Source organism: Neophocaena asiaeorientalis, unplaced genomic scaffold, assembly GCF_003031525.2.
Source record: "Neophocaena asiaeorientalis asiaeorientalis breed wild unplaced genomic scaffold, Neophocaena_asiaeorientalis_V1.1 scaffold1085, whole genome shotgun sequence".
In the NCBI taxonomy this organism is placed as follows: Eukaryota; Metazoa; Chordata; class Mammalia; order Artiodactyla; family Phocoenidae; genus Neophocaena; species Neophocaena asiaeorientalis.
The window spans coordinates 201,383-273,471 of record NW_020172266.1 but is presented as its reverse complement, the minus strand read 5'-3'; positions in this window follow the sequence as shown (position 1 = coordinate 273,471).

Here is a 72,089-nt window from a genome sequence, read left to right as displayed (position 1 = left end):
TGAAACAGTTGCTTATTTTATCATCTGTGCTATTGGTCCCCTGGAATAAAGTGACTATTAAAGGCAAGGAATGGGAAGAATGAATGGTCACTGCCTTAGAACAGTATAATGGGCATGAAGAATGCAAGAGCTTTAGGGTGAGTCAACTACTTCCAAATGTGCTCTTCGAAAGAAAGGAAATGACAAGCTTACAGTTTAAAATTTTCAACTCAAGAAAGTAAAAAAGCCAGGGTGACAAAATGATTACCCTAAAATTAGCTCTCAACTCTGCAGGACTGATGAAACTAAAAATTAGATGCACACTCTAATCCTGTGGCTTATGAATTACATCTCTTGAATTCAGTTGGTATCATGTCTCTTGTTGAAAGTTAACACATTGAAATCCCAATCGTACCTGGAACAAACGGGAAAACCCTGAAAACTCAGAGCATCTTGAATACTTTAAGTTACTAAACATCCCTTACTGGAAGAAATAGCTTTTTCACCACTGTTTAATGAGCTTTTCCTGCCCTCTTTGAAAATTAGGTAGGCACATTGCCTGGGGCAGTTACCTTGCAAGGTGGTGTAACTTTCCTCACAAACTATTCCTGATACCCTTCAGTGCCTTAGGCTTATAACTAGTGTCAGAGTATAGCATGCTCCAAGATGCCACTGCAAAATCAAACCCATGAATAAAAAGCTTATACACCAAAAAGAATGTCGTATATTGCCAAATTATATTGCCAAAGACCTGCAGGAGTATATGTGGGAATGGATTCTGAGAGTCTGAATCAGAACAAATGGAATATAATTATCTATTGAGGCAAAGTTTTAGATATGGGTTTAGAAAAAGCAAAGTATGAGATTAAAAAAAAAAACTGACAAAAGACACAACCATCTTTGAAAAGTATGCAGTGTGTATTCTCTGCAAGCTTAAAACGATGGTGAGAGATGCAACCATTCATCTGAGCCTCATTAGCAGCACTTAGCCCACATAGTGATAATCAGCGTCATCTGACACACATCACTTTGCCTTGCTCATTGATTAGGAGGTCCTCAGCTCTGAAAAAGTTATGCACTCACTGAAGTCCCTCTTTATCTGTATAAGCAAGACAAACAAACAAACAACATCAACAACTCCATCCAGAAAACAGTCCAGAACTGAGCCTCCATGCCATGGCTCCCTCAGTCAATTCACAGCACAGAATTTCTTAATGCTTAGTAGGCTGGAAATTCTTGAGGATGAACCCTATGACAACACTGTCAGACTGGGTTCCTTCAGAAGTAGACTTGAAGTGAGGATTCCTGCCCAAGTGACGTATTTAGAAAGTGCTCCTAGAGAAGCCAGGAAGGGAGTTGGGAGGCTGGACCTGGAAGAGGAACAGCCTCAGCCTGACCCTGAGGGATCTCTGCAGCATAAACTGGACCTCGGAGTTTGTTCCAACTCAGGGCAAGGGAGATGAGCTTCAGCTCCCTCAAAAATAAAGGTCTGTATCACCCTACAAGGTAAGGAACGGTAACCAACTAAGATTTGGTTGAGGGAAAAGGGAACTTGGAATGTGTAGTGAAAGCACAGAGTTGTAAATATCAACTACAGCCTTATGATTAGTTTCAAAAAAGGAGGATGCTTGCAGACACATTTTATTTTTTGATGGTCATATATAAACTTATAACATTTTCCATGCCCCACCTTTCCCAATGTTATTATATTTTAGTCCATAAGTTAGAAAGTACATCAAGACCGAATTGTGAATATGGTATTCCCCACTTACCCGAGGGATACCTTCCAAGACCCCCAGTGGATGCCTGAAACTGCAGATGGTATTGCACCCTATACATACTATTTTTTTTCCTCTCCATACATATACACCAATGATAAAGTTTAATTTCTAAGTTAGGCACAGTAAGAGAGTAACAACAATAACGATATAGAACGATTATAACAATATACTGTAATAAAAGTCATGTCAGTGTGGTCTCTCTCAAAATATCTTATACAAATTTAATGCCTTTTCCATCTTAATGAAAGGCTTATCATGAACTGTAGCTGTAACTTTTGAGTTTGAGGTGTTAACAGCAAGATTAGCATACATTTCTTCTTCACAATTTCATGGATAAAAGGTTTGTTCTTACCATAGGTCTTAGCAACCTCAGCATACGATTTTTTTTCTTTCCTTACTAATTCAAGAAGTTCACCTTTTCACTTAAAGGAAGCACTTAACAGCTTCTCTTTGGCATGTCTAAATTGCCAGCATCACTATTCTTGCAGTTTGGGGCCCTTATTAAGTAAAATTAGGGTTAACTGGACATAGGCATTGTGATACCAAACTGGAGAAGGCTACTAAGTGACTAATAGGTCAGATACACTGGACAAAGTGATGGTTCACATTGTGGGCAGGATGGATCGGGATGGCATGAGATCTCATCACACTACTCAGAATGGCATTTGATTTTAAACTTATAAATTGTTTATTTCTAGAATTTTCCATTTAATATATTAGGACTGAGGTTGACCATGGATAACAGAAACTGTGAAAAGTGCAGCTGAGGTTAAGGGGGGGACTACTGTACACCAGAGGAGGAAAGGGCATTACCTAAATCTCCAACTTGGAGCTGGATTGGGAAGAATTTGGGTAGTCCTTTCAGGAAAAGAGTAAGAATATTTAAAGTATAATCGATATTCACAGAATATCAGGTTGGAGAATATTGCTGCTGTGTTCTTTATAAGTTTAATATGGTAGAAAAAATGTACACTGATGTTTGTCAACTGAAAGATGGACTGAGATAGATATTTCTCATATATGTCTGCTTTCAAATAAATTTTAAACACCCACTTTGCATTTTGATATTTTGCCACAATCTTAGCCTTTTTTTTTTTTTTAATCCTAAAGGTCCTAGGGAGTCTAATAGCTAGGGTGGGACACATGGCCATGGTTCCACTGATCAGAAACATTCATGGAAGACAATGATTCAGAAGTGAACAATCTGAAAAGTCTGTGTGGTGATTTTTTTTCTTACTGCAGGTAGTGCTATCATTCTTCAGATATTGGTGACAGATTTCTCATCAGGGTGTGTTGCTCTGGGTGTGGTCTCTCTGGGTGTGTTCCTGTTCATTGTTTCTGGGAGCTTGTATAGTTTCTTTATCTCTTCCTCCTTTCCTTCAAGTCTTTTCTGTAAATTAGCTGGAGTGGATTCTCTTGTTTGCAATTAAGAACTTTAATAATACCCTATAAAATACATACTTTTTTGGAGCTCGTCTTCAAGAACATGTGGTATTGAATGGGAGAAAGAAAGGACTTCTAAAACCTCTCCTTTGTTTGATCTTTTCTGTAGCACTCTCTAAATTCATTTCTTTAATTGCTAATCTTATATAAAATGAGATTTCAGAGGTATCCACAACTTTTTCCCTGTGGGGCTTTTTTGGAGGAAAGGTAAGATGGAATACTCTCTGTCTTTCTTGGCATTGCTTGTTTTTCCAAGTAAATATTAGACTGCAATGTGAAGTCCCAGCTAGAGCAATCATCACCTCCTTTAGCCTTCTTGTAATACATATAGGAAGAATGGAGGAAGCAAAAACATTACAGAAAATGCAAACAAATTGGCTTTTAAAAATAACAACTTAGGAAAATTTTTGTAAATCCACTAAGTGTGATATGGAATCAGGTCATATGATCATAGAATAAAGAAAATAAAAGGAAAGAGAAGAACTCCAGAGAACAGAGGAAGCTGACTGACCCACTGTAGCAGATTAAAGAAGGCCACAAATTCTTTGACAAGTCTCTCATTGCTTTTATCAGTAAAGTATGGTGGAAATGATGCTATGCCAGATTTGGGCCTAGCCTTTAAGAGAACTCTATTTCCATTTCCCTACCTCTTGGTGCCTCAAGCTACTCTGTAAGAAGTCTGCCTATCTGAAGCCATCATGCTATGAGGAAGTCCAAAATAGCCATATGAAGAGGCAGTGGATCATGAGAGAGAGAGGTTGAAATTCTGGCTTGGTGTCTAGCTATTTCAGCTCCCAACCATTAAAGTCTCAGTGTCATTCAGGATGAGGCCCTAGACCAATAGGCACATGAAAAGATGCTCATCATCGCTAATTACTAGAGAAATGCAGGTCAAAACTACAATGAGATATCACCTCACACCAGTCAGAATGGCCATCATTAAAAAGTCTACAAATAACAAATGCTGGAGAGGATGTGGAGAAAAGGCAACCCTCTTACATTGTTGGTGGGAATGTAAATTGGTGGAGTCACTATCAAGAACAGTATGGAGGTTCCTCAAAAAAATAAAAATAGAGTTGCTATATGATCCAGCAATCCCACTCCTGGGCATATACCCAAACAAAACTATAATTTGAAAAGATAATGCACCCCTATATTCACAGCAGCACTATTCACAATAGCCAAGACATGGAAACAGCCTGAATATCCATCAACAGATGAATGGATAAAGAAGATGTGGTATATATACACAATGATCCCTATTACTCAGCCATAAAAAAGAATGAAATAATGCCATTTGCAGCAACATGGATGAACTTAGAGACCATCATACTAAGTGAAGTAAGTCAGACAAAGACAGGTACCACATGATATCACTTACATGTGGGATCTAAAATATAACAAACATATCTACAAAACAGAAACAGACTCAGAGACATAGAGAACAAACTTGTGGTTGCCAAGCGGGGATGGGTGGGGAGGGAAGGATTGGGAGTTTGGGATTAGCAGATGCAAACTAGTATATATAGGATGGATAAACAACAAGGTCCTACTGTATAGCACAGGGAACTATATTCAATATCCTGTGATAAACCATAATGGAAAAGAATAAAGAACATATATATATGTATAACTGAATCACTTTGCTGTACAGCAGAAATTAACACAACATTGTATATTAACTATACTTCAATAAAATTAAATTAAAAAAATGAGGCCCTAGACATCATGGTTGAGAAGAAAACCACCTCTTTTGTGCCTGTCCAAAATCCTGACCCACAGAATCATGAAATAAAATAACAACAAATTGGGGGTTTTTTAATCACCAAGTTTTGGAGCAGTTTGTTATGCAGCAACAGGTAACCAGAACACCATGCCATCTTCATTTATTTTTTCAGTAATTTATATATGCTAAGTACTGTTTGGTATATCAATCTCTGAGCTTAAAATATATTGGAATAAATTCCTCTTCAACTGGCTTTTTTTCCCATTTTGTGAATAACAAAAATGTTTCAAATATCACCAAAGTCGACTGTTTGCAATTAATAATGGAAAAGGGTAAATAAGGACAGAAATTTGGAGTTTGGAGGAAGGAAAGTTGGAACAAGTCAAGGGGTTCCTTTAGTGATTTGTAGAAACTCTTTCCCCAGAGACAAGCAAGAAGGGTTGCTAGTGACAGTGGAGAGACATGGCAAGAGTGCCTTTTAGTCCAAGGGACACAAAGGAGCACTGAATAGAGGATGATGGTTAAGGTAGAATGAACCATGAGGTGCACAACCAGGGGAGTTAAAGCAAACAAATAAACAATCAAACAGCAATAGGATGAAGAGTTACCTGCAAAGATTAACCAAAAAATAAGTGCTGTGATCTTTTCTGACCTGATTAAAATCTTTTCATGAATGAAAACACAAATGCAGTCCCCAAATTCCAGATGTTTGGGAATTTAAATTATTTTTGAAATTTAGAAAGCAATGCAATACATCTACTATGTATTTCTTAATAAGCCCATCTAGGTCTACGGCCACACTCTGTAATCAAACATGTTAATATTTTTGTATTTTGTAACAAAATGTACAAAAACGGATAAAAACACAAATAGCTTCATGTCAGTCCAAGTCAAGTTGTGCCATCTAATGAGTTGGTCTAGGTTGGATTCTGGCTCTAAATGAGTCATGAAAAGTTTTCTGTTTTCAAAGTTTTTTGAATTTTATAAATGTGGACAAAATATTGTTCACCTGTAATAGACGGCTTGTGGCTGAAGATCCATGATGTCTAAAACAAAATATACTTTGGCTTGGGGAAAAAAAACTATTGTACTTAAGATCAAGTTAACAAAAAATATGTTGGACTGTTTTGAAAATAACTTGAGGCTTAGCATTCATGATTGATATTATCCTAATGTGAAATCTAAAATTATTTCTATCGATAAAATATTAAAGTTATGTATAACAAAATTATATCCAGCCTTCAGTCAACTTTGAAGTGTTACTGGACACAACAAAAAATTTAAGGAAACTATATAATTTAGATCACCCCCTAAGAGTTTACTATCATAGAATTTGGACCCTAATACTGAAACTGAGCAGGACCCTGTGGGGCTCCTGGGCATGGAAGCCTTTCCGTGTCTCTCTTTTCTTGTTTGTAGGAAATAGATTCCAGCCTCCATGAACTTCCCTGAGTTCCAAATGGCAGATTTGAACAGTTGCTAATCAGGGAAGGAAGGGGATGCAGAGACAAGGGAGGAACAGCCAAGAAACAATAGTGCAGCCTTGGGGCAGGGTCCTGGTTCCCCCTCCAGGGATACACATAACAATATCTTTGAGCTCTCTACAGAAGTAAAACCCCCAACAGATGGATGATGTTAGCATTCTTCATTCCAGAGAAGGTCACAGTTTGATAACCTTGAGAAGCTCATTAGGAGACCACCTAAGGCCAGATTAAAGGAACCAGAGAAGCTCATCAGGAGACCACCTGAGACCAGACTAAAAGAGTGCAGGCCCTGCACACACTCTGATCCTTATCAGCAATTCAGCCCTTGAACCACTGCTATAAAACTCCTCACCAAATCCTCCTGGGTTGGGACACATAGTTTTTGAGTCATGAGCCCGCTGTGTCCCCCTTTGCTTGGCAAAGCAGTAAAGCTATTCTTCTCTACTTCACCCAAAACTCTGTCTCTGATATTCGATTTGGCACCAGTGCACAAAGGTCGAGTTTTTGACATCGATACTTTTGGACTAAATAAGATAAACAAAACAAAGGAGAGAGACATAAGATATAGTGAACCTCTGACTTCTATTATTGTGAGAGTAAATATAGTAATAAGATCTTATATTTGCTTATCAACTTAGACTCTTAGAAGTGTTTCAATTCCACATGAATAATATGCAATTATAATTCTCATTCAATTCAAAGTTTGTGACAATCCACAGAAGTATTAAGTACCTTACTATAGCTCTTAGCCCCATGATAAAACTGTGGGGAATATAAAATAAATATATTGGTCCCTCATTCTTAACACATTGAAATAATTAAGTAATATTATGGGGTAGGTAAATGTTGAATGAAGAAAATCAGAGCCAGCATATTGGGCTGCTGGGCAGAGACGGCATCATCTTCCCTTTTTAGAGAAAGAAATAAACTTATACAAAGCTATATAACACACTATTATCAAAATCAGTTTCCTTTTCCTCTGGCTGGGCCTCTGTTCACTCCCCTATCCTGCCCAGGGAAGTCTTTGAAAAGTGACTTGGGAGGTGAGTCGAGGACTGATTTGAAAAATTGTTGTCCCAGGCCAAGAAAAACATTGAGAAAAAGGGATTCTGTGGAGAGGGTTCCCACTAGAATAATTTTTCTGACCAGAATCGTCTCTGGAACAATTCTCACGATCATGTTTTAATCTTCCAAAAAAAAAGTCATGCTCCACCTGTAGTGTTTAAGGTTGCAAAATAAACTCTGATATGACAAGCGTCATATTTCATTTATTCTGTCTATAAATGAAGCGCTATCTAAAAACTGCCAGAGCAAGGTCAATGCTTTCTCCTATGAAGTCCTTAGGCCGAAAGCTTATCTTCTGATAAGTTTTTGGACATAAGTCTTCATGTCTGACTTTTAAAGTTAATTTTGTAGAGAGCCCTTAATGATAAATTACTACATTCCAAGGTCAGCCTTGTTTTCACTTTAAAGAGCTACCAAAGACTATAACACAATCCTGCAGCTAATGCTTCAGAAGCTGCTACTTGCAATAAAGTTAAATAATAAAAAGGAGATGCATTTGTTCAAATGATCAAATCATTTAAAAGGTGATCTTTTATCATGTTTACTTACTTGTACCACAAATATTTGAAAAATAAAAATTTTAAAGACATTTTACTACTTTAATGTTTTACCAGTAACTCTTATTTGGCAAATTTCCTTTACTCATCATCTACCAGAAGTATAGGATTACTTTTTGTGCCCTTTTTTATATATTTAAATTTTGAATTTTTCTCCTTACACTTCATTCATCCTTTGCTCAATCTCATTAAGTGCTTTCATTCCTTCACTTGCATAGAAACATGATTATTTTTGTATGTGTGTTTGTTCAGAAGGTCCTTATTTGGATTTGCCTAATGTTTCAGACACAACTGTTCACCTCACTGCAAGTTCCTGGGGATGAAGAATAAATTTCTCCTCTGATGATTCATATATGATTCAAAATACAAACATTAAAAACAGGTTTTTAATTTTGTAACACTGACTTGACTATTCTCATACCTCAATGTTTTAACCACTGCCACTTTACAAATATGTTTTAATATCAGTAAGGCAATTTCCTTCTCAATATTCTTTTATTTATATTTTTTCTTGCAATATTTGTTCATGTATTCTTCCAGAAGTACCACAGAAGTACTTTAAGATTGTTTATAAGTTCTGTTAAGAATTTTATTTGAATTAACTTTAGTATATAAATTAATTTGGGGGGAATTTATATTTTTACCATACTGAATCTTACCAAAAAACCCAGTAGAAAATAAATGCCTATCTATTTAATCTTTTGCTTTGTAATATTTTCTAGTTTGCTCTTGTTTTCATAAAAATTATGTGGTTTCTTTGTTGTTGCTGTTGTTAATAGCTAACATTTTCTTAGGGCACTGACATGATAATCCCATTAACTCCAACTAGATTTTTGTCTTTTCCAATATCTATACCACTTATTTTCTCTTTCTTGTTCTCTTACTGTGTCCTTCTTTCTCTTCCTCTCCTTCCTTCTCTCCCTCCCTCTCCTCCTTCTTTCCCTCATTTTTGGTTTGTTTCATAGTATTAGTTTGAATTCCAGAAAAAAAAATGTAAATAAATGGAAGTAGTGATGCCAGGCCACCTCACTCCTAAATTTAACTTTAATAGAAATGCTCCATTAAGTATAAGACCAGCAGTTAGTTAGAAATAGAAATTCTTGATAATGTTGATAATTTATCTTTCCAGTTTAGTAAAATTTTTTTCAACATTGTTCTTCTTTGACTTAATAATACAAAGGTAGTAGTTTTTCTCCCACTAATCTATCCTTTCCGTCATTAATCATTTTGAAGTATATTTTAAATCTGTTGAACATTTTACTTAGGACTTTTGAATTGATATCCATAAGTGAATGTATTAATTCTCTTTTCCTAATTTCTTTAGATGGTTGTGTTCTCTTTCTACCTTTTTAAGCATATGTATAATCTATTTTAATTCTTATTGGTTATAATAGAAACATTTAAAGATCGCTTCAAGTTTGACTTTGTACCTATGAGTTTTCACACATAGAATATTCATTTAAATTCTGAATCAGTGTTTCTCAAAATTTTAAGTCATATCTCTTCAACAAACATGAAAATCTTACACTTACACATTTTATTTGAATTCCAAAACAAATGAAATAAAACCCTTCCCTCTATTGTGAATTCCTGTCTTAAATACTTTGTAATTTAAGCACTAGAGTAATTTTTCGTTTTCAAGTTGCTACGTTTAAACTTGTAAACATTATGTTTTATATTTATAGCAATGTAGTCAGAATATATGGATTGTATTATGTATTTTATGGCTTACTTTAATGTTAGGTTTTGCGAATGTTCCATGGATTCTGAAAAGAGGGTGTTTTCAATTGTAGGACAAAATGACACATCTGCAATTTCTGAAATCAAATTTTCTAATCATATGATTCACATCTGTACCTTTATTCATGCTTTGCTTTAATTTGTCAAAGATTCATAGAGTAATGTGGTCTCCTACTTCTACTGCATTTTTAATCAATGAATCCTTATATTCCTAGGACATTTTGCTTTACATATTTTTATGTCTTCTGCACTTAAAGGTCCATAACTAATGTCCTCATTGTGGGCTGTGTATTTTTCAATATTTGTTTGTTGTTTTTTTGTTTTGCCTTGAATTCTACTCAAACTATAAAAACTACTTTTTAAAAGTTTGTACTATTTGATATATTTCTCCACCTTTAAAAAAACCCAAACTCTCAGTTCCTATAATAGGGAGTTATCTATTATTTCTATTACTTGGAACCATCTTGGCCCAGAGGCCAAAATATGTGAATTATATATTTATGGAGGTAGCTGTAGGAAAAAGCATGTAATTGTATCTATATTAATTTTTTATTCCATATGAAAATCTTTCTCCTTATTGGGAGGTTTACACCCTTATAAATTTTTAGACATGACTTATCTGCATATCTCCTTGGTCAGCTTGAACTTTACAACCTTCTTCCTTTTGGGTACTGCATTCATGTACTGCTCCTTGTCTGCATAATCTATTATTTTTTGACCCAGATGATTTATTAAAATATTATCTTTAGGGCTTCCGTGGTGGTGCAGTGGTTGAGAGTCCACCTGCCGATGCAGGGGGCACGGGTTCGTGCCCCAGTCCGGGAAGATCCCACATGCCGTGGAGCGGCTGGGCCCATGAGCCATGGCCACTGAGCCCGCACGTCCGGAGCCTTTGCTCCGCAATGGGAGAGGTGACAACAGTGAGAGGCCTGCGTAGCGCAAAAAAAAAAAAAAATTATCTTTATACTACATAGTTTCTTTTTCAATATTCATTTTTGATACTAGTTTTGTAATGAAATTTTGATTCTTTTAGACTATTTTTCTATTTTTGCCTTGTTTCATTCTTGTCATTTTATATAAATTCTTACAAGTTCCCTATTCTTGAGCTGTTAATTTTGCTTCATTTCTCAGTTGAATTATGTACATTTGGAGTAATAGTTTTTCCTTAAAATATGTGAAATTTCCAGATTTCTTGTTTACTTCAGAATGATTCTCTGCTGCCTTAACTGGGTGACATTCTTGAGCTTTAACCTCTCTTTGAATCAGAGGGCATACATTTCAGAATGTTAAAAGGGCCTCCTCACTTTGGGGGGCACCGACTGTTTCATGACCTCTAGACATGCCCCAGTGAAAAGCCTAGACTGCCCTTCTTCTAATTGCCCCATTTGGAGGTCTAGATTCAATTACCATCCAATTGAGGTTTCAACAGCCTTTAACACAGTTACTCCTCCTAACCTATTGAAGAATGTTCTTGGTGACCTTAATGAGATCAGTTTTCAGTAAAGTGGTAGAAGTAGAACCAGGTTTGTAAGGGGGTAAAGAGAGAATAAATATTGAGGAAAAAGTCAACCAATATAGATGTTCTTTCAAGAAGGCTGGTTGGAGAAGGGAATGAGAGAGGAGCAGTAGTAGCTAGAGAGGAGAGTGGTTGTGGAAAGCTATTTTCAGAATGAAGGAGGCTTATACATGCCTGAAGGAAGAGAGAAAGAAGCTCTTGGAGCAGAATAGGTTGAAAATGCCCAAGAATGTGGACTATTGTATGAGGCAATATCCCAGAGAGGACCAAAGAGGTTAGGGTCAGTATACAATTACCAAATATATGCTTTGAGATGCCAAGGATATGATTTTTCACAAAAGTCTGTCTTTTTGTAAGTCTCTAGAGTAAACTGGCAAACCCCATCCCTCAGAATTTCTAAATTTGAAACAGGGTTTACTTTTTTTAGTCAGACTTTCCCAAAGGAATAAAAAAAAAAAAAGCCTAAAATTTTGTGATGAGAATAAAATAACGACAAGTTAGTTTTGTTCACCTGCTGATTTCTGGTGTGTTTTGATGACTTTATTCTCATCTCTGATTATTAACCATGAGCATGACAGCCTTGAATCCAGAAATGATCCTGATATATTCTCTGCCATTTAACTTGGTAATTAAAGAGAATTACCATTATACTGACAGAAACTAAGAGACATTGTTTTTATTCTGTACATTTTTCTGTTAAAAAAATGTTCATTGATCAACGGTGCAATTGGTAATCTGTAGAACACTTTTCTTTTAATGTGTCCTCTTTATCTCAGACCCTGTTACTAAAGGATTTTGGGGTCTCTGTATTTTAGTTGATTTAAAATCATTTTCCTTAACGGTTGGTGTATGTGCATGTGTTTATGTAGACAGACACAACTCTTCTCCTATGATGAAAGTAATGGTGTAAAGAAAAAATATTTATTGGATGTGGATTGGCATAACACCTGTTGTTTATACACATCAACACTGAAAATGGAAATGCATAGACTGATGAGCCAGATATTAATCAAGTTAGAATTAGCACCAGGTCTTACATGCATTACTCCCCAAATGTTGGAGTAAATGGCTTAGTCTGTACTGCCACATTTTCAAATTTGCATATGCTAATATTTGGATTATTATGCATGCTTTAATAATGGATTAGAAAGCTAAGTTAAAAGAAACTACTATTTCAACAATTCTTTTAAATAAATATTAATATTCTAGTGCATTTGAAAAAAAGATGGAATTGAAGCCATATGATCTTAGAGGGAATCATTCTTAATTACTTTCAGAAATATGAATAGTAATGGGTTTTCAATTTAAATAGACATAAAGTTGTTAGAAACAAATTTTCTGACTAAATCAGGTGGACTTTTCCATACGTACTTAAGAGGCTATCTGGCACCAAGCAATAAGCAAGGCAGTCTTTCTGGAAATTGGTTTGTATTGCTGATGCTAAGTTAAATAATGTGACTTAATGAATTGATTTAATATATTTACTTCAATCAAGGATTAACAGATAAAGAGATTCATTTAAAAGTATACATAACTAAGTTTATATGGCTCAAAAGGACACAATCAATGACTTAATTTTTTCTAATTACTTGACTAGGACATAGGGAAATAAAAAATAATCTAGCTATGATATTCTGTCAATAAATTCAAGAATTATTTAATCTTTAGTTTTCCTTTAGTTTTTAGTTTTCAAGAATTCATTTAATCTTTAGTTTTTAGCCCCTAAGTATCCCCAAAGATCCTTTGCAAGTTAAATGAGATAGGCATAGACTATAATGGAAATAAGTTAAAATAATCACAAGCTTATTATAAAAAAGTTTAGACTAGAAGTCATAGGCTTTACTCCATCAGAAAAATAAACAAAGGCAAAGACAATGAACAAAACTAAAGCATGAATCGGGTGCAGTTTTCCGACAACCAGAGCAGATTAAACAAAGCATGTTTATTTTTGTAAGCATTTTCACAGCTCAAACAACCTAAATTTAAAAGGATCATAGAACCTTCTTACAAAGTAAAAATGCAGACTCTAAATGATGACTAACTTGTGGAAACCTAAATAAGGAAACTGAGACTGAATATGTTATGGGACCAATAAATTAAGGCTCAAGGAGAGGAAACTGGCCTGAAATTTCTGCTGCTGAATTTAAAAAATACATATATAGATAGATAGATAGAAAAAATTTCCTCTTCTTTTGCTAGTTTATAAGACTGAATTTTAATAAAAAGATGAAAGATAAATTTATGCAAGGCCAGCATCACTATATATCTGGAACTCAACAGACAAAAGTGACAGTGACTGTTTAACACCCCCCACCTGCTGTCAAACTCTAATTTTCTAATTTCCTGGTAAATGAATGAATTGTGGCCATCTATCAGTAGATTTCATGGATAGTTCTGTTCATGTGAAAAGCACTGAATTCTGAAGGGGCAGAGCTGCTGGCAGGTGACACATCAGACTCTAACATCCACACGCGTTATATACTAAGAGAAAGAACAAAGTTACTCTGATGTGTTCAGTGACCATGTGAAACTGGATCCTCACAATGCCAATAAAGACCTGGCGCTTTCTTTTCTTTATTAATTTTTTGTTGACTAATTAGATTTGTTGGTTTGTTCATGACAGCTGTGGAGTATGCTCCAGAGAGGCCAGGCAAACATCCCTGCCTGTGTTATCTGAGTAGCCGGGAGACAGGAGAGTGGGTCTAAGTCCTAACTCTCAGGTCTGTGTGACTTTCATCAAATCAGTGTATATAACTGAGATCCACGTTCTCTATTTATAAATGAAACCCATCATCTAGATTACTTCTAAGGTGGTGTTTCCCAATCTAAAGTTTTCTAAATTGATAAAGGCATTTCAACTGACACAAATGCAGGGTAAGAGCATGGGTTTTAGAAAGCTAAGAGGATATTTGGAACACCTTCAAGGTTCATGTAGGCAGAAATATTTGTATTCTGCAACCTGCTGAATTTTTCAGATATTTACAGCATCAAGTCAAGTAAATTTTAAAAATGACAACTCAGCAAAGAGTTGTTTCCACAAAAATGCCCCTCTTCTAGAAAGACTTGAATTCTTATCTTCTATGTAAAATGTGAAACAAGTAGAAAACCAATCCCATATTATTATAAAATATCACTGTAAGGACTTGGCAGGGAGCGGGATAAGTCTCTGGGCACCATGTAAAGTGGGTAACATTTGTCTTTCGAGCACCAGTCTTTCTGTTGCTTCAACTTTTCCTATCTGCAGTGGTAGGCCTTTCTCCCAGGGATGCGATGAAGTTCAGGGATGAATTGAGAGACTGTGTGTGGGGTGTAGATGAATAGAGTAGCTAGTGTTCAGCATAAGTGAGGGAAAGTCCATATTGTGGAGTCCATGTACGGCCTCCATCCCTGCCCCCTTGGCACTTTGTTCATGGGCTCATTCAACAAACATTAAGAGTGGCTGGGATTAAAAACTGACTGATATTCATGGGTCAGGTCATCTTGCTCACTGATTTATGAAAAGCTTTACTTATCAAATTGTGAAGAGCTCATCTCCATTCCTCCCCATTACTCTTTTTTTTTTTTTTTTTAATTAATTAATTTATTTATGGCTGTATTGGGTCTTCGTTTCTGTGCGAGGGCTTTCACTAGTTGTGGCGAGCAGGGGCCACTCTTCATCGCGGTACGCGGGCCTCTCACTGTCGTGGCCTCTCCCGCTGAGGAGCACAGGCTCTGGATGCACAGGCGCAGCGGCCATGGCTCACGGGCCCAGCCACTCCGCGGCATGTGGGATCTTCCTGGACCGGGGCACGAACCCGTGCCCCCTGCATCGGCAGGCGGACTCTCAACCACTGCGCCACCAGGGAAGCCCCTCATTACTCTTTGTTACCATTCTTCCAACGTTGTTCTTTCCAGGTCCCTGACCAACTGATGGAATAAACTTGCTAGCCATTCTTATGAATCTGCATAGATCTGCATCTCAGGCCATCTCTCCTTCCCTGCCAACTAGACAAGTACATGTTGTATTCTTTTGGAGGATTTTCCTTAGCCACTGCCTTTCAGGGCCACCTCTGAGTGGAACTGTGATGCAGTGCCTATCAACTTTCAGGCATGTGCTAGCATAGAGTGCTGAGCCAGGGATGCAAGTTGAGAAAGAAGTGACAAAGCGGTAGAAACAGATACCATGGGATTCTGAGCTACCCACTCATTCATTTTTGTAGAGCCTTCTGGATCTGCTAAAGCTTTGTCTTATTCAGACCATTTTCATTTAACATAGGAATACTGCTGTACATATACAAGTTTATGACCCTGTGGACCATAATGTGGGTACTTCAGAGGGCACATTCACTCAGTGTGCCACGATCAGTTCTTCAGTCTCTACTAAAGCAAGCCAGGAGCTTATTTTCAAATGGAAAATGGTTAATGGCAGAAGAGGACATGAACTTACTCCAAAATCCTAGGGCTTTCCTATCAGGGCTCACCAGATACGCCACAGATCCTCTTCATCTGCCACAAACTCTTTGAATACAAACTGGTCTCCTGGGTCCTAAGGCCTAGGTGGCGAGGCAGTTTACACCACACCGGTTCCTGCTGCAGAACATTTTTATGCTCTTAGTACCACTCAAAACTGCCTTATGGATTACTCAGTAATTAAACTGGAGCAACATGCCCAAATGTAACATATGTGGTCCCTGCTATCCAAAGAGATCCACCAAACTGTGCCCCTTTCTCTGTGGTGGGCAGTACAATGTACCTCTCATTTTAGAAGGGGTCTCACCACACACTCCAGACAACACAGAGGAGGCCTACAAACTTCACTTATACGAAGAAACTAGCACTTTTATGGGGTTTACCTCCCATCCTTTGGCATGTATGTGTTTTAGTAAAGCATCTAGGGTGCTTGCTACTTCTTATTCACCAGATCAAATGAGCCTAAAAGACCTGACAAGGCGGCATATTTAATTGGCACCACAACTTTGCAACCCTTAGAGTCAGGCCGTGGGCTTGATGCTCAGCCATATTCGCTCTGCAGCAATAGCAGATAAGACATTCCTTTAACCATAAGGGTTTTGTGATTTTCCTCTTTGCAATGACTCTGGCATTCAAGCCTTTCAATTTGTCCTCTTCTCTTTACACACTAGAGAATAGTCAGAAATAACCAGCTCAAGCCACAATTTTGTAATCACCATTGTCTCCAAAGTGATGAAGTGTCACAGTCACCTGATCTTAAAATACTTTGCCCTCGACCTACTCTCTATTCTGTGCCATGATAGGTGATAATTTGAGTAATAGTGGTGCCACTACATGCCACAATGACTTGTCATATTTTCCCATGGCAGGGAGGTCATCTGCATTCTTCACGAATGTGTTAGCAACTCAATTACAGAATCCCATTTGAAAGGTTAATTTCCTGCAGTCACTCCTGATGCCAAATCACTTTTTTTGGATCCTAGAAGGGAAAAAGCGTCAAACTCAAAATAAGAGATTAAAGAGGAATTAATGGAGGGATTATTTAAAATTTGTGGGCAAGGTTAAAGGAAACCAACAAGAGATGGAAATGTTCCCTAGGGTTAGCAATAGCAGGAAGCTGATAACACTCATAGATAGATACATAGATACATAGATATATAGATAGATAGATATCTGTATAACTACATATATATATTTTAGAATCATTGACTTATCTTTGGAAAGTCTATGAATAAAATGCATGCTTACTTTGAATGTGGAGAGATGAGATCATATTTCAAAATCTGTCAAAGTCTGTAATTGATAGAACCACTTATTTGCATTTTAGTGATACACCATAGAATGGCCATAATTTTAACATCAATAAAAATGCAATAATGCAAATGTCAACATTAGCCTGAGATTTAAGCAACATGAGTACATATTAGTATTATTCAAAATATGTGGTCTTTTTGTACCTGGTCCCTGTAAGGTCTACCTTTACATTTTATTGAGTTCACACCTTTAGAACTATTTGTGGGGAAAGTGTGTATGCTAGACAGTCATTTAGTGGGTTAAATGGTGGCTCTCAAAAAGATATGTCCACATCCCAGAACCCATGAATGTAATCTATTTTGGAAAAGGGATTTTTGCAGATGTAATTAAACTAATAATCTCAAAATGAGATTATCTGAGTGGGCCCTAAATCCAATGAGAAGCGTCTTTATAAGAGAGGCACAGAGGAGAGACACAAAAAAGAGAAGACTGGTGATTATGGAGGCCAAGAAGTATCTGGAGCCACCAGAAGCTGTAAGAGGAGAGGAAGGATTCTCCCCTAGACCCTTTGAAAGGAGCACAGCCCTGCAAACAGCTTGATTTCAGATTTCTGGCCTCCAGAACTGTGAGAGAATACATTTCTGCTGTTTTAAGCCACCAAGTTTGTGTGATTTGTTATGGCAGCCCTAGGAAACATAAATACGGTATTCCATAAACATTTTACTTCAGCACATTTTTGTGATGGAAATGATGCTAGGCATTCAGGGCATAAAAAATGACTATGGCATAATTCCTTCACTTTCTAAAAGGGCAAAAGGACACATTCAATTAACTCAGGGTAATAATGTTGAGTTAGCAGTATGAGGGGAGCACAGAGGCAGAAGTTATGAAATTTGGCAAGACTATTGAAGTAATGTCAAGTGGTATGATGAGGTTGAAGTACAAGGATTCATGATGGAGAGAAACAAAAGATGAGACTGTAAAAGAACAGAGTTATAGACTTTTAATGACCCTGATTATTATCTTAAAGAGTTTAGGATTTTGTCCTGAAGGTTTGGGATTGTTAACTTTAAGCGCCAACTCCAAGAGATAGATAGTTGCCTCCAGGAGTTTGGTGTTTAGATGGATTATGAAGCAAATTTGGCTTACTTATTCATTCACCAAAAATTTATTGAGATCATATTATATGCCAGTGGTATGCTAAGGATTTGGAATTCAGTGGTTGGCAAGGTAGACACAAACCTGTCCTTACTGAGAATAGAAACTAAAGGAGAGAAAACAAAAAAAAAACACCTTGATTGATTAGCCATGGACATGTGGGAAGAAGACACACAGTACATTCATTAACTGTGCTTTAGGAAATAGGGAGCTATTGAGGGTCTGCAACCTGAGTAGTGACCTGAATATAACTGTATTTTGTGGGGATCACTCAGTTGTTAAGGATGAATTGAGCTGGGAAGAGACCAAGACAAAGGGAGCTATAAAACACTATTAACAATCTTGTAAGAAATTACGATGATCATAATTAGGGAAGAAACAATGGAGATGGTGGAGGGCAGTCAGATTAAAATTATATTCCACAAGCAAAATTGACAAAGTCTTGTAATTAATTGGATACAAGGAGTGAAGATGTTGTGGAAGCCTCTGATCATCTTTAGCTTAGATTATTACTAATCTATGTCAACTTTGTAGAATGCACCATTATTTGACCTTTCACTAAGAAAGGGAAAAACTCTATTAAACTATAACATAATATTTTCCTATCTCTTAGAATTTTTACTTTGAACCAACTGAAAAAGTTACTTTAGATTTACTTAGACAGAAATTTTAAAGATCATAGTTTACTCTTCTGAAAAGGAAAACATAAGCAAAATAGAAAGCATTCCTAAAACTTCTTTCACATTCAGAATTTAACTCTTCCAAGTCATTTTTCTACTCAGAATTGTCAAAATCCTTTTTTTTCACACAGTATTGTCCTCTGTGCCAACAAGAGTTCTCCACTATTGTTTCTGAGATTTTCTTTGAAGTTGTAAGCTTTGAAGCTGGCACTCTGTTGATCTTACAAGAGCACGTCAAAGCAAGGCTTTTAGACAATGTCTAGGATTTATATGCCTTCAAGTGATCCTTAAAATTTTTCTTGACTAAAAGGTCAGGGAATTGCCATTGTCCAGCTCTATCAAGAGGAATAATTAAGATGTTCATGCAGGCACCAGCAATGAAAATTATATTACAACTGCATCCTGGGCCAACAACAGTTAGAAGTTATTAATTATGAGATGCATCCTGATTACAGAGATGTTAAAATGAGTGGTGGTGTGCTTTAGAATTGACGAAATATGGTAATGTTGACATTAAATAAGATAGGCAGCAGAGGGATACTCAATATTCAAATTAAATTGTCATTATCTCACTAGAAACACAAATGTTATGCATAACTCCCAGAATATTATGGAGGAATGAGTGATAGTGGACATTTTGAACATATGCTTCCTTATACTATGTGATATAATGCTTTAGTAAGATTCCCAGGTAAATTTGTGTAATAAAGTGTGTATACATTTGATTGAAATGTGGATGGAGGCTCTCTGTACCTCCCTCCTTAGGCACTTTTGTAGGAATTGTGATGTGTACTTTCTCTGACAGATCACACTTGGGCCAGACAGCAGAAGGCACAGAAGCTCCCCGGCTACTTCTCTAAAGTATTAGATCTAAAGAAAAAAGTAAACTTCAAAGATGCATTCACCTGGCTACCCTTGACACCTAGAGAGTTTTTGTTTCTTAAAACCATTAAGCTTATCAGTATCTATACTAAAAAGTACTTTTTGAAAAGGGTTTGTTTAGGCTGGTCTCTATTACTTATCATTTGAAGAACTGCAAGTGACAGTTTAACCACAGTTAGAGGAAACCAGGCAGTAAAGTGGAAATTCAAGCTGTTCTCACTTGCTATTACTTTTTAGTTTGGTTAGATAAGTTTTCCAACTATTAGTTTCATTTTGAACTCATATATTTCAACTGTAGTTTGTTTTTCCTGTTAACTTTATAGCAGTGAATGAGAAAGTAGCTATTTTTAACTTCAAGTTGACACCTTGAAAACATAGTAAAACAGATTGTCTTTGAGAAAAAAAAACAATAATAAACTTATATGATTAATGGGAGAGGATGTGATGTGCACATTTTATGCAAAACTAAGTTCAAAAACCACCAGCACTACAACCTCTTTGCTTGTGTGAATGCAGCAAAATATTTAGCCTCCTTGAGCTTTATTGGCAAAATGGTTATGCCAGTGTTTTCTTTGTAATGATTAAATATGATAAATAATATAAGACTCCTTGCACAGAGCAGCACTCAGTACGTGGTAAGTGGTAGCTACCATTATTATTGTTCTTACCATGGTTCAGCATTACAAAGTTTCAGCAAATGAGGAAGTCCTTCGTTTACCCATGGAAACTTCACCTTTGGGATCTGGAAAGGCAGCAGCAAGTCAGTTTAGACAAGGTCTGTGTGCTTTGTTATTAGAGCGAGCCATATGAAACAGCCATTTCTGTGTGTTGAATTTCATATGGTCACCTAATGTTGTGTGACTTGTTCAATGTGTCAGCTTGTTACATGCCACTTTGATTTTTCCCTTACCACTCTAAAATTGTCAAAAAAATCTATCATTGCTGGGATAAGAAGTCAATTTGGATATTAATGATCTTTTTAGTGTTTTGTCTTTCCAGTGGTGGTTTATTTCTTGACTATTAAATAATTGAGTAGCTGCTGTAGCAAGTTATAAAAATTAAAGACAAATCAAAGAAAAGCACAAGAAATAACAATTGATAAACAAGATGTGTAACCCATTTCCATCTTTCCATCACTAGATCAGGCCTTGTGTATATTTATGGTGTGATAGAGAAACAGTGGGAAGGTGGTCCCCATGTCTGAAATCCTGCCCTTTCCTGTGTGTTGAATATGTCTCAGTTTATTAAGATGGCTCAGAAGCTGAGCCTATCTGGAGGGACAGAGGTGCTACATAAGAGAGGTGCTGCCCCAAGACAAATGTGACGCTTGACAGTTACCTCATACACAGCATTGCGCATTCTCCCACCTTATTCTGATATTTTCACCTGAAAATCAGAGGTGAACATACACAATGTGTATGTTATGGTCTGTTTATCATTCTTGGCAACTGTTAGGTTCCCAATCCTGCTTACTAAAATTACACTGATATTTTTCAGAGTTATATATGTCACTCACTGATAAAAACTAATTTGAGGGGCTTCCCTGGTGGCACAGTGGTTGAGAGTCCGCCTGCCGATGCAGGGGACACGAGTTCGTGCCCCGGTCCGGGAAGATCCCACATGCCGCGGAGCGGCTGGGCCCGTGAGCCATGGCCTCTGAGCCTGCGCGTCCGAAGCCTGTGCTCCGCAACGGGAGAGGCCACAACGGTGAGAGGCCCGCGTACCGCAAAAAAAAACAAACAAACAAACAAACAAAAAAAACAACCCAATTTGACATTGGGTACCAGAAGACTTGTCCTTCCAACAAAAAATCCTTTTCTTGAGAAGAGTTTTGTGTACTTTGATGGGGACAAGGAGTAGAGTTCAAGTAACTGAAAAGTGTGCTGTACATAGAGAATTTCACCCCCATTGGATGCCAGAAGTTCAGGGAATGAGAACAAATTAATGGCTGCAGCTTGACTTCAAGTTTTTGCAACAAAGTTGTACTTCAGATGTCTTAACAACAGTTTCGATGGGAGGCTTTACACTGATGAACTCTCCCCTCTCAGGAATCAATCCTTAATAAACAGTCACTTTTAATTACATGTCTGTCCAGGTTAGAGCACAACTGAACACACCTGATTCTTATTAGCAAAAGATTTGATGGTAAGAAATGACCTTGTATGTAGTTTTAGAGAGAGAGATATAAATGTGTGTGTGTGGGGGGGGTTGTGTGTGGGTTTAAGTATGTTGGGGAATGATTGCAAAAAATTTTTTAATCTTAAAATATGAGTGTGCTTCACAGAAGGGTGGAAAAGCCAATGGGATAAACAGAAATGTGAATACGTTTGTAAAACTGAAGTTCAGAATACAATTAAATAGACATTTTTTTAATGACAAATGTACTTATTTTTTTGAATAACGTGGTTACTTCTTGAAATAAAAGTTACCTTTTTTCTCTGTCAATAAAACCTGTTTATCTTGTTCTACAGTAGCCAAAGGCTCACAAAGAAATATTTCTCCAGAATGTTTTGTTCTGGAAAACAGGGTCATATAAACACTTAAACACCCACGGAAGACCTAAAATATTTGTAGCCTATACATAGATGAAAGGACTTTCAACCTTTTGATATCTACTACCATTTCAGCTGTGAAGAGAAAAATACTTGCATAACTATATTTAAAAAGCAATATGGGTGTTACTTAAGCACTGGTTTAGAATGAACTTGGATATTTCCCTCGTATTCTGTGAACGCCACTCCCCCAACCCTCCTGCTGACTGTGTGCAGACAAATAACCCAACGTTTCTCAAAAGGTGTTCAGAGGGCTTCCCTGGTGGCGCAGTGGTTGAGAATCTGCCTGCTAATGCCGGGGACACGGATTCCAGCCCTGATCTGGGAGGATCCCACATGCCACGGAGCAACTAGGCCCGTGAGCCACAACTACTGAGCCTGCGCTCCTCAATAAGAGAGGCCGCGATAGTGAGAGGCCCGCGCACCGCGATGAAGAGTGGCCCCTGCTTGCCACAACCAGAGAAAGCCCTCGCACAGAAACGAAGACCCAACACAGCAAAAATAAATAAATTAATTAATAAACTCCTACCCCCCCCCAAAAAAAAAGGTGTTCAGAGTTGACGATACCTTTATACCAGACTGTGAAAAAAGGAACAGGTGGCTAAATGAATTTGGGTACATGGTGCATAACATTCCCTTTCTCAGGATTTCATGTGATTAATTGCTTCAAGAAGCGGTACAACAAAGAAACTTAGTTTGTTTAATATAATGTCTCCCAAATGTCTCTGACCATGAAAATTTTTCTTTAAGAAAGACCACTTTCTTTCCTCATTACAAGGTTTGCTACTCTGATGGGGCAAAAAATAGAAGGAAAATACTAATAGCTGCTTAATACGTTGCCTGGGCAAGTGGCTATAACTTCAGTTCTAGCTTATTCTCATCATCTTGATGTAAAACAGGTGGTGGGTCCAGTAGGCAGCCCCTCTGTGAGGGACTCACAGCCAGCAGCCCCTGGCCTTGGTGGCCCATGAGACTCAGCTATATCGTTGTGCTGATCGCTAGAAGGCAACATCATACTGTCTTCCTCGGAAGCAGGCGCTCCTCTGTGCTGTGTTGTGACAGTCCCCTGCAAGGTTAAAGCCCCAACCTCATCTACATGCTGTGGCCAATTCTTCAGCTTCAGTCTTCCATGGGAACTGGTAACTTGGAGAAGGTGAAGTCCTGGCCCATTTCCCTTTGTTCTGCTGAGAGCCAGCTCTCAGTATGCCTTTGGAAAGGTAGCTGGCCCGATAGCTTTCTCTAAATTTAGACTGTGGCCTTTTAGTGCCTTTGTTTCTCTGCTGTGGACCCCAGGCCAATTCCAGCACTAATCCTCTAACTTCTTGCTCATGAACAATAGAAATAACCACTGAGCAGTTTGAACAATATCCCACGGAACTGTTTAATCGAGGAACCCCCATTTGTACCCTGAAAACACATTTTAGGAAATACTATATTAATCTGTTTAGGTATGGTAGAATAGAATGTGATAGTTAATGCACCTCAGATCAAAAACTCAGGAGTCCAAGAAATAAAACTGTACTGTCTTAGCTCTGCCATACTGGGTTGTGCTTGGAAATCCTAACATCTGTCTCATTAATCCTGTCCAGGGATATGTTATGTCCCAAGTGATGTGGCAACAAGGCGAAGGAGAGGGACACACCAGTTACGGCTAAGACACTCACTGACCCAGTCAAGCAAGGCCCTAAGGTCCAGGAAACCCCTTCAGCTTCCATGCTCCTCTTGGAACCTGGGAATCCTTAAGTGTGAGACTGCCTGGGGTCCTGTCTGTCTTCAGATACACTCTGAGAAAGCTATTCAAAGTAACCTCCTTTTCTCCTCCCAGCTGTCTGATCCAACAAAACTTTTTCTAGTCTCTGGTCATTGTTTTTCTCTCATGTTTCTGTCTTAGCTATTTAATCTGTGCCCTAAAACCTCTCACATTCCTTCTCTGAAGCTATGAGGAGTATTTTTATCTGTCTCAATAGGGGAAACGGGAGGAAGGAAATACTAGGACAGGAAATATAAATCAATATCAGAAAAATATCATCTTGATACATTTTTCTAGAAATTCTCTGCTTTTATGCAAAGAAATTTTACTTTTCATCCAGATATTACCCATCTCTAGAGTATAGGACTTGTGTCTTTGTCCGCAACAGGGTTCTGGGGACAGTAACTCCCACTCTAATAGCACTGGCTGGCTGTGTGGTGATCTTTCCCTAAGTGTGGAGTTGGGGAGCCTCATTACAGGACAGATGTCTTACTTCCTTTGTTTGTGGGTCACTACGTGTTCCCTCAGGAGGGTCTCAGTCCTGCCCTCCAGGAAGCTAAGCCAGTGGTGCAGATGGAAAATTCTTTGTTTGAGATAAAACTCCAGCAGGCCTCACATAATTGGTGGGGGAGTGAAGCAGGGAATTGGAGAAGAACAATGGGTAGTTCTCCAACTTGACCTCACCCATTACCTTGTCTTCCTCATAGATCAGCCATCTGGTACAAGAAAGCAAACTGATTGGGCTGAGCCTGGCTCTTGTGGGGCCAATGGAGCTCCACACTCTGGTCCTGCTCTGGTTTCTTCAGACCCTACAACTACGGTATCAGCAGATCAGAAATTGCAGCAACTAGAGTCTGTTCACCAGCCAACTCACCATGGCTGCAGCCCTGCAGTCTTTTGAAGAGGCCTGTTGACCATAAAAAAAATCCATCTTCTCCATAATCAAAACAAAAAGAGGAGTGTTTACGCTTCCCTAAATCTTAGAAACATTATCCCATCAGGATGAGCAGTGTTCCCAGTAGGAATTCTACCCTTGGTCTTAGTTTCTCCATTTGGGTCCCAGGCTACCTCATGGGAAGCAAATTTAGTGTTTGCCCATTTGGAGAAACCCATAGGTTCCTTTGCCCTGGATCAGCTTTGGAAGGTCTGTGGCTGCTCCACCAGGCCTTTCCATAAAGCCAGCAAAATGCCACCTAGGACTTTTTTTTTTTTTTTTTTTTTTTGCGATACGCGGGCCTCTCACTGTTGTGGCCTCTCCTGTTGCGGAGCACAGGCTCCGGACGCGCAGGCTCAGCGGCCATGGCTCATGAGCCCAGCTGTTCCGTGGCATGTGGGATCCTCCCGGACCGGGGCACGAACCCGAGTCCCCTGCATCGGCAGGCGGACTCTCAACCACTGCGCCACCAGGGAAGCCCCCACCTAGGACTTTTAACTGAGTAAGAGTCCATCTAAGTATTAGAATCTGAGCTGGTACCACTGGAATCATTTACCTCTCATTTTTTAAAAAAAACTTAGAGTTGAAAATAAGACTTTAAAAATCACCTTTAACCCTTCTCTTTTTAGGTATTTTCTTGGGAATCTGAGAATTTAATTTTGTCAGCAAATTGATAAGGCTGCACTTCCTTTTCTTCTTTTTTGTGCTTGCCATCCTGCATGTGCCCAGAGTTATAGGGCATTTTGTAGCACTCTCTGTGGCCAGTCTCATCGCAGTCCACTGGTATTTCTGAAATAAGCAATGACTGATGAGGTCTAACAAGGTGGTGGTTAAGGCTGTAAGCTCTAGAGTCAAATTGCTTTGAATTTATATCCCAGCTCTACCAATTATTAGAGGTGTGACCTTGCATAAGATAATTAACCTCCTTAAATTGTTGTTGCTGTTTTAAGTTTTACTTTCTTCATCTAAAGTAGCTGTACCCACCACATAGGGTAAAAATACAGAAAATAATACATTGAAAATTTAAGTGACTAATGATACATTTATAATAACAAAAAATCAAATACCTAAGAATAAATCTAACAATATACAAGACCTCCAGATATACTCCAGCACTACTGAGAGAAATGAAAGAAGATCCAAATAAATGAAATGATAAACAATGTTCATGAATTGTATTGAAAATTAGTCTGTAGATTATACGCAATTCCAATCCGGGTGACAGAAGCACATTTTGTTTTGTGTGGAAGTTGGCTAGATAATCCTAAAATTCACATGGAAATGTAAAGGACTAAGGATAGCAAAGCCATTTTTAAGAAAAAAAAAAAAAGAGAGACTTTGTGGAATTGTCACAAGGATAGATTAATAGACTAGTAGAATAGAATAGCGAATCCAGAAATAGACCCATGCACATGATGACAAAGGAAGCCCTGAAAGGCAGTGGGAATAAAAGAGTATAGTCAATAAACTATGCTGGACCAATTAGATGTTCATTTAAAAGAAAGATATAATCTCTATTTCAAACCACACACAAAAATCAAGGGATTGCAAATTAAATATTAAAGGTAAAGTAAAAATAAAATTCTGGAAGATAATAAAGGAACATATCTTAATAATAGGAAAAAATTGTAAATAGGACACAAAAATACTGATCATAAAGAAAATGATTATCAAACTATGCTAAACTAAAAGTAAGCACTTCTCTTCTACAAAAGACACCATTAAGAGAGGGATAAGGCAGGTCACAAGGAGAAACATATTTGCAACACCTTTAAATGGTAAACAGCTTGTAACCAGAATATATAAGGAACTTCTATAAATCAATAAGCAAATGACAGATAATACAATAGAAAAATAAATATTTAAGAAGGTCCTTAAACCTTGCTCTTCAGGAAAATACAGATTAAGACCTCAGTAAGATAAACCCTACTTGGTCATTGTGTATAATCCTTTCTATATATTGCTGGCTTTTATTTACTAATACTATGGTAAGAATATTTATGTCTATATTCATGAGGCATGCCAGTTTATAGTTCTCTTTTTTTGAAATGTCTTTCTCTGGTTTTGATATGATAATACTTTTTGTTAAATAAATTGTAAATTGTTCCCGCCTTTTCTATTTTCTGGAAGAGATTGTGTAGAATTTGTGTTAATTCTTTAAGAGTTTGGCAAAATTCTCCAGTGAAACCATATGGGTCTGGAGATTTCTTTTCTGGTAGTTTTAAAATTATTAATTCAATTTCCTTAACAGTTATAGGTCTATTCAAATTATCTATTTCATATTAGGTGAGTTGTGGTAGTTTGTGTTTTGTTTTTTTTTTTTTGCGGTACGTGGGCCTCTCACTGTTGTGGCCTCTCCTGTTGCGGGGCACAGGCTCCGGACGTGCAGGCTCAGTGGCCATGGCTCACGGGCCCAGCCACTCCGCGGCATGTGGGTTCTTCCCGGACCGGGGCACGAACCCGTGTCCCCTGCATCGGCAGGAGGACTCTCGACCACTGCGCCACCAGGGAAGCCTGGTAGTTTCTGTTTTTCATTGAAGTGATCCATGTCAGTTAAGTTGTCAAATTTGTGTGTGTAGAGTTGTTCATAGTAATCCTGTATTATCCTTTTGATGTATGCAGGGTACGTACTGATATCTTGTTTCATTCCTGACATGGGTAATTTGTGTTCTTTCTTTTTTCTGTCAGTCTTGCTGGAGATTTGTCACTTTTATTGATATTTCAAAGAACCAGATCTTGGTTTCATTGATCCATTCTACTTTTATGTTTTAAATTTTATTGATTTCTGTTCTAATCTTAATTATTTCCTTCTTTCTGAATACAATGGGTTTATATTGCTCTTCTTTTTCTAGGTTCTTGATGTGGAAACTCTAAAATTCTTTTAACTTAGCTGTATACTTAAAATTTCCATAATAAAATGTTGACTGTGGGGGAGAGTCAGTTCAGGCATGGGCCCTTTGACATATCTTTCATGACCTTCACACCCATCCCCACTCTAGGATACACATTGCTATTTCCCCCTTTCTTGAGTTCCTGTAATGTCTTACACGTATTTTCATCATTGTATTTTAGTTATCTGTTTGCATTTGTCTCCTCCATTAAACTTTGAGCTCCTTGAGGATGGAGATTATGCAATTTACCTTTGTATCTAAACACTGGTCTAGGTACAACCTCAATTTGATAAAGAGCAACTACAAATAACATACAGAAAATATTATACTTAATGGAGAAAGACTGAAAGTTTTTCCACTACGCTTGGGACTAAGACAAGAATCTATGCTTTCATTACCCTTATTCAAGCAATACTAGAAGTTTTAGCCCATGCAACAAGAAAAGAAAAGAAAAGAAAATGCGCACAGATTAGAAAAAAGATATAAAGCTTTCCCTTTTGCAGATGACATGACTGTCTACATAGAAAAATCTCAAGGAATCTACAAAAACATTCCTGGAACTAATAAGTAAGATCACCAAGGTTATGGGATTATAAAATAATCCTACAAAAACAAGTTGTATTTCCATACACTAGAATGGACATGTGGACACTGAAATTAAAAATACAATACTGTTTACAATCACTAAAAAGTGAAATATTTAAATGTAAATATTAAAAATGTAGAGGGTTTATATACTAAAATCAATGCAACACTAATGAAAGAAATCAAAGACAATCTAAATTAATGAAGAGAAATACCATTTTCATGAATTAGGAGACTCAACAGAGTAAAGATGTTGATTTTCTCTAAATTTATATATAGGTTTAACACAATTGCTATCAAAATCCCCAAAGTATTTTAAAGACAAAATTATATATATATTATTATATATTACAGACAAAATTATTCCAAAAATATATATGGAAAGGCAAAGGGACTAGACTAACTGAAACAATTATGAAACTAAAAATACAGTGGAAGGAATCAGTCTACCTAATTTCAAGATTTATTATATAGTTATAATAATCAAAACTGTGTACAACTGACAGAGATAGACACATAGATCAATGGAAGAAAATGGAGAACCCAGAAATAGACCCATACCTATTTGCCCGACTGATGCTTGACAAACGTGAAAAAAAAAATTCAATGAAGGAAAGGAAGCCTTTTCAACAAATAGTGCTAGAGCAACTGCGATCCATAGATTTAAAAAAAAAAGAAAAGAACTTCAACCTAAATATCACAGCTAATACAAAAATTAATTTGTAATTGATAATGAATTTACACGTAAGGTGTAAAACTATAAAACTTCTACCAAAAAAAATAGGACAAAATATTTGATCTAGGACTAGATAACAGTTCCTGAACTTGACACCAAATAAACAATCTGTAGAAGAAAGAACTGAAGTTTGACTCCATCAAATTTAAACACTTTTTCTCTGTGAAAGATCCTATTAAAGGATAAAAAGATATGCTACAGACTGGCGAAAAGTATTTGCAAACCACATGTCCAACAAAGTATCTAGGCTATATAAAGTATTCTCAAAACTCAACCATAAAAAAGGAAAAATCCAATTAGAAAATAGGCAAAAGACTTGAAGAGATATTTCACTGAAGAATAGGAACAGATGGCAAATAAGCACATGAAAAATGTTCAACATCATTAATCACTAAGGTTAATGCAAATTAAAACCACAATGATATATCACGACACACAAATCAGTATGATTGAAAAACAATAATGACAAGAAACAATGGCAAGGGAGTGAAGAAACTGGATGACTCATACATTGTTGTTGGGAATGGAAATTGGTATAGCCACTCTAGAAAGCAATTTGGTTTCTTAAAAAACTAAGTATGCAACTATCGTATGACTCAGCAATTACACTACTGGGCATTTATCCTGGAGAAATGAAAAGTTACATTCACATGAAAACTTACACATGAATATTTACAGCAGCTTTATTTGTAATAGCCAAAAATTGGAAACTCAGATGTCCTTCAATGGGTGAACGGTTAAACAAACTGGTACATTTGTACTATGAACTATTATTCATCCCCCCCAAAAGGAAGAAATTTGATATGTGCAACAATCTGAATGAATCTCTAGACAATTATTCTGGGTAAAAATGCCAATCCCTAAAGATTATGTACTGTATGACCCATTTATATAACTCCCTTGAAATGATAAATTATAGAAATGGAGAACAGCTTAGTAGTTGTAAGGAGTTAAGGAGCAGGTGGAGTAGAAAGGAATTAGACATGGCTGTAAAAGGGCAAAATGAGTAGTGATGGGAATTCCCTTATAGTGATGAAAATGTTCTTTGTCTTGATTGCTAATCACTGTTAATACCCTGTTTGTGATATAATATTATAGTTTTAGAAGATGGTTACCACTGGGGGAAACTGGGCAAGAGAACCCAGGATTTTTCTGTACAAATTCTTATAACTACACATAAATCTACAATTATCTCAAAATAAAAAGTTTAATTAAAAAACACAATGAGAGGGCTTCCCTGGTGTCACAGTGGTTGTGAGTCCACCTGCCGATGCAGGGGACACGGGTTCATTCCCTGGTCCGGGAAGATCCGACATGCTGCAGAGCGGCTGGGCCCGTGAGCCATGGCCGCTGGGCCTGCATGTCCGGAGCCTGTGCTCCGCAATGGGAGAGGCCACAACAGTGAGAGGCCCGCGTACCGCAAAAAAACAAACAAACAAACAAAAAAACAATGAGAGAATACCACGTAACACTAGAATGACTAAAACTAAAAAGGCTGAAAATACCAAGTGTCTCTAAGGATATAAAACAATGTAAGCTCTCATTACATTGCAGGTAGGATTGTAAATTGGTGTAACCACTTTGGGAAACTGTTTGGCATTATCCACTAAAGTTGAACATATGTACACCATATGACCAGCAATTTCACTTCTAGATATATACCCAGCCGAAATGTTTAGAAATGTGTTCCAAAAGACAGACATTTTTCTTAATTTTCTCAAACTGGAAACAACCTAAATGCTCACAACAGTAGAATGAATAAATTCTAGTATGTTCATATAAGGAAATATTACACCATGGCGAAAGTTAAAAAAATAAAGCTACATGCAACTGCGTTAGTGAATAGTCTCATAAACATAAGTTTGATTGAAAAATCAAGTATATAAAACAGATTCCATTTATATGACTCTCAAAGATGAACAGAACTAACTTGTGATATTAGAAGTTTGGAGAGTGGTTTGAGAAAGAACATGGGCTAGTGACAAGGAGTGGCCTAAAGGGGACTTCTGGGATTCTTAACCTCGGTGTAGGCTCTTTGTTATAATTCATCAGGCCGAACACTATGGCTTGATATGAATAATAAGTACACTTTCCTCTATTTACATTATACAATTGAAAAGGTGTTTATTCTTTAAATGATAAAACCTTTAGGAGAAATTGGCAAATCCATTCTCTACGATGAAAATTTTAAGACATTTCTACCAATAACTGATAAATCAAGGAAAACAAGTTGAGGATATAGAAAATTTGGATGACACAATAACTGTAACCAATAATTAGAGCACATAGAAATGTTTACAAAATTTACCCAAATAGAATGTCTTAACATTTGATCTATACTCTAAATCCTTTCCCCTCTCTGGGGCTCAGGTTTTTTGTTTACAAAAACAAGACACATGTATTTATTTCTTTTTTCTAGCCTACAGCATATTCTCTGAACCAATGAACTCAAAGACAATTGCCTGAACTGTGGAATAGAAAATGGGAACACCCGATGGAAAACAATTGTAAGCTAACATCTCAATATATGTATTAAGCATCTATCTTGTACCTAGCACAATATTAGCTCGCCGGGTTACATGGATTCCTGGCTTTGAGGAATTCACAATCCAGTAGATGAGACTGATATATAAAAAAACGATATCCACTGGTGTGCTAGAGCGGGCTGCTACAGGCTTATGAGAGCCAACTGTTAAACATCTAGGAATTTTTTTTTTTTACACCTTTATTGGAGTATAATTGCTTTACAATGGCGGGTTAGTTTCTGCTTTATAACAAAGTGAATCAGTAATACATATACATATGTTCCCATATTTCTTCCCTCTTGCGTCTCTCTCCCTCCCTCCCACCCTCCCTATCCTACCCCTCTAGGTGGTCACAAAGCACGGAGCAAGTTTAGGTTGTTTATTTGAGATGTTTCCTGTTTCTTAAGGTAGGATTGTATTGCTATAAACTTCCCTCTTAGAACTGCTTTTGATGCATCCCATAGGTTTTGGGTTGTCATGTCTCCATTGTCATTTGTTTCTAGGAATTTTCTGATTTCCTCTTTGATTTTATATTATGTGGAGCTGGGAGGTCTCTTGTGGACCAGTGTCCTGAAGTTGGGTCTCCCACCTCAGAGGCACAACACTGACTCCTGGTTGCAGCACCAAGAGCCTTTCATTCACACGGCTCAGAATAAAAGGGAGAAAAGATAGAAAGAAGGAAAGAGGATAAAATCAAATAAATTAGGATAAAATAAAGTTATTAAAATAAAAAATAATTATTAAGAAAAAAAATTTTTTTGAAAAGAAAAAGGACGGATAGAACCCTAGGACAAATGGTGGAACTAAACAGACAAAATCTCACACAGAAGCATACACATACACATTCACAAAAAGAGGAAAAGGGGAAAAAAATAATAAATCTTGCTCTCAAAGTCCACCTCCTCAATTTGGGATGATTCGTTGTCTATTCAGGTATTCCGGGTACATCAAGTTGATTGTGGAGCTTTAATCCACTGCTCCTGAGGCTGCTGGGAGGGATTTCCCTTTCTCTTCTTTGTTCGCACAGCTTCCAGGGTTCAGCTTTGGATTTGGACTCGCCTCTGGGTGTAGGTCGCCTGAGGGCATCTGTTCTTCCCTCAGACAGGACGGGGTTAAAGGAGCTACTGATTCAGGGGCTCTGGCTCACTCAGGCCGGGGGGAGCGAGGGGTGCGGATGCGGGGCAAGCCTGCGGCCGCAGAGGCCAGTGTGACATTGTACCAGCCTGAGGCGTGCCGTGCGCTCTCCCGGGGAAGTTGTCCTTGGATCTCGGGACCCTGGCAGTGGCGGGCTGCACAGGGTCCCCGGAAGGGAGGTGTAGATAGTGACCTGTGCTCGCACACAGGCTTCTTGGTGGCGGCAGCAGCAGCCTTAGCATCTCATGTCCGTCTCTGGGGCCCGCGCTGTTAGCCGTAGCTCGCGCCCGTCTCTGGAGCTCCTTTAAGCAGCGTTCTTAATCCCCTCTCCTCGTGCACCAGGAAACAAAGAGGGAAGAAAAAGTCTCTTGCCTCTTCGGCAGGTCCAGACTTTTCCCCGGACTCCCTCCCGGCTAGCCGTGGTGCACTAACCCCCTGCAGGCTGTGTTCACGCCGCCAATCCCAGTCCTTTCCCGGTGCTCAGACCGAAGCCCGAGCCTCAACTCCCAGCCCGACCCGCCCCTGCGGATGAGCAGACAAGTCTCTTGCGCTGGTGAGTGCCGGTCAGCCCTGATCCTCTGCGCGGAAATCTCTCCGCTTTGCCCTCCGCACCCCTGTTGCTGTGCTCTGCTCCGCGGCTCCGAAGCTTCCCCCTCCGCCACCCGCAGTCTCCGCCCGCGAAGGGGCTTCCTAGTCTGTGGAAACCTTTCCTCCTTCACAGCTCCCTCCCACTGGTGCAGGTCCCGTCCCTATTCTTTTGTCTCTGTTTATTCTTTTTTCTTTTGCCCTACCCAGGTACGTGGGGAGTTTCTTGCCTTTTGCGAGGTCTGAGGTCTCTGCCAGCATTCAGTAGGTGTTCTGTAGGAGTTGTTCCACGTGTAGATGTATTTCTGGTGTATCTGTGGGGAGGAAGGTCATCTCTGCGTCTTACTCTTCCGCCATCTTCCCGATTCCATCTGGGGATTTTTGCCAGCCAGTTGTTAAACCATAACTTCAAAGTGGCCACGGTGGGAGTACTTATACCATGGAAATCAACAAATACTACTAATCAGGGTTTCTCCATACCCTCCAGGGAGCTTGTTTATTAGCACACTACTGACTATATTATAAAATAACCCGATGAGTGTTTTGCAATACAAAATGAAGCATGTGTTGTAGAAGCATAGGCAATGCTCAACCAACCAGGAGGAGAAAGTTCCAGAATATCCTCATAGATCGGTTCAATTTGACTTGGCCAAAAAGTGAATAGAAGTTTGTGTCAGAATTATGAAGGTTGCCATGGTATTCCAATAGAGGGGACTGCATATGAAAACTGATAATATAGAAAGAGTCTTATGTCAGGGACAGGTCTGCAGCACACCTTTGTTTAGGTTGTGCACTGCACAAAAGCACCATTATCAATGGGTCATAATTCACATTTTTATTATTTTTCACTTTTGCATCTTTTCGTTATAATTGTTGAATCCAGAGATGGGCAATTTATATACTTATGGCCATTTTCTGGCTTTTATCATAGTAAATAAATGAAATGATTAGGCTTGTTCCTATATAGTTGGTCTTGATTATTCCACTTTGACTTAACAAAAGTGATGTGAATTCAAGAAAACTCTTGCTGATCTAACAACGTTTTTGTAACCTGTGCTTCTAAAAGAGGAGCTTCTTTCCTGACAGATGTACAAGTTAGGGGGCATATCTCTACATTAAAAAAAAAAGCCTGATGGTTTAATCTAGATAATTCTAATGTTTCATTTTGCATTTAATATCATCTACATTTACTCCACCAGAATGTATGCTGAGTTTCCAGTTTAAATCTACAAGTTCTTTCACTGAGACATGATTCACATATAATTATATTTCATAACTAACATTTAATATTAATAATCCATTTGTAACAAAATCCAATTGGGGTAACAATTTAATTTGTTATAAATTTGCTATTGATAAATGAGAAAATATACTGTCATACGTGTTTTTTCCTTGAGGAAGAAGTGTGTTTTTCTAATTCCCACAAAGTTTCTGTGTGGGTGGGTAGAGCCTGGTCAGAGAGAACAGAAGCACAGGGCATCAGGCCATAGAGGGTGGGAATGGGGGAGGCACAAGTACTTTCACCCTATGTGCCAGTTTCTTGAAGGTTAGGATATAATGTTTTCTATTCGATAATTCATTCATTTTTTTTTCCAGGTTGCCTACCACTTACAAGGCAAATTCTGTAGAAACTATATAAAGCACATAATAGGAAATCAGGTAATGTATAATTGAATTAATTAGTAAGTAAGCAAAAATTTACCAAAGAAAACTCTAACCCTTACAGTCACATGGACTCTGGAAAAAGCCCTTGTGATCAGGACACACTAAATCTCCAACAAACCCAGTAACACAAAATGATGTGAACTTGTGTGTCCAGAGGCCTATATGAAACAAGGGTGCTAAAATGACATTTAAAAACAATTTTTGTTATGTACCTTTTTAAATTGGCATTTTTATTTATGGTAAACCAGTTTGTTCCTTGCAGTGATTCCTGCAGACTTGGGTATTTTCCTCTTTACAATGATAGAGCGAATCTGTCTAGCGCAATCCTGGCTGTTGTGCTGTGTTGTAAAAGATGACTAGTCAGAGGGTGAAGGGAATCTTGTCACCAGGTTGGAGGCTTAGAATAGTTTACTGAATGAAAAAGGAGAATATTCCCAAATTACCTAGATATCATGCTCATGCTTTTGAAGACTAAAGACAGGCAATGCATTTGCAAACAATAATAATGGGGACAGATAAAACAGACTACTTAAATGCCTAAAAACGACATCTATGTGATTTTTCTGCCCCAAATTTAGCTTTAAAATTCATATGATTGAATTAAAAATTGTTTTACTGTTACTTAGAACATCTATATCTATTTGTACTATAGTAAAGTAACCATTTATTCCAAATTTGGGGGGGGATATTTATTTTAATTCTGACAAAGTTCTTAGAAGTAGTGTTTTATGACTGTCTTTATCACTTGCTTTTTCAAAGGATAAAATGTCTGATTAGTCACTTTGGATAGTTCTGAATGCTAAGCTCTTTTAGCTGATTAAGGAATTTTCTCATGTGGTAACATTTCCATCATATGGGATTTTATGCTTTTTGACTAACAGCTCTTAAAGGCAAGAAGTATTTGGTTGTACTTTCACACCTAAAGGCATAAGGAGGATACAGAGAGTCATGGGATTGGGAGCCAGAAGTCGTGACACTTATTTTCATATTATCTGATTGTAAAGGTCTCCTCCAATTAACTGTGAACTTATTGAGGGTAGGGGTTATGCAATTTACCTTTGTTTCCCAAGCACTGGTCCAGGCATCTAGTAAGACAAATAGCATATTATCTCTTTTACATGTGGATCTAAAACAAACAAACCAAGCTCATCAATACAGAGAATAACTGGTGGATGCCAGATGGGGACAGGGGGTGGGAGGTGAAAGAAATGAGTGAAGGGGGTCAAAAGGTTTAAAAAAAGGAAATTTAAATGTAATACTCAAAAGCTATCTGAAACAGTTCTGTGGCCCATCTTGAGGAATATAAAAATAACATTATTATTTGTATGAAATAATATTAAAGAGAAAGAGTAGGAAAAAGAAATATAATACACACAAAGTACACAAATATTAAGTCAAGTGTACAGCTCAGTGAATTTTACAAAGTGATACACCTGTGAAACCTCTGTCAAGATCACGCCATAGAATATTAAAATAGCAACCCAGAAACATCCCTCATGTCCCTTTGCCCTTATTACCCAATGGAAAAACAGTACACCTCTTTTACTTCTATCTTCATAGCTTAGTTTTGACTCTTTTAAAACTTCATATAAATGGAATAATCTTTCACTTAATAGTATGCTTGTACACAATGATCCTGTGTATGAAAGGCATACATTCTTTTTCATTGCTGTATGGTATCCCATCGTATGACTATAACACAATTTATCTGTTTTACTGGGTTCTTTGTTTCTGTTCTAGTTTTAAACAATTAAAAATAAAGCTACAATAAAAATAGCGCAATAAATACAGTATTTGAATAAATTTTCACAGGCATCACATTTTTCTTGATCACGGAGGAATTCGGCCCTTATAGTCAGTGAACTGACTGACTACAGAGAATTGGCCATTGAAGGAAAAAATGAAGACAGATAGCATGATCCATAGAAACTGATAAAGTAGACATGTAAGAAATACAGGCTGTAGCATACAAGTAAATATGGCTTGCTCTACAAAGTGATGGAGGAAGGAAGAAAAATGTAGAGGAACATGCTGAGAAAGCAGTAGTGGGTGACAATTAGGGGTTATGCTATCAGAAGGCACAGGAAATCACTAAACCCAGGATTATCCCCAGTGAACAATGAGAAAATCGAAAATCGTTTTACAGAGTTGAAGAACATGGCATGAGAACAAGGCACCGCTATACTGTACACTAGAAGACATTTTGCAGGACAGTGAGTGACATTTATTTTTCTTTTACATTTGTCTGCAAGATTTTTCATTTGCCTACACTGATAACTGGAATTAAAGGTTGTATGATCTGCTTAATGATCCAGAGAGAGACCCAGTGTAACAGTCTTGTTAGAGCTTCACTGAAGCATTAAGTAAGTGCCGATGTTAAGGTCTTTTTCTCTTAGTCTATGAGTGCTGATTACTGAAACAAAGTTGACACTATGTGAGCAAAGTGAAATGAAAAACTGAATAATCAATCAACCAAATTCAAGGTAACTGGTTATTCAGGATAATTCATACACAAAAAACCTGCACATAATTCTTCTTGAAGAGCTTGTTTTTATGATTAGCTCAATGTTCCCTGATATTCGACCTTCAAGTGAATATCCAGATAGTGACAACCTACTGCTCCTCAACCTTATACTTAGCTTTATTCATATATCACTTAAATGAAAACTACAAGTCATTTGCTACAAATGAATTGCTTCATTTATACCACCCATTACAATGGCACACCTATAATTTTCCTATATCTCTAGACTTTATTTAATAATTCACCTTATTCGAATATTCAATAACCTAAAAGCAACTCAACGATTTTCTTATAATCATACATTATCAAAATGATGAGTCACACATACTAAGAGACATTTTTAGTGTCCAAACAGTGATCTAAACAACATTGTACCTGTGCTTTTCAGGTTTCTTTAAATTTGGTTTTTAATCTTATGCAATGTATTTTAATAGCTTTATTGAGTTATAATTTTATACTGTGAAGTTCACCCATTTAAAGCATATAATCCAGTGTCGTTTGGTATATTTACAGAGTTATATAACCATCACCATAATCTAATTTTAGAACATTTTCATCATCCCCAAATATTTCTTTTGACTACAGTTTCAAATCATAATTACTGTAGTCAAAAGACTACACTTTAGGGTTAGTTAATAAAAATGTTAGTTAGTTAATAAAAAAAGTCCACACTTTAGGGTTTACCTCTGCTCTTGTTTCTTTTTCACATAGATTCAGTGATCTCAGTGTGTGTGTGTGTGTGTGTGTGTGTGTAAGTCAGAAAGAACAAGAGTTCACCTATTTTAAACTTCTAATGATTATAAAAATCTTCCTACAGCATTTTTTGTGAACAGAAGTGTTTCTGCCACCTTTGTTTTTTAAGTAGCAGAAGTGTATATTTAGGGTTACTGGAATTGTACAATAGATTCTTAACTGGAACTGAAAGATTTTCAACCTTAGAGAGCTTTTGAAAACTGCAGCCTTTCCTGAATAAAAGCAGGATGGCAAGATAACTCCTGGAAAACTCTTTTGCTACGGCCCTGTTGAAGTAGAGAGTGAAACATCTATCTTACTGATCAAATGACTAAACAAAAGTTATCATGGAAGTTTTTGAGAAAAGAGAAGGCTATACTGTTGAATTAATTATAATTTTCTGTACTTGTTGAGGGAAAAAAGCTTTCTTCTCATCTGACCTAAATAGACATGGGCTAAGATTCTATTTTACCTGGCTATAATGTACAAACTTGGAATTATTTCCTAAGTTATGATTCCCCTCTCTCCATATTAACTGTTTATCACAAAAAACATTGAAGCCCTGGCAGCAATGATTTCCCTTTCTGACACTGATTGACTGGATGGGTCCAAGCTGGACTAATCAAGAATTTGAGATTGGGGTGAGAGGAGCCTGGCTCAATGTCTTTGAGTCCTGAAATATGTAGGCTCAAAGACAGCTACTGGTGAGTGTGATCTGCCTTCCATGCAGATCAGAGAAGCAGAGACAGCAAATACTCAGAGAGAAAGAAGAAAAGACTGAAGCAGATATGTGTAAATTAACAGACCAGGCAGAAGGAAAAGGGATCTGAGTGGTGAAAGAATTCTCCACAGCTTTGCACGCTCTAATTCCTGTACCTTCTGAGGCTCTACTGAACTTCTGCCCTTTGAGTCTGTGAGATACTTCTTTATGCTTAAGCCAACTGGCTTTGTTTTGTATTACTGGAAACCCAGAGATTCCTAAAAATTGACTAGTTTAAAATGGAACATAAGCATTTACTTAAGTTTCTAAATCACTTATGAGTGATACCAAAGAAATAAAAAGATAAACTTTCTGCTTTTGATTAACTTAAAATCTTATTAGGGAAACAAGACCTTCACATATAACAAAACTCTCCAAAACAATGCAGCTTATTCCACAATGAGCATTAGGTGGCATAATTATGTGCAGTAGACAATGGAGAAATCCATGTGGGCTCTAGCAAGGAGGGAAGACCTTGGAGGCATACTTCTTTGCATTAAACATTGAACGATGAGTAGAGTTTGATTAGATAAAAAGTTTGGTTAAAACAAATGTGTTCTAGATTAAGAGACAAAGTAGCCAGGAATGACCGTAGAAGCTACAGAAATCCAACGGAAGAATAAATTGTGATAAGAGATGGTACTGGGTTGGGAGGGTGGTGCCAGATGATGGAGAGGCATGAATTACAGAAGAGGAGTTACCTGGACTTCCTGTAACTAGGGTAAAGGAGGAGTTGTAGATCCTTAAGCAGAGGTGTATTGTGACCAAATGTTTGTGTAAAAAGTTAAATCTGGTTGTGGTACACTGTACAGTTCAGAGGCAAGTAAACTAACTTGGAAGATGTTTTCTCTCTGATGGTGATTACAGAGAGGGGAAAAAATCTAAGACGTGGGAGAAGAAACAGACTTCAATCAGTACTTCTCAAACTTTACTGTATGCATGAATTGCCTGAGAATCTTCTTAAAAATGCAAGTTATTATTCAGTAGTTCTGGGCTAAGGCCCAGAATTCTGACTTTCTAACAATCTCCCAGGTAATACCCACACTACTAATCTGTGAACCACACGTTAAGAAGACAAGATTTTGAAAATAATTATCTAATCCAGTGTGACGAAGGAAAATAAGAGTCCAAGATGACTCCAAGGTTTCTAGTGTGCTATAGTAGACAGGAGAGAGAGAAAAGGGAAACTGAGCCAATCCAACATTCATCGAGTGACTGCTGTTCATTATTTTCTTTTATCCTGCGACCTAACCATATAAAGTAAATCCATTCATTCACTTAGTCTACACTTACGCACTTATGTACGAAGTATCCACTAAGTGACAGGCATTGTTCTAAATGTTGTGGATTCAGTAATGAATAAAACTATAAAATAAAATTTGAAACCTTTGCTTATAATTTCAAGAGAAGGACAGAAAATAAACAAAATAAGTAAAACATATAGTATTAAAGTTGGGAAAGTCAAGTAAATAGCCCAAAATCTACTTTGGCTGAGTTTCATTCAAACGAGTCACATTGAACATCTTCTGTATAACACAAATATGATAAATTTATAAGGAATCCAAGATATATGTTGAAGCTAAAACTATTTTTAAATCCTTTGAAAGTATTTTACTGAATTAATAAAAAATATTTCAGAAAGTCCTGGGAACTTTAGCTGTGTCACACCTGGACATATTTTTAATGAAAGTGTGTATCTGAATGTGTAATGGAATATTTTGCAGCTTTCACAGTCATCCTTCTCAGAACAAACAACTGTCTTACTAATCAGGTGATATATGGCCTGACTGAGTGCTCATTTCCCATCTATAAGGGGCCAGCTTAAACGTTCTTTGTTTCTTACCACAGATAGTAGAGAGGAATTTCTTTCCAAATACACTGTAGAAAGTCATTTCTATAGTAAGCTGAAGGAAACACTACGGGATTAATTAGTCAAAGAAAACAAAGGAACAGATTGAGAAATCTATCTGTCTGTCTGTATGTACATATGTATGTATTTATCTATCTATGTCTGTACTTCTGCCATCTATGAATCTGTAAAAAAAAACTGAATAAATAAAGTGTAAAATGGAAGCCTATTAAACTATAATTGCTATAAAACAATAGGTTCTCGTCCTCCAAAACTTATATTTAAAAATTGCTAAATGTATCTTTGTTCACTAAGCACTTTAATTAACAACTATAACATGGTGATTATATTATTCAACATTTAAATGCTTAATTTGCAATCTGGAATTGCAGGCATTCCCTGATAAAGACGTATTTTCATTTGTTGCGTTTGTATTTTTAGTAGAAGACAAAAATAAGAAGATACTTATATGGTAATATGATACTAGATCCATAAACAAAAGTTTTACTCTTTCTTTTTATTGCTCTTGAGATTTAAAACACAATAACAATCTATATTTACGCATTGAGCTACTGGATTTTTTCATGTTATGAGAGGTTTGAAATACTGTACCTGCCATCTACTGGAAGTCTATGGGAGGTACATTTCCCTACTATCAACTAAGGTCTCCAGAGAGTGAGTCTAAAAAATGCTATCAGTGCTTTTTGAGGAAATCATACCACAGGTTTGGAGGTCCTTTACCACTGTTAAAGAAAATTAAAGATAAAATAATCTCATTAATCGCTGGTGAAGGTACAGAAGGAACCCATATAAATTTGAGCAGGCAAAATCACAAGAGAGATTCACCTCTGAAATGTCAAAAGTACTAAAAGGCCACGAGCAAAAAGATCTACAAATTTCCTTCCCAGCATTTTTATTAAAGGAACTGCTCTGACCATAGAAATATGTGTATATAATTCCTAACTATTACAAATAGCTTTTAAGGATCGAGGGAGTCAGGATTCTGAGACCTTTTCTAGTGACTTCTGCCTATTTCTGGGCTTCAGTGGGTTGTGTGAGTAGGGGTAAGAGTAAACAGGGGAGAAGACAGGATAAACTGACACTGTAGATGAAATGTCGAATTACTGCAAAGAATGAAACACCATAGTCAGTTGTTTAATTACATGATTTATGACTATATTTAATTCCTTCAATTATGCTCTGGGTCAGAATAGTTAGCTCCAGCCCTACATGTAACCTAGACGCTTACAGGTTGGGATGCCTAGACTTTTCCTATTGAAATCATGTCAGTCTATTTTCTTACCCTCAATAATTTTAATATAATGTATCTAATGACCACTTTCTCCTGATTTATGGGAAAACCCCAGAAACTAAGAATTACCCTTTTGTTCAGTTTTTATGAATGCCTTTAAAAATTATAATTAAAAAAACGTAAAAACATAAAACCTTTCAGCTTTTAATCATTCTATACTTTTGGTGGCTAGAAGTAATTCTTAGAAGTAATAAGCTCTAGAATTGCATGATCATAGATAGAGCTTGAGGGTTTCATACAGATTAACAGTGGCACTAAAAAGGTAGAATAATTTAATTCAAGGGCATACAATTCAGTGGTAGAACTTAAACTATAATTCAGGTTGTTTCACTGTAGTGACTATTATTTCTACTACCTTGCACTGCCTCGAATGTAATTATAAAATTGATATTGGACTTGAAATTGAAACAGGGAGTTTGAGCTATTGTTGTGTGAGAGAAGGGACGGAGGTGAGGAAGAATAAAGATATTTGCCAGATATGTCCTTGGCATTGTTAATTAGGCATGTTCATTTTTACTTCGAAATTCAAACAAGCCCCATGTCAAATTTTCAGACCTAAATTAGCCCCACTTTACTTAAATATATCAATAAGAACACATGAAGACAAGGAATTCAGAGTTAGAGAGTTTCAGAGACAAGCAGCACCCAGGCATTTCTAAGGCTGAGTGACAAAACAGTAGGACTTCTGTGTCTAGCAACATTACAGATTATTAGAGACCCTGAAAATCTTCAGCAGCAAACACTTATAAGTATGAGATAATAACAGAATAAACATTGCTTGAAATGCATAGTCAAACTCACAGAGAAGTTGTAACATCCCCAGGGGCTAAAAGCAAAGAGAAAATTGAAAACCAGATTAGTGAACTGATGCTGATAGTTTGGCAGCTTGAGAGGGTGGGGCATATTAGTCACTCTTGTTATTGAAAGGAACTTAATGAACATTATGGACCAAAAACCAAGGCACTGGAACTGCTTGAGTTGGAGAGTTGGACTAGCAAACCCTCCCCTCAAAGACACATATATAAGTCCAGGACACATGAAGGGCTATGTCCTCAGGGCAAGGGTAGCTAGGGAAAAAGTCATCTACTGGCAAAGTGAAATGAGAGAAACCTTGTTGAGGTGTCCTGGGACCTAGGTAGGAAAAAAACGTCTATAAAAAATTTGCATCCACAGAAAAAGCAAACAGCAGAATAAGATCCTGGGAGCTTTAGGTAATAAGATTGAGACACACTAAAAAAAATAAGTACGTTTAAACTGACTAAAATAAATAGAGGAAGTACTCAAAAGTCTAAGAAAGTAATACAATCAACAATGCATATAATTGAATACTTTGCAGCAATTAAAAAAGAGTAGGTATATCTATATATGCTGATATATAAAGATCTCCAAATTTTCTTATAAAAAAGCTAGTTACAAAAGCATCATATAGTATAAATCCATTGTTGTTTAAAAGAATTGAAAAGGCACTGTGTGTTTGCTTTAAGGATGTTCATTCTCTTTTTTATTTAAAAAAATTAATTGAAATATAGTTAATGTACAATATTATGTTAGTTTCAGGTGTATTACAGAGTGATTTGACATTTGCCTACATTATGAAATGATCACCACAATAAGTCTAGTAACCATCTGTCCCTGTATGAAGTTATTATAATATTATTTCCATATAAAAGTGAGATAATATGGTATTCGTCTTTACCCGACTTATTTCACTTAGCATAATATTCTCTATATCCATCCATGTTGTCGCTAATGGCAAAATCTCATTTTTTATGGCTGAGTAATATTCCATATATATATATATATATATATATATATATATTTATACATATATATACCACATCTTCTTTATCCATTCTTCTATTAATGGACATTTAGATTGCTTCCATATCTTGCCTATTGTAAATAATGCTGCAATGGACATTGCTTTGCATGTTATCTTTTGAATTAGTGTTTTTGTTTTCTTCAGATAGATACCCAGAAGTAAAATTGCTGAATCATATGACAGTCCTATTTTTAATTTTTTGAGGAACCTCCACACTTTTTTCCACAGTGGCTACACCAATTTACAATCCCACCAAAAGTGCATAAGAGTTCCCTTTTCTCCACAAAGGATGTTCAGTTTCTTTATATCTGATTCCAGTTAACTGTTTTGTTTCCTATAATTTTAAAACATAATGCAAGATTATTACTAATGAAAAAATTGAACCAGGCAAATTTGAAAAAAAAATGAAAAATAACTTTTAGAAATAAAAAATTTAGTCACTGAAATTTTTAAAAAAGGGATTAGATATGGCTAAAGATAGAATTAGTGAATAGAAGGATAAATGTGAAGAGAGACCAAGGAAATAGAAAAATACAAAAAGGGGAATTTAAGAAAAAAAAATGTCATGAAGAACCTAGGGGTAAGACAGGAATAAAGACACAGACCTACTAGAGAATGGACTTGAGGATATGGGGAGGGGGAAGGGTGAGCTGTGACAAAGCGAGAGAGAGGCATGGACATATATACACTACCAAACGTAAGGTAGATAGCTAGTGGGAAGCAGCCGCATAGCACAGGGATATCAGCTTGGTGCTTTGTGACCGCCTGGAGGCATGGGATAGGGAGGGTGGGAGGGAGGGAGATGGAAGAGGGAAGAGATATGGGAACATATGTATATGTATAACTGATTCACTTTGTTATAAAGCAGAAACTAACACACCATTGTAAAGCAATTATACTCCAATAAAGATGTAAAAAAGAAAAAAAAGAGAGGTTAAGAGACATGAGGTAAAATGAGAAAGTCACACATATATTCAAAAGTAATTTCAGGGGAGAATATAGAGAGAATGGTGAAAAGCCTATCTATTAAAAGAATGGCTGAGAATTTTCCAGAAGTTATAAAACACTCTAGTCCTCAGATTCAAGAAATCTTATAAATTCCAAGCAGTCTCTAAAGCAGCAAAGGCAAATAAATGATTTTTAAACCAAGCCAAGAGAAGAGGCAGACCAGAATCAACAATTAGACATAGATGTTTCTCAGTAGCAATATGAAAAAGGGAAGAAAGTAAATTACCCTCTTCGATGAGCTGAGAAAATTTTAAATTCTCATAAAAATGGATATTTTGTGCTCATTTAACATCATTTAAGAATGAGATCAAAATAGGCATTTCACAAATAAAAATGAATTGTATTTACTATCCATAGACTATCACTGAAGGAATTGCTAATGAATATTCTTCATGAAAAAGAATATTGAATTGGTAAAGAAGGATTGAGATGAAAAAAGGGGAGGTGAGCAAATAAATTGGTAAAAAATAGATAAATCTTAAAAAGTACTGACTTCATTAAATAACAAGAATAATAATGATTAATTTGGGGAGGAAATGAACAAATTGAGATTTAAATACCCAACAAACATAACATACAAGGTGAAGTGGTAATACTTGGTATTAAAGATTGAGGCCTTTTTTTGCAGGGGCGAAGTCTGGTGTGATGATTTAATTTTATGTGTTAACTTGACTGGGCCACAGCGTACCCAGATACTTAGTCAACACTGTTCTGGATATTTCTATGAAGATAGTTCTGGATGAGATTAACATTTAAATCAGTAGACTGAGTGCAGCAGATTGCTCTCCCTAAAGTGGATGGGCCTCATTCAATCAGTTGAAGGCTGACTAGAACAAAAAGGCTGACCCTCCCATGAGTAAAAGAGTTCTTTCTGAGAGTTTGAGGACTGGGATATTGGCTTTTTTCTGCCTTTGGACTCAAACCGAAACATCAGCTCTTCTTGGGTCTCAAGCCTTCTGGGCTTTGGACTAGAACAACATCATCAGGCTCTCAGACCTTCAGACTGAGACTGAAACTAAACCACTGGCTCTCCTGAGCCTCCATCATGCTGATGAACCCTGCAGATCTAAGATTTACTAACCTCCATAATCATGTGAGCTGATTCCTTATAATAAATCTCTCTCATTCTCAATCTCTCTCTCTCTTGCTCTCATTATCACTCTCTAGTTCTAGCTGTACCTCTATCTCCATCTTTATCTCCCTCTCTATCTCTATCCTACTGGTTCTGTTTCTCTGGGGAACTCGAAAACAGATTTTACCAACAGTGATTCTAGAGGAACAGAATTATGAGTTTTCTGAATTGGTTCTGGGGTTTCTGGAATTGGCTTTCTAATTTGATTAGGTTTAAAGATGCTAATGACTGCATTTCCAGTAGTAAAGAAAGCACTGATAGTTCATGATCAGACAACCTCTGGCAACAGAGATAAGCAAAATATCACCACTGGAGACTCCTAAACAACCACTTACAAGAAGCAAGGATCTAAGTGTCTGTGTACATGATACTTTTGAACGTTTCTTTCAAACTAACAAGTATAAGGAGAGTAACTCATTGCTCCTAACACTCACTGGTGGACAAAGTGGGAAAAGAAAAGGAGCTCAGGGATTCACATTCCCAGTTCAAGAGCCACGTAAATGACCTGCAAGTTCTATGTGTGCTCCTATAGCTGCAGGGCTGAAAATGCTGAAAATCAAAAGCAGAATCTCAACCTGCAGCTGGCTGGCTTACAAGGCATGTTGAACTCCCAGCCTGGTAAGGTGTCTACTATTAAAGGGCACTGATTGGGAAGGCACTGGGATCCTGAAAAGTGGAATGAGGACACATGAAAAGCCCTTGCTGTAGCTACAGACACTGAGCCCCTAAATTCTGATGAATCATTTTGCCAATGGAAGCAGCCTTTCTACTCACAATGGAAGAGGTCTTTTCATCCCCAGTGGAACCTCCAGTAGAAGCAGCCTCTCCATCCCCATCTGAGGGGGATTAACTCTGCAATGCCTGATGAAAGAGTAATGGCCTACCCTGAGGCAGATGCCACGCAAGACAATGCTGACTGTCCTCCACTCCTCTGTGCTTCCAGACCTACAACCAGGCTAAAGACCCAGTAGGTCCCTAAGGCCGAGGTAGAAAGTGTGACCCATGAGGATGTGCAATATACTCCAAGAAAAGAACCTGAATCTTCCAATTTGTACAGACAGAAATTTGGAGAACGTGTGGGGATGGATAATAAGGATGTGGGATAATGGTATCAGGAATATAAAGTTGGATCGGGCCAACTTCATTAATATGGACTGACTAAGCAGTGATTCTGCATTTAATTTTGCATCTTGGGGGGTTAGAAAGGGATCTAACAATTTGGTTGGTTGATTGGCTAAAGCATGGACCAAAAGGTGGCCCACAGTGAGCAAGTTGGAAATGCTGGACCGACCTTGCTTTACTGTAGAGGAAGGGATTCAAAGGCTTAGGGAGACTGAAATGTTAGAGTGGATTTGTCACTTAAGACCTACTCACCCACCCTGGGATAGTCCAGAAGACACACTTTTTACCACAACTATGAGGAATCAATTTGTGAGGGGAGTCCCAACAGCCTTGAAGTGCTCGGTTGCTTGCTTATCTCTGTAAGCCAGACCTTACACTGGGAGCTGCAGTCACTGAATTGGGAAACCTAAATGCAAGAGAGTAACTGAATCCCAGAGTGGCAGGGTCCAAAAGGCACCACTCAACTGCCAAAAGAAAAGTGAGTATGGTTACTGCAGTGGACAGCAGAGTCAAAGCAGCAGTTAGAATAGTCTGACTCAAGCAGTATTCACTAGCTGATCATGGTATATACCTAAATGTGAACTAAATAGCAAGCCTACTAAATACTTACTTGACCTGTATAAGCAGAAAAATTCTATGTTAAGTGAATAAAAGTCTAACTTGAATATAAAAAGAGAGAGTCACAGCCCCACAATCCGTTCCCAGACTTGAGCCAGTTTACAGACCTGGAACCCTTTAAATGCAAGGGAGGCCCGCTTAAGGAAAGACCCTGGTACACTGCCAGGAATTTATACTGCTAATCTGTATTTCAGTCCTCCTCCAAAGGGATCTATGGCCTTTTACTAGGATAACAGTATGTTGGGGAAAAGGAAAGAATCAGACCTTTCTGGGACTACTGAACACTGGCTCTGAACTGACACTGATTCCAGGTGACCTAAAGCATCACTGTGGTCCACCAGTTATAGTAGGGGCTTATGGAGGTCACGTGATCAATGTAATTTTAGCTCAGGTCTGACTCACAGTGGGGCCAGTGGGTCCCCAAATCCATCCTGGGGTTAGTTATTTCTCCAGTTGTAGAATGCATAATTTGAATAAGCATACTTAACAGCTGAGAGATTTTCCACTTTGGTTCTCTGATCTGTGGTGAGAAGGCTATTATGGTGGGAAAGGACAATTGGAAGCCATTAGAACTGCCTCTACCTAGGAAAATAATAAACCAAAAGCAATACCACATTCCTGGAGAGAATGCAGAGATCAGTACCACTATCAATGGCTCGAAAGATGCATGTGTGGTGATTCCCACCACAGCCCCATTCAACTTTCCTATTGGATCTGTGAAGAAGACAGGGATCTTGCAAAAGACAGTGGATTATTTTAGGTTTAACTGAATACTTACTAAAATTGCAACGGCTATATCAGTTGGGGTTTCATTGTTTGAGCAAATTAATACATCCCCTAGTACCTGGTATATAGCTATTGATCTGGCAAACGCTTTTTCTGATACCTGTCAATAAAGACCACCAGAAGCAGTTTGCTTTCAGCTGGCAAGGCCAACAATACAACTTCTCTGTCCTGCCTTAGGGGTATATCAACAACTCTCCAATCCTATGTCATAATTTAGTTTTCAGGAATCTTGACTGCCTTTCCTTTCCACAAGAAATCACTCTGGTCTATTACATTGATGGACCTAGTGAGGAAGAAATACAAACTACTCTAGACTTATGGGTAAGACCTTTGTGTGTCAGAGGGTGGGAAATAAACCTGACAAAAAATCAGGGACCTTCTACCTCAGTGAAATTTCTAGGGCTTCAGTACTGTAGGGCATGTTGAGATGTGCCTTCTAAGATTAAGGGTAAGTTATGGCACAACCGAAAAAGAGACACAATGCCTAGTGGGCCTCTTTGGAATTTAGAAGCAACATATTCCACATTGGCCCATTTACTGAGTGACCCGAAAAGTTGCTAGTAATCCTTGGATTAGGGAATGAAATGCTTGAGGAATTGCATAGGTGCACTTGCCTCCAATCTCCACAAAGTAACTGGGAAGCTCTGCAACTAGATAGCTCCAAATAAAATAGAGGGAAGAATTTTCAAAAGAAAATCAATGAATATGATCTATTCTACAATAGAAAAATTAAAGAAATCTGATGTTCTTCTGTCTTCTAGTGTCCAAGCTAGAAGTTATTTTCAGTAACCCCCAAAAACAACAGGCATTATGCACAGCAGCAAAATAGTATTAGGGATCCTCCGTTTATTTGACTCATAACCAGAATTTTTCATGGATATCTAAGTCAGCTATGAAACACACAAACCATTAAAGAATATCAAAATAAAGATTCAGGTACTGTTTGAAAAGACTGAAAGATAAACAGAAAACTAGGGGTAATGTAACATATATGTAAGACAATGCATTAATCATCCTAACATAAAAATAACTTAGAAATCATTAAGATAAAGATAAACATCCCTATGGAATAAGGTCATGAACAGATTATCAATAAAACACACATATCCAATAAGTATGTGAAAAGCATTTATGCTCACTAATGATAAAAAAAATTCTACCATTGATGCAGTCCAAACAGGTCAGACTCCTAGGGTCACATAGAAGAGTGGGAAAATGAGGAGTGAATCCAAAGGAGCAAACAGGAAATATCCCACATGGGAAGCTTTGCTAACTAAAGTCTCTGAGATTTTCCAATAAGACATCTATAAATCTGCACAGAGGAAATATGAAGAAAATTTGCAAACCTTTGTTTAGAACTGTTTGTTCCTTTTGATATGTATGCCTAAACTATTTTGGAAGAGGCAGGAACCATTGTTTCCTAAATAAATCAAAAGAAAAGCTCAAGGGATTTCCCCATTGGAAAAAGCCTAGTGGAATTTTACCGTCAGAAGAAATTGTAAAAAAACAATTTACCCTAGAGGATTTCCTCTATGCTGCAGGAGTATGGTATAGTCCTTCCATCACAGAGTGAGCAATTGGTAGCTCCTGAGACCAGCATAATTTGATCAGTTGAATTTCACCACCTTCAAGTATAGAGCTAAAAATGAAGACAAACACCTTATTATTACTTGGAAATTACATTCAATTGAGAATTACATACATTGAAACTATTGATCAGCCACAGTAAGTATCTTGAATTTTTTTTCTAATTAAGATGAAAAGATTCAAAGCATAGTCTAGCCCAGATTTGGCAAACCCTACAATAATGACTATTTACTCATTTGCTCAGTTGTTTGTTCAGTTCATTCAATATGCTTTTATGTAGTCTGTGTCAGGAATTGTTTTAGATAATAGAGACCCAGAGACAAATTCCTCCTGAAGCTCATAGTTAGTAATGAAGATAAATGCAAAGTATTAAATGATATGATAGGGACTTCCCTGGTGGTACAGTGGTTAAGAATCCACCTGCCAATGCAAGCGACACAGGTTCGAGCCCTGGTCCGGGAAGATCCTACATGCCGCGGAGCAACTAAGCCTGTGTGCCACAACTACTAAGCCTGTGCTCTAGAGCCCGTGCTCTGCAACAAGAGAAGCCACCGCAATGAGAAGCCCGCGTACCACAACGAAGAGTAGCCCCTGCTTGCTGCAACTAAAGAAAGCCTGCACTCAGCAACAAAGACCCAACGCAGCCCAAAAATAAATAAATAAAAATAAATGATATGATAGGAGGTATTTGATACAAAGTGAAAGGAGCTATGAGAACACAGAAGAGAATTTCTGAGGGTGGGTTTCTTAAAAGCAGAGCCTAAGAGACAAGGATTCTTGTGCAAGTGATTTATTGAGTCAATGTGTTCAAGTGAAACCTAACATACAGTGAGGGCAGCAAGAATATAGACAAAGATGTAAGTTCAGTAGTTCAGCTTCGGTCTGATTCTTCAAGAAGCTCCGGGTCAGGAACAGCATCATAAAGTTGTCCCACCTCGAGATAAAGGCCCAGACCTTATATCAATAAACCACAGTCTCCAGGATGGCCCTGGGAGAAGGCATATGTTCCTAGGCATTTCCAAATGGGCAGGCTTCTGTCGACCAGGGACAACTCTCAGGCATATCCCTGTAGGCTGTTAACTGTCATCACTCACAGCAAGTGGGGGATGGGTGCACTGGCCCAGGAAATAGAATCTGTGTCTACTGCATTCCACTATTTACACAGTTCAGCCCCACTTGCTTCTCACATTAAATTAGTATCATGATCGCACCACTTCTCCAAGATTTGGGTTGTTCAAAATTTCTGGAGAGACTTACAGGAGGAGGGTTAGTGAGACAAACTACAGTCCCCACAGCACTAGTACTCGCCATCCCCCTTCTCTACCCACCCATTCTAGAGTCCTCTCTGCCTTGGATGACACTTTTTAAAATTATTTTTATAAATAAATTAATTTTTTTATTTTAGTTTTGGCTGCATTGGGTCTTCATCGCTGCGCGTGGGCTTTCTCTAGCAGCGGCGAGCGGGGGCTACTCTTTGTTGGAGTGCACGGGCTTCGCATTGCGGTGGCTTCTCTTGTTGCGGAGCACAGGCTCTAGGCACGCAGGCTTCAGTAGTTGTGGCACACAGGCTTAGTTACTCTGTGGCATGTGGGATCTTTCCGAACCAGGGCTCAAACCCGTGTCCCCTGCATTGGTAGGCGGCTTCTTTTTTAAAATTAATTAATTAATTAATTTTTGGCTGTGTTGGGTCTTTGTTGCTGCACATGGGCTTTCTCTAGGTGCGGTGAGTGGGGGCTACTCTTTGTTGCAGTGCACAGGCTTCGCATTGCGGTGGCTTCTCTTGTTGCAGAGCATGGGTTCTAGGCGTGCAGGCTTCAGTAGTTGTGGCACGTGGGCTCAGTAGTTGTGGCTCATGGGCTCTAGAGCACAGACTCAGCAGTTGTGGCACGCTGGCTTAGTTGCTCCGTGGCATGTGGGATCTTCCAGGACCAGGGCTCGAACCCATGTACCCCGCATTGGCAGGCAGATTCTTAACCACTGCACCACCAGGGAAATCCCTAGATAACACTTTTGTTGATTCAGGTAGCTTTCCTGGTAAGGTGACCCAGACTGTCATCCCTGACAGATCTGAGTCTCTGGTTACCTTGACCATTCTAGGTCATGGTTGCTATATTAACCCACTTACCATTTACACATTCACTATTAAAATGGATCATGGGAATACCAAGAGATGACTCATAGAGTCACTTGTGTGCCAAAAATATTCCTCCCTAGCTCACAATGCAACGAGTCTTACTTCCTGCTTATCTGAGTTCAATTACCCCTGCCAGTATGGTAATTTCCCTTTTTTTCTGCTGGTCTATTGGTATAAGGAGCCTAGAATGACCAGTGGCAGCTGCAGTTTTTATTTCAATGGAAAACTTAAAGAGCATTCCTCTTCGTGAGGCCTCTAGACACACAGAGCCTAAATATGTGGGGTTGGGAAGCACAAATTCTCCAAATGGGTTACTTCAGTTATAGGTGTTGGCTGACTCCCACTTCCATGCCTTGATCACCAGATCCATATATTCTACCTGTTGGAGACATAGCACCATGTTACGGGGTGTCATCTTCAAGCCTCAGCTGTACTTTCAAGAGGCTATTCCAACACTCTGTCAGGCTGGCCGCTTCTGAATGGTATAGTATGTGGTAGGAACAGTGCACCTCATTTGCCATAAAGTGGGTCTTGCTTCATGGCAATATTATACTGGATATCATGCTGATAGGTCAGACCTTGAATTTTGGTACTGGCTGAGGCACTGTGAATAGGAAATGCAAACTCATATCCAGAATACGAGTTAATCACAATCAGATTAAATGGTTTCTCTTTCTAGGGTGGAAACGGTCCAATTTTATCAGTTTGCTTAAACTGATTGGAGGCTAAGTGCTGGTCTTTGTGGCTGACAGGTCAGACAGTCAGCCATGGTAGTAGCCAGATGAACCATGTTGAGAGGGAGCCCATTCAATTGGTCCCATCCCTATCAGGGCTCTAACTATCACAGACTCACCAAGCCTATGAATTCAGCTTTCTTTGAACTTCTGCCACTCTTAACAGTTAAGTCCTGTGACTGGGTGTCAGATCTGCCTGCCCTTTGGCAACAAGAGGTGTGGGTCTCTTTAATTGCAGCCAAGGAAGTATGTTTTACTTTAAATTGGAGACTGAGTCTGAGCCTGTCATTTTCTCTCTTTAAGGCATTAGTAGCACTTAGCAACAGCTCCCAAATACCTCAGTCTTTACAGTTATTATTTTCCCTGAAATTCTTAAGCCTCAGGACCATTACACAAGCTATGTCCACCTGTATCCCATCCAAGATCACCAGAGGTGAAAGTCTCAGCAGCTGTACTGCTATAGCAAGTCAGGAATCAGTACGCTGCTAACCAAAAGTAATGAAGTCCTTGTTGCCATCTGGCTGGTGAATGATCTGACCCCAGCCTCCCATTCTTAGAGACTGCTTTCTAGGATTATTCCTGGTACCAACTATCTTGGGTTGGGTTTTCTAAAATCAGAGCCAGAGACAGGGCTTCTAGTGCAAATGATTTAATGAAGGAGTTCTCTCAGAAGAAACCTTACGTTAGTGAGGAAAGCAGAATAGGGCAGAGGATGAAGCTAGACGGAGATACAGCAGAAGTCTAGCCTCAGCGATCCCCTGGTGAACTCTCCAGCATGAAGGGCACACCGAGTTGTCCCACCTGGAGGCGGGAGGGCAGCCTTTTGTCTCCCCCTATCATCAGCTCTGGGACAGAGAGCAACATTTCAGACGCTTCTGAGTGAGGAGGCTCCTGTTGGTGGGAGGCAATCATTGTACGTGAGCTGCTAAAAGGGATCTGGGCAGGGCACCAGCAGCTCTCCTACAGGAGGAATAAGAAACTCTTTGCTGAGGAATTAGAAAAGATTTTGTCATGAAGATTACACTTGGCTTGTTAGGAAGAGAAAAGAGGTAATTAGGCTGAGAACGGAGTAGCCAAGTTAGGGAGTGAACAGTAATTTAGGCAACAAGATCACTGACTTCAGACCTGGAGGAGACTTGTGGTCAGAATCGTATATATCTGATTTCAACATTTTTCTGAACTCAGTGGAAGCTCATCAATAGGCTAGGTGTTAACTTTTATTTAGTTCCTTTTCTTTTCTCTCTTTCTTTCCGTTTTCCTTTTTTCCTTTTGGATAATTTCCTTTAAGCTATAAGCTGCCAATACTTCCTGGCAGTAGTATTACTGAATATAGCTGGTTAATGAGGTATACTGTGGTTAGTGTACAACATTACACTAATTAACGTATTTCAACATCTCACTAGAGTAATAATAGACACCTTATAGAAAGGCTATATACGTTGGCAGATGTTAAAAAGGAAAAACTGTGTATGAGAGGTAATCTTGCCAGAGGCTCCAGAATTTCCGAAACAACGTAGTAAACAAAGGTTTACATTTAAAGTAAAATGGTACAGATTTTGGTTTGCTTATGTTGGTTGTCATGGCACTGGAGCCCCCACAGTCTAATGCCTCCTTGCTTAACTAAACAGAAAACAGGAGTTGGGGCAGAAGACGGCACTCCAGGAAAGCAGAAACTGACTCTGGGGTCATGTGGCTGACAGGGTAGTGGTGCTCTGGCCAGGTGTCAGGCCTGAGCCACTGAGGTGGGAGAGTCGAGTTCAGGACATTGGACCACCAGAGACCTCCCGGCCCCACGTAATATCAGTTGGCAAGAGCTCTCCCAGAGATCTCTGTCTCAACGCTAAGACCCAGCTCCACTCAACGACCAGCAAACTCCAATGCTGGACACCCCATGCCAAACAACTAGCAAGACAGCAACACAACCCCACCCATTAGCAGAGAGGCTGCCTAAAATCATATTAAGTTCACATACACCCTAAAGCACACCACTGGATGTGGTCCTGCCCACCAGAAAGACAAGATTCAGCCTCATCCACCAGAACACAGGCACCAGTACCCTCTACCAGGAAGCCTACACAACCCACTGAACCAACCATACCCACAGGGGGCAATAACCCAAAACAATTAAGAAAATGGTAATAGGAACATACATATCGATAATTACCTTAAATGTAAATGGATTAAATGCTCCAACCAAAAGACATAGACTGGCTGAATGGATACAAAAACAAGACCCATATAGATGTTGTCTACAAGAGACCCACTTTAGACCTAGGGACACATACAGACTGAAAGTGAGGAGATGGAAAAAAATATTCCAGGCAAATGGAAATCAAAAGAAAGCTGGAGTAGCAATTCTCATATCAGACAAAATAGACTTTAAAATAAAGACTATTACAAGAGACAAAGAAGAACACTACATAATGATCAAGGGATCAATCCAAGAAGAAGACACAGACATAGTGAATGGACGTGAGGACATGGGGAGGGTGAATGGTAAGCTGAGACAAAGTGAGAGAGTGGAATTGACATACATACACTACCAAATGTAAAATAGATATCTAGTGGGAAGCAGCCACGTAGCACAGGGAGATCAGCTGGTGTTTTGTGACCACCTAGAGGGGTGAGATAGGGAGGGTAGGAGGGAGACGCAAGAGGGAGGGGATATGGGGATATATGTGTATGTATAGATGATTCACTTTGTTATACAGCAGCAACTAATGCAACAGTGTAAAGCAATTATACTCCAATAAAGATGTTAAAAAATAAATAAATAAAGTAAAACGGTAGAAAAATGGCCCAAGTGATTTAGAAAAGGAGGAGACTGGAGAATTTTGGATTTCCTAATTTATTACTTGCAAGATATAAGATGTAAAAAAACCCACAAAATTAACATTTGATCAATAGCATTACATTTTGAAATCTCTATATTTGGGACTTATAATTTGAGTAAAAATGCTGTCTTTCATATCGATGTTTAGATAATCACCAACACTCAATTGAGTCACAAACTACTGGAAAAAGGTTCAGGGAAGCAAAGGCTCAAGGCTAGGTATTTGGGGGTGAATTTGGGTGAGTGTGCATATTTGCATGCCTGTGTGTAAAATGAGAGAGAGAGACCTTTTGTATATGTGTCATTTCAAAACCAAATATAAATAATTTAAATTTTGAACTGTGCGTACCTTCATATCTCTGGTGTAGTGTGTAGGCAATCAAGATTTAACACCACAATAAGGCCAGCACTGGAGAAAAGACTTTCTTTAGAATCTACCAACTTGGAACTAGTGTTATGCAGTCAGGAGCTTTGGTTATTAAATGAAATCAAAAGCACATCAGGCCTATCAGCATCTTACAAACCATTAGTGTTTCATTTGAAGAGAGTGCCTTGTTTCTGAAATATTCATAGCTGGAATCCACCACCACTGCTGAGATTTACATCTCCTCTCTCCCCATTATGCTTGCTGAATCTCTTTACTTGCTATTGTAGGAAAAATATTCAAAGATTTATAGGCAGCAAAGAGAAGGCAGCAAATTATGACATCCATTATTGGCATCTGCTCTTGTCTGTATCCCCAGGAAATGCAAATACAAATGAATTCCAATTTTCTACTACAACTGAGTTGCAGAGGGAACTGTTATATGCAGATGAGGCAACTTCTATTTGGACAGAGATAAAATGGAAGAAATTTCAGTCTACTACACTTGGCATACCATTTGCATAACTCTGAGAAAACTGTCACAAAGGGATAATAAAAAATCATAAGTCTCTTAAAGAACCACATACAATGCCTATAACTAGGCTGCTTATAGGAGAAACAGACACAGCTTTAAGCTGTAGGGGCTGGTGCAAGATCCAAAAACAAAAGGGTGATTAAAAATAGATGCTTCTATATTCACTAGTAAAAGTGATCCCTCTTCTCATGTTTGGCAAAAGGATTACACTAGGTTTGAAAATAACTTATAATCCAGTATGCAGTAAAGACAGACCTCACATTACCAATTTTTAAAAATTCTTTTGGCATAAGTCATTGTTTCTCCTGGAGGAATGACTATGACAACATTTCCCATTATGTTGTAGGCTCTTTGAAAGCAAGGAACTCTTGTATCCACTGATGTCCTGTATCCTCAGTGTCTAAGATAGAGTTTTGAACATAATAGTACCTCAAAATAAAATGTTCAGTGATAGGAACTGACAGAGTCACTGTAGGACAGTAGTGGGACTTAGGAGATCAATGTTCTAGACTAGCCTTTGTCTCTGAGAATTTGGCCAGGTTTCCCTATTTCTATGGTCCTCAGCTACCACCTCTGAAAAAAAAAGGAGAGGATAATATGATAATACCCATATTATTTGGCTTGGTAAAGAATTAAATGAAGTATCATGCCTAGTGTCCAGTATAACATCTGGCACAGATCTGTCTCTGAAGATGTGGGTCCTTTTTTCTGACCTCCTACAACTCTCCGACATGCCTCAGCTTGAGGATTAGGAAGGTCAGCAGTTTCTGACAATCTTAGACCCCACGCACATGGCTCATGTTACCTGGATATTCTCTGTCTGCTCTTATCTTTAATGCTCCACCTGCCTCAAAATTGCTTTCCAGCATTTTCTAAAACTGGCTTTTGACTCTCAATTTCCCTCTTCCCCAAGTCCTGACATCATGCCACACATGCTTTTCTTGTCTATCTTGCCTCCCCCATTGGGGTCATAATTTGCCTCAACTTTTCAGAGTGCCACACTCTTCCAGGCACCTGCTGACTTTTCCCTCCTCTCTGTCCATCTAAATTTGACTGCCTTTATCCATTTCCCAACAAAACTGCTACAGGTAACACAATTAGCACATAAATGACCATGATGAGCTCTGTAACTTTACATCCTTCAATGCTTGGCATACAAAGCTTTCTCAATTTCTGCCCCATGATTAATCACTTCCCTGGATGACTGACAGTGGGAACATTCATTTCCTTCAGAAAAACACTACTTCCACCTACTGGGTGTCATCTTGTCCAGGTGAACACCACACCCAATTGTTTTAATCACCTCTTATTCAGAACCCTGTTGGTGAGGGAGGGATTCCTGCCCTGGAGTTGTGAGGATGGCCCCAAAGGTCCCATGATACTCACAGCTCAGGAGAGGAGGACACCATATGCCAGGCCAGGCTACATGGGCTTGTGCTTGGGAGCAGAGTGAACTACCAAGGGCCAGTGGGAGGCGGCGTTATAGTACCAAGAGGGTAGGTGCCCCTGGTTCCCAGGGGATTGGCTTGCTGGGCTAATTCTATGGGATGACAGGGAACTGAAACCCACTGCTCAGGGATAAGCAGGAACTGCACCTGGTCCCCATGATAAGGAGGGCTGTTTGGCTAGGGGGTCTTACCTCTGAGAGCAGAGTGGGAGTGGGGGAAGCTTGTGATTAAGGTATTTGAGGCCCTTCTTATTTTACCAGATGTCAAGGCAGCACATCATATTGAGCCTTAATTTTAGGCTTTATCCCACACCAACTCACATCTCACCTCTCAATTCCTTTAATTCCTAACTCCAAGAACTTTCACTTCTGTTCTATGATGGTAGGGCTTACACTTCCAGTCTAATGCTCAGAATCATAATTTCCAACCTCCCAAATCTTATTATCCTTAGAGTTCTATCTTATTGTTCTACATACCCTCCCTGAACAAACCCAACTCTGAATCTACTGTATACCCTGCTGAGAACTATGGGAGAAAAACCACAAAGTGGATGAGATTTGTGCTGTTATATTTTCATAGTCCTTAACTACCAGTGGATTATTAATATTGCCTAGAATCTCAGAGCCTTGTTCTCTCAGTTTGCAGAGAAGCTGCTCCACATTTCACTGCTATTCTCAAGGCCCTACTCAACCTTTCCCCAGTCAGGCTTATCAAAGCACCTGAGATAAGAATTCTATCTACACTGCCATCCTACCTTAAGCCTCAGAGGAAGGGCCATTTCTCTTGCTTCCCATGCCCAAATGCATAATTGTGTTCTGAATCCCTTTCTCTCTCATCTCCTTGACAGCCTCATTCCATCAATTTTCTCTTCTCCTCTTTATCCTCAATCTTCGTGTCTCAGTTGTTCTTTTTCCTTAGCATATACACATGCTCAAGTCTCTTCTACCTAACAAATCCCGCCTTTGGCCCTTTAACTATTACTACATCTCTTCATCCCCTCACAGCCAAGCTGCTTTAAAGAGAAGAATAGAATTTAAATATCCTCCAGCCCCAAAAAAGGAACCCTCCTACACTGTTGGTGGGAATGTAAATTGGTGCAGCCACTATGGAGAACAATATAGAGGTACCTTAAAAACTAAAAATAGAGTTACCATATGATCCAGCAATCCCACTCCTGGGCATATACCCAGAGAAAACTCTAATTCGAAAAGATACATGACTCCAATGTTCATTGCAGCACAACTTACAGAGGAATGGATAAAGAAGATGTGGAGATATATATATATATATATATATATATATATATACACACACACATATATATAATAATAGAATATTAATTAGCCATAAAAAGAAAAAAATAATGCCATTTGCAGCAACATGGATGGACCTAGAAATTATACCAAGTGAAGTAAGCCAGACAAAGACAAATATGATATGATACAGCTTATATGTGGAATCTAAAAAAAATGATACAAATGAACTTATTTACAAAACAGAAATAGACTCACAGACACAGAAAACAAACTTATGGTTACCAAGGAGGATAGCAAGGGGTAGGGGAGGGATAAATTAGGAGTCTGGGATTAACATATACACACTACTATATATAAAATAGATAATCAACAAGGACCTACTATATAGCATAGGGAACTATACTCAGTATTTTGTAATAACCTATAAGGAAAAGAATCTGAAAAAGAATATATATACACACACACACACACACACACACACACACACACATATATAACTGAATTACTTTGCTGTACACCTGAAACTAACACAACATTGTAAATCAACTATATTTCAATAAAAATAAATAAATACATAATTAAATATCTTCCAGCCCACTTCCTCCCAGTGAATTGCAGCAACACATCTGTCAACACACATCAATAACTTGGCTCTCATCAAACCTAGTGTAGGCCTTTCAGTTCTAATCCTCCTGGGGCCCGCTAGAACGTGGGACACTGTCAACTCCTCACCCCCGACACACAAGCTTCTGGGACACCTCTCTTCTAACTCTCTGACCTCTTGTTTTTAGTCATCTCTGTGTCTGCTCCCCATCCGCTGCCTGCCCTGAATTTTGGAGCTACTCAGGGTTCAATTCTCAGCTATATTCCTTAGGTCATCTTATCCATGCTCCATGAGTGCTGACTCTCAAAGCAATATGTCTAACCCAGAAGCCTTCCCTGAGCTCCAGATCTCTCATTTTAACTGGCTGCTAATTATTGACAACTGCTTCAGACTCTGCACACATTAAACTCATCACTTTTCTCATATGTTCACTTTCTACTTCATCCCTCAAATATGTCTCTACTTCAGCTATCCCCAATCTTTTTGGCACCAGGAACCAATTTCATGGAAGACAATTTTTCCACAGACCGGGGAGAGGGAAATGGTTCAGGCTGAAATGTGAGTGACGGGGAGCGATGGGGAGCGGCAGATGAAGCTTCGCTCCCTCACCCGCCCCCCACCTCCTGCTGTGCAGCCCGGCTCCTAACGGACCGTTAGCGATCCACTGCCCAGGGGGTTGGGGACCACTGCTCTACTTCATTTTACATCCCTGTTTTGGTTTTTATCCTCCTATCACCTAATCCAAAATCCCGAGTAACATCCAGAGCTCCTCCTACCTGCTCTGTCCCCTGTTTTTACATCTGTATTCTTCCACCTCAGTGTGGACTCTTACGATACTTTCCTAGCGTCCTCCAGCAAAGGGTCTTTAGTCCTCCAAAGAGTTTGGGATGTACACTGTAGTCAATGGTTTCCAAATCTGATTTACCCAGAGAGCCTGAGGAAGATTATTTAAAAATACAGGTTTGTTATCTGTACACCTATCCACCCCCACTCCCACCATAAACATACTGAGTCAGAAAGGGGGCAGAAATAATCTGTGTTTTAAAATTTTCCCAGGTGATTATCAAACAAACCATTGTCTGATAAACACTGGGCACTGGTGAGGTATTACACAATGATGTTGTATAAAATATTGTGCTTCAGAAAGACAGTCTGGAAGCAGTGTGCAGGATGTACTAGAGGCTGATTAAATGCTGCCCAGATGTTTTCCTGCAGATAAAAATGTTAAAGGTTCTAGTTATAGCCACAACTGCATGCAAAAGATAGTGGTTCCTGTCAATAGTAAGTCTACCTATATTCCTGTCTATCTATCATTATCACCTATCAATCTCTTCTAGCTATAAAATAGATTATTAACATCTGTGCTGACTGCCTACAGTGACCAAGAAACTTGGAAATATTAATTAACTTTTGTAAAATCACACAGTAACTCAGTAATATAAACAAACATCAGATTTTTATGATCTTCTGTCTCCTTTTCTTATACAGTTCTCCCTCAGCCAGTAAAACTGTCTAGAGATGGGTTATCATTGTATCTTCTTTAAATAAAGCTTTCCAGTGGCTTTTGGAATTAACCAACACCTCATTTCCTCCTTATGAAAGTGATCAGGCAATCATATCCACTCTGGAGCCCAAATCCTCTGAAGAAGGTTCAAATCTGAGAAGTGAATACATTTTATCTAAGAAGAGCCTGTCAGAACATTTTTAATAAAAACCTGGCCCAATTTCAGAGCTTTCTTTTCATTAGGGCAGGTCTGAAAGCAAAGGCCTTGAAAGTGGTTAGAAAAACATAGTGTAATCACTATGGTACCATTATCCTGTCCCTGGGTAATCATTAGGCATCAGCTTGCCAAAGCGAAGGGCGGCAAATTACTCATTTATTGTTACCTGAGCTATGCAGAAGACTGAAATCTGGACTACTAATGATTTTTTTTCACCTTGTTTGGGAGATTCTGTAGAAAAGTTCACATGTAGCACAGATGCTAGTTGGATGGCAAAGGTGCTTTCAGACAAATATAAAAGGGAAGCAAAGCATCACCTTCCTTCAAAAGTAAAGCTGAAAAGCTCCACATCATTTCATAAAGCAGCTCTAAGGGAGAAATACTAAAAGTCGTCAAGATCTATAATGGGAGAAGAAACTAGTTAGTTGGCTTTGAGTAGATTTTGATCTGCTCTAAAAGATATTAGACACTCAGAGTACAAGTTGAATTTAACGCAAATCTAGTTTAAGGTAAATATTTACCAACCAGTTTGTAGGAAAAAAAAATCTATTTAATAGTGAGATCATCTAATGAATTAGATTTGTGTGTGTGTGTGTCAGCTGCTTTAGCAAGTTTCAAATTCAATAAAGGCTCCAAGTCTAGGTATGGTGAAAGAGAACCAAAGCATTCCTAATCTTGTTAAAGTGGGAGCATTTACAAGATCTAGTACAGGTAAGTATGATTGGGAACGTGAAAGGCAGCCATTACAATATTTGTGTCCACACCTAAAATAGACATCTGGAGTGAACTGATGTTCCTGATACTGGGGATAACAGATGTAGGCAGGGAGGAGAGTCCAAGATAGTTTTAGATGGTTTTGTGAACATAAAATGTTACATTCAAGAGTTCAAGAGTAAAGATCGAATGCCTCTTGCTTCTGTAGGAAAAAGTCCAATGTCTGGAATGGGGACGTGAGAATCAAAAAGCATTGATTTCTATTGCTGGCTCAGCTGGTGACTGCTTCTGTAGTCTGAGGCAATTTTCCTAGCCGATTTGTGACTAAATCTCAGCATCTACAAAATGAGGTTAGGAATCTTTTCTGTTTGAGACCCAGCTAGTATTATTAGGACTTTTGTTCATGTTATTAATGTTTATGATGCCTTCAGGGATTTTCAGACAAGAGCATTACATAAGCCCAAAGTGTTATTAATATTGCTTTTTATGTTATTCCAAAAGGGTATTGTGGAGGCTGATGAATTAACATTTGCAACATTCTGTAAAAAGGGTTGGAATAAACAGTGTCAGTATTACTTAATGCACAAATTATCCCTTAAAGACATGCAGAAAACCTACAAATGATAGCTTCCTGATCAACCTGATATTCGGCTTATACCAGACTCTTAGACACCTAAAGCATTTGCCAAAAGATTATACCTATATATCTACTTTGCCATCTAAACTCAGTGTGCCAGTCTACCCATTCCATCTAGAGAGGTGAATGAATGGGTTGTGAAATTTCATTTGTTCAAAATTTTGAAAGATCTAGTAATTTGTAAATTGTAATTTTTTCCTTTGTTTCACTGTTGATTTCTTAACTGTTCTTGGTGCATTGTAATTCAGTTTTCTAACAGATGGGGTTTTAACATGATGGCATCCTTTGGGGTTTTAGATTTTTGTCAGAGGTTTGCTTCATGTTTAATGCCTGATATAGACGCTGGACATATTTTTATGCTGCCTGGCTTTGAATGGCTATTTAAGTGTGTATTACAGGCATAAGGCACCTTCAATTTACAGTATTTTACCTACTTATACCATTTCCAGGGCTCTCTATTGTAACATTATCATTAGGGTTGCTGGCCCTTTGCTGCCAACAACATGATTAAATCCTATTACAATTACTCTTGTTATAAAATCTTCTCATGCTTCTTGGCACTAAAGGTGCACAGAGCCATGCAGGTGGTCACATAAAAAGGAGCAATGTACTCCGAACTGAAATGTTAGGAGAGCTCTAGCCTAGAGAAGGCAAATAGATCCCCAAAGTAAGATATTACTGTATTACTTACTCTCTGGGGATGGATTTTCTTCTGAAGTTTAGTTTATAATACTAAAGAGGGTTTTGCTCTTATTTGGTTTTTCTCCCTAGGGGAGTGAAGGAGGGGGATGTAATCTGGAGGAATTCTTCCCAAAGAAAGGCTCAGAAAAAGGCCCAATGATGACTAGAAAAATGACAGCCTGTTTTAAGACAAAGAGGGGAGAATCTAGTCAATGAAATAATGTCTCCTATTTCATACACAATAATGGTGCTTCTTACACCTGGGAATAATGAAATGTGAGTTGGGATTTTTTCCCCTCTTGTGGTGAAGCATTCAGCAGTGCTTCTCACAACCAGAAGCAGCAACTTGTAACGCAGGTGACAAAAGGGCAGAGTTGCTCACTTTATGAAACTGACTTGTCTTCAAATCTACTTAACCTGACCTTATTAGTACCTCGGTCTATGCATCCACATTCTGGGAAAACAGCCAGGTCCCCGCATGGTGTGTATCTGTGCAGAACTGTGGGAAGCGGTGCAGAGGGCTAGTTCAAACCACCAGGGCTTTGCCAAACCGCCCGTGTTTACTTCCTGCCTCTGTCACGTGTTAGCATGCTTTCCAGCAAAATACCTGTGCCTAGGTTTCAGTTTCCTCATCTGTTTCCTCATCCTCATAAGGTTGATGGGACGACTGAAGTAGTTGATATTCATGAAACACTTAGAATAATACATGACTCACAGAAAATGCTGTCTTCTCCTAGTAACAGTGGTGTTACTGAAGTAGCCCCTGGAGTGGGTGTGCACATACACGCTGAAGTCTGATGGCACAAAGGCACATTTGTACCTCACCTTTGCAGTGTGAGGAAATTTGGCAAAAGAGAAACGGAGCATATAAAAACATACCCAAGTTACTATAATACAAGGCTATTTCATATAATAGTACTAGTTAATGATTACTGGACATGGACTTATGCTGGAGTGAGCACTTCATGTGCATCATTTCACTGAATCCTCCAGTAACTCTGAGGAGCCACAACTATTATCCTTAGTTTACCACTGAGGAAAATGAGGCACTGGGTAGTAAATGATACAACTTATACGTGAAGAGCTGGGAGAAGTTTATCTGACTGCTATTTTTCTGCTTATCTCCCTCCTCTTCCTAGATGGATAGATACACAGACACATAGATAGATATATAGTTACACAGATAGGTAGTTACATCAATCGATAGATAGATAGATATGAATAAGAATTGTTAACTTTGCCCTAAACCATGAATGTGTGTCTAGTTACAAATATAAGATATATGTGTGTCCATATATTATATAGTTTCTCTGAAGCAGAACCAGAAGGTTATAGCTAAATAAGAATTCATTTATGGACATGAAGCTCTAGACCCTACATTAACTTAGTCATCTTTTCATGCTTGCATGCATATTCATGTGTATGAAGGTGCACACAAAGTGTCTGCTTTCTTGGGGCTCCCATATGCATGTCATGTCTATTCTAAATGCCAGTGGCAGAGTAAGGTGATGGTGGTGCGGGGGTGTGGTCTGCCCCAGGTGCAGGAGGCACACTGTCTGTAGGCAATTGAAAAACCATAATAAAACCAACTAAAAATCTGCTTACATCTTCTTATCACCATGCATTTCTAAGTCACGTTGGTGATAGCACAGTGCTCCTCAACAGAGTAGGCCTCTAGTTCTCTCCCATCTCCCTCCCCTTTGGTTTGTTACTTCATGTCTGCCTTAGGGTAGGAAATTAAAGTGGGGTGCAAAGGATAGGCTACCTTTTCAATAATAAAAATGCTTATTAGCTATCTATTAGTTAGGTATTTGTTTAGCATGTAGATATTGTTAATGACTGCTGTTACAACACTTTCACAGCACAAAGGGAAAAAAACTTTTATGGAAACAAATACATACACCCAGAAACAAAGGCAAATAATTGCTACAAAACCATCTTTGCTCAATCCATCCCTTTTAACATCCAGAAAGGCTGAAAGGCACATATCCACTTCTTCTTGTTCCTGTTGTTTGGCAGAGAGGTGTGTAGTTCTTTGATGATGAGAGAAGAATAGAAGAAGTAGTTAAGGATAAACCCTTTCCTATTTAATGGTTCCATTCTTTTCTTCTCCCCAAGGCGATGGAGAATGTATGGAGAGGAATAAGAATTCAGAACAGTATGACTAAATCACACTCGTTAAAGTTAGAAAAGCCCTGAATAGGTCAATTCTACTGACTTCATAGAGGGGAAAAAAGTGCAGGAACCTATTCATGAGGGGTAAAAGGTGTTGCAACTCCCCACCAGAGCTTACTGTTTACTCACCTGCCTACTACAGTTATTGTCATCACACTTTATTGATAAGGTCATCCCAAGGCAAAACTATAAAATATGAGGAGTTTTTCTTTGGCTTTTCCCTACTTTCGGAAGACTCCTACAGGTTTTTAGGGATCCCATCTCGTTATTTGCAGCCACTCCCCTAGCCGCCATGACCACCACCATCACCACTACCTTCCACACATAAGATTTTGAGGGCTTTGGCAGGAGCTCATGTTCCCAATGTTCCCCACGCATTTTCTCCCATCAATATTTTCCCTTCCTGTGTCCCATTCTTTGAGAACCCTGCCATGAGAAAATGGCTGGTGATAAATCAATCAGATAGTCCAATTCCCAAAGCTGGAATACAGTCGTCCTTGGTATCTGTGTGGGATTGGTTCCAGAACTCCTGCGGATACCAAAATCCAAGGATGCTCAAGTCCCTTATATAAAATGGCCTAGTATTCGTGTATAACCTAAGTATATCCTCCTGTACACATTAAATCATTTCTAGATTACTTTTAATACCTAATACAATGTAAATGCTATGTAAATAGTTGTAACTACAATCTTAGTTATGTAAATAGTTGCCAACAAACTCAAGTTTTGCTTTTTGGAATCTTATAGAATTTTTTCTCGAATATTTTTGGTCTGTGGTTGCTTGAACCCAAGGATGTGGAACCCGTGGATACGGAGGGCCAACCATATAAAACAATTAAATACACATCAAATAGATAAATTGGGTCATTTGTAGAGACGTGAATGGATCTAGAGACTGTCATACAGAGTGAAGTAAGTCAGAAAGAGAAAAACAAATATCGTATATTAACGCATATATGTGGAACCTAGAAAAATGGTACAGATGAACCGATTTGCAGGGCAGCAATAGAGACACAGATGTAGAGAACAAACATATGGACACCAAGGGGGGAAAGAGGCGGGGGTGGTGGTGGTGTGATGAATTGGGAGATTGGGATTGACATATATACACTAATGTGTATAAAATGGATAACTAATAAGAATCTGTTGTATAAAAAATAAAATTCAAAAAAAATAGATATATACATAAAAATTTATAGTATGTGTTTTTGTTTGCTGAGTGTTGTTTTCTCTCAGTTAACAAGCACTTTTTTTTTTTTTTTTTTTTTTTTTTTTGGTACTGGACTCTCAACCACTGCACCACCAGGGAAGCCCAATAAGCACTTTTAAGGCAAACTGTAGTGTAAGCTTTCAGGCAATGGGTATAGCACACCCTGTTTCCATTGCTTTCTGTTTTAAATTGAGTGTCTTTGGCATCTTTCATTCTGTTTTATATATAATCTTATGTCTTTTAAAGAAATAATTGAAAAAAAAAAGGAAAATTTTTTTTCATGGTCCTATATTTACCCACATATTTACCATTTCTGATGGTACTTTTTCTTCCTGTGGATTCATGTTACTCTCAGGTGCCATCTCCTCTCAGCCCAAAGAACGACATTTAGTGTGTCTTGTCAGGAAGATCCGCTAGTAATGAATTCTTCCCGTATTCATTTTTGAGGAAATATCTTTATTTTGCCTTCATTTTTGAAGGATATTTTGCTGTACACAGAATCTTCTGTGTCTGTTTTTAACAGCTTTATTGTGATATAATCTATAGACCATATAATTTGCCCATTTAAAGTATACATTTCAATGTCTTTTAGTATAGTCAGAGAGCTGTGCAGCCATCACCAGAATCAATTTTAGAGCATTTCTGGATATAGAATTATATAGGTTGACAGTAGTTTTCCATTTCTTTCAGCACTTTGATTACACCATTCCATTATTTCCTGGCCTCTACTGCTTCTGATGAGAAATTAATTATTAGTCATATTGTTTCTCCTGTACATAATGAATAATTTTTCTCTTCTTTCAAAAAATGTGTTTATTTGATTTTTCTATTGGCCTGTCTTCATGTTTTCTGTTATTTCTCCTGTCATCTGAAATCTGCTATTGAACCCCTTTAGTGAATTTTCTATTTTTGTTATTTTACTTTTCATCTCTAGAATTTCCACTTGTTTCTTTTTTATAGTCTGTTTCTTTACTGAGATTCCTGGTTTGTCACTGTCATCATATTTTCTTTTAACCATTTATATTTATATTACATGTACATGGTTTCCTTCAATCTTTGAACGTATTACTAACAGCTGCTTTGAAGTCTGTATCTGGTAGATCCAAAATACTGTAAAGCCCACTCAAAGTCAGTTTCTATTTAGTGTTCCCCCCACCCCAGGTATGTGTCACATTTACCTGCTTTTTTGCATGTCTCATACGTTTTTTTGTTAAACATTGGATATTTTAGATAGTATGTTGTAGTAACTCTGGATCCTGGTTTTCCTGATTATCTTCATTGAGTTCTTCTCTCTCTCTCTCTTTCTCTCTCTTTCCCCCTTCCCTCCCTCTCCTTCTTTCTCTCTCTCCCCCTACTTCCTTTCTTTCTCTCTCTCTCTTTATACATTGCTTCGTTGAACTTATTCTGTAGAAGCTGTCTACTCTGTAATGTGCCACCACAAATGTCTCTGCTAAGATTTTTTAAATTCTTATTTCTATTTGTTACCCTGGCTTCCTAGGGGTCACTCTGAACTGCTCAGTGGCCAGCCAGTAAGCCATAGCTTAGTGGTCAGAGATTGTGCTCAAACACCTTGTGCTCATAAAACTTATCTTCTGCCAATGGAACTGTGTGTGATTTGAAGAAGACATTCAAAGTTCAGACAACTTTTTCTTGTCTGTTCCAGATTTTATTTTCCTCTCAGCTCTCTGGAGTCCCTCTGTGTGTTCACAGAGTCCCCAGTCAGTCGGGGATGTGTGGAGAATGTACATAGCCCTGCTACAGCTCTCTCACTTCCAGGATCTCCCTGTCAAATTTCTGGCTAGTCTGTAAGCCTGCCACCCATCACAAGCAGGACCGCACACTCAAGCTAGCAAAGCTGCAGGCTTGCCTATTCATTTCTTACCAAGTTTGCTGCTCTTACTGAAAACACCTGTCAGCCATGGGATTTTGCTTTCAGCTACAGACCAATTCCATTCCCTCTGGCAGCAAAGCTGCTGGTTTCACAGACAGCCTTATCCTGGTCTAAACGGTGTGCCAATTGAGCTGGGGTGGAGGAGAGATGGAAGCAGCCTCAGGCAAGAAGGCCGCTGCCTCCTACTGTTTTTACCTAAATTCTAGCAGCTTTTCATAAATAAATGGTTCTCTCTTTACTGTTTGCCTTTCGTTGATTTCTAAAGCTCAGAAATGCTTGGGGGATTTGCTTTAATAATTTTGTACAGTTTTACATTTGGCTTTTGAGAATAAGATTTGCTGACCTCTTCCTTCCCCCATGGCCCAAAGTTCTACCTTCAAATCATGCATTCCTTATTCCACAGTGGACCCTTTTCCACCATTTAGTTTCTGCTCTGGGGAACAATTTTGACACATATGCCTGCCTACAGTGGTGCAAGAGACAGGGTTGAACCTGTCCCAAATAAACAAAACAAGAGAATCATGATGGATTTCAAAATGCAAATTTTACAGTTGTTTAAGCCACTTTACCAGTGGTCTAGGACTCCTAAATGATCTATAAAGGAAGGTAAAGATTAGAAAGCAGTCAGCATATTATTAATGGGGATTCACAATATCCTTGATATTATAAATGGCACCATAACATTATGGCATCCTAAGAGCATAGAGACCTAGTAGCCCTGACCGATAATTGTGTGAAATGGTGGCTAAAACAATGGATGTAAAAATATCATGATTCCTGATCATTTTAAGAGAAAGGATTATTGCCTTTGTTCAAGATTGGGGTTACCTATCTTCATCCCCCAATAGTCCTAATTCAGCTCCATGTCTGCTTCCAGAAACACATATCCCTCATAAAATACAGCATGCCAGCCTATTCTCTGCAAGAATGCGTAGGTGTTTTATTTGAAGGGGGATCAATAGAGAAGTTTGGTTTCAGGATTGATAGACAGTCTCATGAGAATTCAAGAATGGGAAACAATAACACCAGGATTCATAGGATGGGATCCAAAAGGTCAGGACAAGGCTATCCACCTTGGCTTTAAAGCAGGTTCATGCCAGTGGGTCTCTGCTTCTCCCCTTATCTTATTATTCTTCTTCCTCTTATAAACCAGCTTTGTTTGCCCATGGTCTCTCTACTCCCACAAAAGGCCACATGGCTTTGGCTTGGCATGAACTGACTTTTATCTGTCTTTACAGACATTATAGCTCTTCTTCCACAACAGACTTAGTCATTTAGTGCTCATTTTGCAATTCTCAAAAGAAAGAGTCTGATTCATCCATTTTGGATCAGTAATCTCGGGCCAGCGGGTCAAGCTTATTGAAGTACTTCTGATATTCTATGGCGATCCTTTCAGCAGGAGTCATGGGTGGAGATCTCCTTAGGAAGGCGCATAGACTGGGAATGAGGGCAATGACTGACATCTACGATATAATTGGTTTCTTCCTAAAACTCACTCTTCCTAAGTGAGTTTTCTCTATTCTTCAAATGCTAAAACTTCGTTGGATTTTCTCTAAGGCAGATACACTCAGAATTTGATTGGGGTGAACTCCTGAAATTATTTTGATAGCAAATACTAGATATTGTTTTATTTTCAACTTTTCCATCTCACCTTTGTTACAGATCTCAATTTTTGGTTACAGACCATTTAGCATAAACGGTTGCAATATATAATTTTAATTAATGTGTGTAAATACATAAGAATTAAATTGAGGACAGGAGAAGGCACTTCATGTGAGGGAAAGAGCATAGCAAAATTATGGAGGCTGAAATGATCATGGTTGATGTAGTTTCCTAGGGCTGCTGTAACAAATTACCACAAACTGGGTGACTTAAAACAATAGAAATGTATTCTCTCACAGTTCTGGAAGCTAGAAGTCTGAAAGCAAGACATTATCAGGGCCATGCTCCCTCTGAAGACTCTAGGGAATAATCCTTCCTTGCCTCTTCCTAGCTTCTGATAGTTGGCAATTCTCATTGTTCCTTGATTTTCAGCTACATCACTCCAATTTCTGCTTTTGTCTTCATATTGTTGTCTTTGCTCTGCATGTCTGTGTCTGTCCAAATCTCTTTCTCCTTATAAGGAAACTAGTTATTGGATTTAAGGCTCTAACCCAGTATAACTTCATCCATACATCTGCAAAGACCCCATTTCCAAACACGATCATATTCACAGGTACCAAGGGTTAGAACTTCAACACATCTTCCTGGGAGACACAATTCAATCTACAACAGTCCAGTTAAGAAACTCCTGAATGAAATGGAGCACATGTACTATGGAAAAAATGAGGATAATCATGAAAATGGAATTCATGAGACCTGGGTCATAAATATTCATGGTGCAGATGCTACACCATATTAATCAATTCGAAAGGTGTCTTTCCCAAAATAGCCTACATAAATTTGAAGTATTAGAAGTATCTCATTTAGAACTCTTCAATAGTGTTGAGTTTTGTTTGATTATTCTTTGGTGCTATCGTTTCTTCTTCCTACTTTGCTGAGAATTTCCAAAGATTTTCCTACATCTTCCCCAACATTTTTGGATTCCTGACTGTTATCAGATATATATTATCTATGCTCTTATCTAAAGCCTATCCATAACTTTGAACCCTAAATCCTATACTTCAGCAAATCCCCCCTCTCTGACTTTCCTATTTTCACTCTCAACTGGATCATTCCCATCAACATGCATAAAGATACCATTATTTTGCACATCTCAAAAGAACTCTTGAGTCTATTTTATCTGACAGATCCTGCACAAACAGTTTTGTTCCCTTTCTTCCCCTTTGT